Consider the following 72,089-nt stretch of genomic DNA (forward strand, 5'->3'; position numbering starts at 1 on the left):
CAAAGAAGGAAGCAAGCCAAAATTTTAAAGAAACAAAAATGTGAAGCTTCTTCATCAAATCCATCAACCACATCTTCACTAACATCCAAAAGTACCACCCTACCTACTCCTACCATGGCAGATAACCATGGAGGAAACCAAAATCCTCCAAACCCACCACCTGAACAAACCTTTATACAATGCGTCACTTAAGATGTCACTTAACAACCTTTGTGCATTAATTACCCTGCAACAATAAACTTTGAACTCAAGTCTGGACTCATCCATTTGTTACCTTCATTCTGTGGTCTTGAGAATGAAGACCCACATAAATTCCTTAAGGAATTTCATGTTGTCTGTGTGGGTATGAAGCCACATGAATTTACAGAAGATCAAATCAAGTTAAGGGCATTCCCCTTTGCTTTACAAGATTCAGCCAAGGAGTGGTTATATGACTTACCACCGGGGCCAGTCACAACATCGAATGAACTTGCAAGGATGTTTTTGGAAAAATATTTGACAGAAATGAGAGCTTCAGCTTTATGTAGAGAAATTATTGGTATCAAGCAACAAAAGAGAGAAGCCTTGCATACTTACTGGGAACGGTTCAAGAAATTGTGTTCAAGATGTCCAAAACATGGGATTTCAGAGTATCAATTGTTGCAATATTTTTGTGAGGGAATGTCATCTTGGGATAGGAGATTACTTAATGCATCAAGTGGTGGATCAATAGCTGATAAGACTCCAACAGAAATTAGAGCTCTTATCAAGAACATGGCAGAAGAGTCAAAGCATATAATTCAAGAAGAAGAATGGTACAGTGATACACCAAGAGTAGTGAAAGAAATTTCTACCGCAAAAATTGAAAGTCAACTTTCTGAGCTGACTAAAGTAGTGATGATGCTTGCAAAGGACAAGGGTGTGCCACCACCAGCTGTTAGACCTTGTGGTATTTGTACACAAGTTGGACATCCCACTGATATGTTCCTGATGTTGCAAGAAGATGTAGAGCCGGTTCAAGCTATGAGATTTTCTAGTAAACAACAAGGAAACGTTCAGCCAAGAAGCAATCCAAATTGGCACCAACCCAATGCCAATTTTCAAACAAGGCCACTGCCTTATCAACCAAGACCTCCATTTCAAAGTCAAATGCATCACCAACAAAATTATCAACCACATTTCCAACCAAATCAACCTCATCATTAATCTCAACTGCAACCTCAAAACATGCAACAAGGAAGCAGTTCAAGCGGATCGGGAATGTCTTTGGAAGACATTGTCAAGAGTTTAGCCACAGGTACTCAAACATTTCAAAATGAGACCAAGGTGAGTATCAAAACTTTGGAGCAACAAATGACTCAAGTCGCCACTTCTGTAAGTAAATTGGAGCCACAAGGCAAACTACCGACACAAACCGAAAAGAATCCAAAGCATAGTGCATGTGCCATCACTTTGAGAAATGGCAAAGAATATGAAGGTCCTAAGATGATAGAAGAAGAAGAAGAGATGGAGCTAGAGAAAGAAGAAGAGAAGTAAAAAAACACCTTCAAAGCAAGTTCCTATTGAAGCAAAAGTCACTCCTCCTCCATTTCCCACAAGGTTAAGCAAGTTAAAGCGTGAAAGGGAAGACAATGAAATCATGGAGATGTTCAGAAAGGTTGAGGTAAATATTCCTCTTATTGATGACATCAAACAAGTCCCTAGGTATGCTAAATTCCTTAAGTAATTATGCACATCTAAGAAAAGATTGAAAGGGAATGAAACTATTAAAGTGGGTGAAAATGTATCTGCAGTGTTACAGAAAAGATTACATAAAAAATGTAAGGATCCTGGTGTTTTCACGGTTCCTTGCAAGTTAGGTAATCTTCATGTTCCACGAGCTATGCTAGACCTTGGAGCTTCTATCAATGTTTTGCCATATTCTATTTTCAAAACCTCAAAATATTGGCACATTGAAGAAGACCAGGGTAATCATTCAATTGGCTGATAGATCTTTAGTACATCCAAAAGGCATGTTAGAAGATGTGTTAGTCTAAGTGAATGAGTTAGTATTTCCAGCAGATTTTTATGTCCTTGACATGGATGATGATGACTCGCCAAATTTGAGCTCAATTATTCTAGGAATACCCTTTTTGAAAACATCCAGGACAAAAATTGATGTTTATGATGGTACATTATCCATGGAATTTGATGGAGAGGTGATAAATTTCAACATCTATGATGCTATGAAATATCCAAGTGATATTTCATCTTTGAATTTTGTAGATGTCATAGAACCATTAACCGAAGAATGTTTTGATTTGTCTAATCTTGATGTGTTAGCTCTCATTTTAGACAGGAATCTTCAAAAGGAAAGAGTGGAAAAACTTGCCAAACAATTTAAAATTGATGAAGAGATTTTGGAAGTTGTATCTTGCATGGATGAAAAGAAGAAAATGAGGTTTGATGTTCCAAAGCTGAAATTACCGATGTCTAATGAGAAACTTGTTCCTTCTATTGTGCAGGCACCAGAATTGGAACTCAAAACTTTACCCGGGCATCTCAAGAACGCGTATCTTGGAGAGAAAGAAACTTAACCAATGATCATCTCCACAAAGTTATCACCAAAAGAAGAAGAAGAGCTTGTCACCACCTTGAAGGAGTATATGGAAGCTATTGGGTGGACTATAGCCGACATCAAAGGGCTATGTCCTTCGCTTTGCATGTACAAGATCCTTATGGAAGAAGATTACAAGCCTTCCCGAGAAGCTCAAAGGAGTTTGAATCCTCCAATGATGGAGGTTGTGAAAAAGGAGAATTTAAAGTTGTTTAATGTGGGGATAATCTATCCTATATCGGATAGCAAGTAGGTAAGTCTAGTCCAAGTTGTACCCAAGAAGACAGGTATTACTGTTACAAAAAATGACCAAGGTGAATTAGTCCCCACCCATGTGCAAAACGGGTGGAGAGTTTGCATTGATTATAAAAGACTCAATTCCTCAACTCGGAAAGATCATTTCCCACTTCCCTTCATTGATCAAATGCTGGAAAGGTTAGCGGGAAAAACACTATTGTTTCTTGGATGAGTATTTCGGTTTTCATCAAATACCCGTTGCACCTGAGGATCAAGAAAAAACCACTTTCACATGTCCCTTCGAAACATTTGCATATAGGCGGATTCCTTTTGGACTTTGCAATGCTCCCGCCACTTTTTAAAGGTGCATGGTAAGTATTTTTTCAGAGTATGTTTAGGAGATTATTGAAGTTTTTATGGACGATTTCATAGTTTATGGTAATTCTTTTCATGAGTGTTTGGGCAATTTGAATTTTTTTTTTTGCAAAGATGAATTGAGACCAACCTTGTTTTGAATTACAAAAAGTGTCATTTTATGGTTGATAAAGGTATCATATTTGGTCATGTTGTGTCTTCTAAGGGGTTAGAGGTAGACAAAGCAAAAATTAATGTCATTAAGTCTTTACCTTATCCCACTTGTATTCATGAGGTACGCTTGTTCTTGGTCATGCAGGTTTTTATAGAAGGTTCATCAAAGATTTTTCCAAGATATCTCGTCTCATGTGTGAGCTCCTACAAAAAGATGCAGAATTCGAATTTTCCAAGGAGTGCAAGCAAGATTTTGATCAGTTGAAGGAGTTGTTGATCTCAGCACCAATACTTCAATCACCGGATTGGAGTTTACCTTTCGAAATCATGTGTGATGCCAACAATCATGCAGTTGGTGCAGTGTTGGGGCAAAGAAAAGATCGAGTTCCTAATGTTATTTACTATGCCTCAAAAATACTTGATAATACACAAGCCAACTACTCAACAACTGAAAAAGAATTGCTTTCTATTGTCTTTGCTTTAGATAAATTTCGTCAATATCTGCTAGGTTCTAAAGTCATTGTTTAGTCTGATCATGCAGCAATTAGATATCTACTTGCAAAGAAGGATTCGAAGCCTAGACTTATTCGATGGGTATTACTCTTTTAAGAGTTTGATATTGAAATCAAGTACAAGAGCGGAAAGTCAAACCTTGTAGCTGATCATCTTAGCAGGATTGTTTCTCCCAATGACTCGACTCCCATTCATGATGTATTTCCCGATGAGAACCTATTTTCAGCGAAAGTTGCCCCATGGAATGCTAATATTGTGAACTACATCGTCACAAATCAATTTCCACCAGATTTGACTCGATGGCAAAAAGACAAGATCAAGAAAGAAGCCAAGAGGTATGTTTGGGATGAGCCATATTTGTGGAAATATTGTGTTGACCAAATGATTAGACGATGTGTGGATCAACATGAGGTATCTTCTATCTTTACATTTTGTCACTCTTATGCTTGTGGAGGACATTTTGGTCCTCAACGAACCGCAAGAAAAGTATTAGAGAGTGGATTTTACTGGCCAAGTATTTTCCATGACTCTTATGTCTTTTGTGCAAGCTGTGATAAATGTCAACGGATGGGCTCTTTAAACTCAAAGAATCAAATGCCCCTCAATCCCATTTTAGTTTGTGATATTTTCGATGTTTGGGGCATTGATTTCATGAGACCTTTTCCACCATCTTCGGGTTTTACTTATATACTTTTGGCTGTAGATTATGTTTCCAAATGGGTGGAAGCAAAAGCTACCCGTACTAACGATTCAAAAGTTGTGATAGATTTTTTGAAGGCTAACATCATTTCCAGATTTGGTGTTCCAAAAGCCTTAATCAGTGATCGTGGTACACATTTTTGCAATCGTATGCATGGAAGTGTTGAAGAAGTATGGTGTTACTCATAAAGTCTCCACATCATACCACCCACAAACAAATGGACAAGCCGAAGTGAGCAATCGACAAATCAAGGGTATTTTGGAGAAAACTGTGAATACAACAAGGAAAGATTGGAGTACACGCCTTGATGATGCTTTGTGGGCGTACCACACTATAACACCCGTAGATCCGGGCTAGTCAATAAGAGACGTTAAGCGTAAAAAATGACTTTTTGATGAAATATTATTTAGAATGAATAATCTTAACTAAGTTATAGTATATGTTACAAGGTTTCCGTGCATATAAAGAATGCCGAAATCCGAGTTATAACGAAGAAGTTATGACCTGTCGAAGTTTTGCGACAAAACCGGCACGACGCTGAATGACGTAAAAAGTGAATTTATGTTAGAGTGGTATTTAGCCTTAGCGATCTAAACGAAAGTCGTAGATTTCATTAAACCATGAGCGTGCATAAAAAGAACGCCCAAATCTGATTTCGTATGAGGAAGTTATGATTTTTCGAAGTTTCGACTTAGCGGTATGCAGCCCGAATACTCGATTTGAGACCGAGCGGTTTTTAGCCGAAACAATCTAAATGAGAGTCGAAGATCTCATTAATTGTAGTAAAACGATAAAAAGATATGCGAAAACGGACGTCGGATGAAGAAGTTATGATTTTATAACGGAGTTTTCCTGCCCGGCCTACTAAAAATAAATAATAAAAATAAATTCAAAATTAACCGACGGAGTCTAAACAAAAGTTGTAGATCGTAGTCTCACCTACACGTGGATATAAAGAACGTCGAAAACGGAGTTCGTATGAGAAAGATATGAAATTTTTGAAGTTTATTAAATATTTTCGATATTTTATTTAAATGAAAATTTCGATATTATCCGAAGGGGGGGGGGGGAGTCAGCGATCTTATCGTCATTACGCCCAACGTAATCTCAAGTTACGCCCAGCGTAATTCAACCTTCCATCCCCTATAAAAGGAGGTCGAAGGCAACCGAGTTCATTGCTCATTTCTTCCCTTTTTCTCGCGTTTTTGCATCGTTTTTCGTGCAAGAATTATCCCGAAGCCCCGGTATCATTCCCGAGCCCCGAAGATCCCTAGAAGTGAAATTCCCGAGCCGAAGCTCTGCACGCGAGGAGTCTGGTTTTTGTGAAGATCTTCCAGATCTGCCGAAGAATACTATTTCTACAAGTCGTAGTGCTGTCCGATCATCTTCTGATCAAGTGAGTGTGTAGTTATTTTCTTCTAACGCATAAATATTAAGTATTTGCTATGAAATACGAGCTATATGTATAATATAAAGTTGTTTATATGTGTGGGTGTATAGTCCCTTTCATAAACACGAGTATAATACAAGTATTGTTTGAATGTATTAAGTATATGTTTGGGTGAGTGTGTGGTTACTTTCTTCTAATACATAAATATGAAGTATTTGTTATAAAATACGTTATATGTGTTTATATATTGTTGTTTATTAAGATGAGTGTGGAATGGATGTTTTATATAGTTTTTAAATGAGTTAAATTGTATATGTATTTTATATCTACAAATATGTTGGGTAGAACATGGATAAATGAGATAGTTGGTATGCGATAAAATGATGAGGTATGAACTATGATTAAGAATGATATTGGCAGATGCACCAATTAGAGAATGTCATAATACTAGCAGATGTGCTTAAGAATAATATCGGTAGATGCACCAAGTAGTGAATGTCGTAATCCTGGCAGATGCGCTTATAGGATAATCCTGACAGATGCGCTTATAGGATAATGTCGGCAGATGCGCCTAAAAGAGAATGTCATAAACCTGGCAGTCGCGCCTCATAGTGTATGACGTAATCCTGGCAGAGGCGCTTAAAGGATAATGTTGGCAGATGCGCCTTATGTAGCAATGGAAGTTTGTGCTAATTCCTTAGGTCAATCCTTAGGAATGAATGAATGACGGGTAGATGAATTCTTAGGGTAAAATCCTAAGAAAGATAATAGGGATGGGTAATTGAGTTGATTGTTTGATGGTTGAATATAATAATTATATTATTGTGGGTTGAAAACCCTATATGCTCACCAGGCTCCCAAGCCTGACCCACTCAGTTTTCTTTGCATTACAGGTAATGGCACAAGAGTATAAGTTGGTGGACTTGACGAAAGATTTTGGATTATAGGCCAGTAGTTATGAATAATTGTTGTAAGGTCTATTTTGTTCTGTTTATGCTTTTGGTCTGTATTGAACATGACATCCCGAGATTTTGTTACATAATGAAAATACATTTCTTTAAAGAAATGCTTTGATAATTTTTATCATATTTTGTTTTGGGAACAAATTCCGCAACTGTTTTCTTTAAAAGATTACTCTGATTTTATAAAACAAAGCATAAACAAATCGGTTTTTTCTGGCCGTGAAAATGGGGATGTCACAACAACAATGTCCCAACAAGACTTCTATAGAGAGTAGGATCGAAGACATGCATGTCGTCAGGAGAGAGTTTGGATTTAGTGTACGAAGGGGTAATGCATAGGTTGCAAGTAGTCATGTCGGTACGAAAGAGAATTTCCTTGGAAAAGGAAGACTGAGACAAGAAGAGACCTTTAGACGGGCGAGAAGTAGCATTACCCAAAAAGAATGATAGGGGACCAAAGTCGGACATATGTCATTCAGAAGAAAGACGATCAATGGTGTGAGGATGAGAGAAGAAGAGGAGGAGGTGAGAATAATATCATTAACATAGAGAAGAAGAAATATATGATTAGATCTAAAGTGATATCTAAACATGGAACAATCAGAGCGGCTGCTAGTGAAGATAAGAGAGGTGATGAAAACAGAAAAATGTTGGTACCAGGCCCTAGGAGCCTGTTTGAGACCATAAAGTGCTTTTCGAAGATGACGTACGTGATTGGGAAGAGAAGGATGAACATAGCCCGGGGGTTGTTACATGTACACTTCCTCGGATAAATCACCATGAAGGAAAGCTTTTTTAACATCTAATTAATCAATAGGCCAATGTTTAGATATAGCAATATTGAGAATAGTACGAATAGTATCAGGTTTGACAACATGGCTAAAGGTGTCGTCAAAGTCAAGGTCGAGAAGCTGGGAGAATCCTTGGGCGACAAGGCAACCTTTATAGCGGTTAAGATTGCCTTTGCTGGTAAAATTGTGACAACAGAGCCAATGGAAACCAAAGATCTTGGCACAAGGGGGAGAAGGAACAATTTACCATGTGTTTTTGGACATGAGAGCAGACATCTCCAAGTCCATAGCAGATTTCCAATTCGGGTCACAAATGTGACATCCCCAATTTCACGGCCAGAAAAGACCAGTTTATTTTTGCTTTATTTTAAAATCAGCGTAAACGTTTAAAGAAAACGGTTGCGGAATTTGTTCCCAAAGCAAGATATGATAATAACTTATCAAAACATTTCTCAAAGAGAATGTATTTTCATTTAATAATAAAACCTCGGGATGTCATGTTCCGATACAGACACATAAGCATAATCAGAACATACATTCATTTACTCTAGTGATTTATATCTCCTTTAAATCTCTCTGTGAAATATGTCTTCGTATCAATACCTGTGATACAAAGAAAACTGAGTGGGTCAGGCTTGGGAGCCTGGTGAGCATATAGGGTTTTCATCCCATAATGCTATATCATATATATATATATATATATATATATATATATATATATATATATATATATATATATATATATATATATATATATATATATAGAACATCCAAAATTATATAATTTCACCATATAAAAGCAACTCTTATCCCACCCCATCGATCCTCACAACGCCACGATCTAAACACTCGTATCTAAACTTTTCCTCTTTATATGATCCCTACTCACGGATCTAAACTAATCTCTCCACCTGATCCATACTCTCGGACCTAAAACTAACCTCTTGGTCTAATCCATACTCCCGGATCTAAACTAATCTCTTGGTCTGATCCATACTCCCGGATCTAAAACTGTGCCCAATCCATACTCCCGGACTAAGGACAATTAACTATGTCTTAATCCATACTCCCAGATTAATAACAAGTTTACCTATTGGTCTGATCCATACTCCCGGATCTAAAACTGTGCCCAATCCATACTCCCGGACTAGGGACAATTTACTATACCTAAATCCTATTCTGATCCATACTCCCGGATCTAAACTATGCCCAATCCATACTCCCGGACTAGGGATAATTTACTATGTCTTAATCCATACTCCCGGATTAATAACAAATTTATCTCTTTTCCTATTCCATATTCTCGGATCTAAATCCAATCTCTTGATCTAATCCATACTCAAGGATCTAAAACTAACCTCTTGATCCGATCCATACTCACAGATCTCATCTACCATGTCCTACCCAACATATTCGTAGATACAAAATATATATACATTTTAACTCATTAAAACCAATATAGTTCATCCATTCCATACTCATCTCCAATAAACAATCAATATATAAACACATAGCACGCATTTCATAACAAATACTTAATATTTATGTGTTAGAAGAAAGTGACCGCACACTCACCTGATTAGAAGTGATCGGGCAGCACTACGGCTTGTTGAAGTAGTATCATTCGGTGAAACTGTGATCTCTTCACACACCGGACTTCTCGCGGGCAGAGCTTCGGGACTCGCTTCGGGTCTCGAGATGATACCGGGGCTTCGGGGGGTTAAAATTACACGTAAAACGATGTAATATGGGTGAGAGATGAGAGAATGAGAAACCACACTCGGCTGGCCCTTCAAATCTATTTATAGGGCAAAATCTGCCCTTGCCACATCGTGACACCTTTTTCCACGTTGTGGGCTTGGTCGTCACTACATGCGTCATCGCAAGTTGCATCTGGGGGACTCCCGGAGGTGTCATAAGACTTGCCGCGTCGTGGTATCTGATAGATTTGGGGTTTCACGCCCCGAAATTCAGAAATTCATAACTTTCGCATACGAACTCCGTTTTCGACGTTCTTTATATCGACGCGTAGGTGAGATTATGATCTACAACTCTCGTTTAGACTTCATTGGCTAATTTTGACTTTATTTTTAATATATTATCAATATATTACTTATATATTATCTTTAGTAGGCCGGGACAGGAAAACTCCGTTCGAAATTCATAACTCCTTCATATGAACTCCATTTTCATCTGTTTTTTTATCGTTAGACTACTATCGAAGACATCTTCGACTCTCATTTAGATCACTAAGGATAGATATCTATCTACCTTAAATTCACTATTTACGTCGCGCTGGGTTGTGTCGGTTCTGTCACGAAACTTCGACAGGTCATAACTTCTTCGTTATAACTCGGATTTTGGCGTTCTTTATATGCACAGAAACCTTGTGACATATACTAAAACTTGGTTAAGATTAATCCTTCTAAATACTCTTCCATCAAAAAGTCATTTTTGATGCTTATCGTCTCTAAATTGACTAGCTCGGATCTACGGGTGTTACAATTATCTCCCCCTTAGGGTCCCGAAATCATCAACGAAATAGGGCTTGCATAATGATTCCACACATTATCTCTTCATCCTAGGTAATAACCGTAACTTCTATGTTCCCTCGAAAGAGTATTTAACTCTATGGCTTTCTTGACTGCAGACAATGCCCAATCTTGCATTTGCTTATCGTACTATGTTGTACTTTCAATCATAACTTCGAGTTACAAAATAAATCCTTATTGAGGACTCCTTCTTCTTCTGAGGATAAGTACTTTCATTCATCTATTGCAATAGATCGATGGGTCATGTTCTAATGACCTCTCATCGTATGCTGCAACGCTTAGACTCAAGTCTCTTAGAGTCAAATTCCAGAATGGAATATACCTTCCTTCATATTCTAATGAGATATAATCACATTTTTAACATGTAGCATGCCTAGCTACAAAATCCGTTTTTTTTAACGAGCGCGATACTATCAATCGCATTGATTTCAATCTTCTGACTTGAGTCAGATGCTACCTCGAACTTGGTTCTATGAACCACGTAACAAACTCCTCGTAGTCGGACTCAATTTCATATGAGCGCTAGGGTTAGAATATCAATCATCTTCTTAGTCATTACCGAAACAATGGTAACGACATACTTGAATAAAAACGAACTCAATTACAAGCTTCTTGGTAACCTTGTGACTTTCCCTGATCCAAGCGTGAGTCATGTGCTTCCGATAGTATATGCATCTACTACCTTTCACACCTACTCATACTCGTCCCAAGTATTGTCTCGCAGTCCACCAAGTCACCATACAAGAAAATCACAAAACAATTTAACACATACGAATGTGTCCAAATAATCATAAACAATTTCCCTAGACTCTACTAGGACTTCTTCATTGCTCAATCTTCAATCATCAACTCTACTTCAACTCGATTGGTGATGGAAATACCAGATGATGAGACAACTTCAAGAATTTCATCAATCGTTCCATCATCCTGCCAATCGAAGGTGTACCTCAGACGTACCGTACTCCTCTAAACGTACTATTATAAGACATCATCTAAAGGCAAGATACCATCCTTACGATATCTTCCGATAGGTGTCATTCACTATCATAAGCCTTTTCATTTCCTCCATTTACTCAATTCTCTACGAGTCTTCACCATGACCTCTTGTACATCCAAGTAGACATTTGGTGTACCAAGCGAGAATTTTTAAGATAAGAAAGCTTTTAATTACGATAAATGTATAAATCTTCTTATCACCCCGAAACGTTTACATGCTAGTTCTAATTTCGTAGTCGTACGCTTAGAATCCTAAACACATAAGGTTTCCAGATCCGGTCGGCAACAGACCACAAATCTGAACAAATAATAGCATCAATTTAGCTATCACACAAAACAATTAGCACATAAAAGCATTTTAGGCATCATTCCTAAAATAAACTAGTGCTTGTGTCAATTTAGGTGTACTTCCTAACATATTTTAGACACACTCCTCACAATCGTTACTTAGCATTCTAAGTTTAAGTCTAGAAATTTCCTACAAATTCCTAGTTCGCTTAAACTAATGATCTGATACCAACTGTGACATCCCCAATTTCACGGCCAGAAAAGATCGGTTTGTTTATGCTTTATTTTAAAATCAGAGTAATCGTTTAAAGAAAACGGTTGCGGAATTTGTTCCTAAAACAAGATATGATAATAACTTATCAAAACATTTCTCAAAGAGAATGTATTTTCATTTAATAATAAACCCTGGGATGTCATGTTCCGATACAGACACATAAGCATAAACAGAACATACATTCATTTACTCTAGGGATTTATATCTCCTTTAAATCTCTCTGTGAAATATGTCTTCGTATCGATACCTGTGATACAAAGAAAACTGAGTGGGTCAGGCTTGGGAGCCTGGTGAGCATATAGGGTTTTCATCCCATAATGTTATATCAGAAGTGATCGGGCAGCACTACAACTTGTAGAAGTAGTATCCTTCGGTTAAACTGTGATCTCTTCACACACCGGACTTCTCGCGGGCAGAGATTCGGCTCGGAAACTCTTTTCTTCTCGGGATCTTTGGTGCTTCGGGTCTCGGGATGATACCGGGGCTTTGTGGGGTTAAAATTGCACGTAAAACGATGTAATATGGGTGAGAGATGAGAGAATGAGCAACCAAACTCGGCTGGCCCTTCAAATCTATTTATAGGGCAAAATCTGCCCTTGCCACGTCATGGCACCTTTTTCCACGTCGTGGGCTTGGTCGTCACTGCATGCGTCATCGAAAGTTGCATCTAGGGGACTCTTGGAGGTGTCAGAAGACTTGCCACATCGTGGCACTGCTTGCCACGTCGTGGTATCTGACAGTTTTGGGGTTTTGCGCCCCGAACTTCAGAAATTCATAACTTTTGCATACGAACTCCGTTTTCGACGTTCTTTATATCGACGCGTAGATAAGATTATGATCTAAAACTCTCGTTTAGACTCCATTGGCTAATTTTGACTTTATTTTTAATATATTATAAATATATTACTTATATATTATCTTTAGTAGGCCGGGACAGGAAAACTCCGTTCGAAATTCATAACTCCTTCATCTGAACTTCGTTTTCGTCTGTCCTTTTATCGTTGGACTACTATCGAAGACATATTCGACTCTAGTTTAGATCACTAAGGATAGATATCTATCTACCTTAAATTCACTATTTACGTCGCGTTGGGTCGTGTAGGTTCTGTCACGAAACTTCGACAGGTCATAACTTCTTCGTTATAACTCGGATTTTGGCGTTCTTTATATGCACGGAAACCTTGTGACATATAATAAAACTTGGTTAAGATTAATCCTTCTAAATACTCTTCAATAAAAAAGTCATTTTTGATGCTTATCGTCTCTAAATTGACTAGCCCGGATCTACGGGGTTACAACAAAGAGCTTTGAGTAGTAGAACGAGGAATGGGAGAGATGTCAGAAGTGACAGAGAGATTGAAAATATGTTTAGGTTTTAGAGATCCGGTTCGAGATCGAGTGACCGTAAGGTGAGTCAGGGGAGGGAGAGCAAGGGATAGGAGTAAAGCTAGGGGTGGGGGTAGGGGTAGTATGGGTAGGAGAGCCATTACTAGAAGGGATGGAATGAGAGGCAGGGCTAGGATGAGTCACTGATGTGGAATAAGGAACAACCGTGGAGAGATTGGGAATTAGGTAATCAGAGATAAAGGAATCATAGTCAGAATCTGAGGGCTTATCGTGGAAATCGATGAAAGGGAAGTGATCTTCATCAAAGGTGGCATGACGAGAGATGAATACACATTGAGTGATGAAATCAAGGCAATGATAGCCATGATGGTCAGGGGATGGACAAAGGTAGATGAAAACGAAAGAGAGAGGGGAGAGTTTGTTTTGAGTAGTGGAGGAAAGGTTTGGGTAACAAAGACACCCAAAAAACATGAAGACGGTCGTAAGAAGAGAAGGTTCCAAATACGATTTCAAAAGGAGTCTTAAAGGAAAGGGTGGTGGTAAGAAGAAGATTGAGAGTGTGATCAGTAGTGAAAAGAGCTTCAACCCAAAACTTGGGAGGGAGAGAGGCTTGAAACAAGAAGGTGCGAAGGATGTTGTTGATTGTTCAAATAGCACGTTCGGACTTACCATTTTGTAGGGAGGTGTAGGGCCAAGAGAACCAAATTTTGATTCCATTGGAGGAAAAAAGAAGTAAGCGTTGATTGTTAAACTCACAACCATTATCACATTGAAAGAGTTGAATGGTAGATTGAAATTGTGCTTTACATAATTATGAAATTTAGTAAAAACATCACACACATCAGATATTGCACAAAGTGGAAAGACCCACAAGAAATGCGTATAATCATCCAAAAAAGAATATAATATTTGAAACCACTCATACTAGTAATAGGAGAAGTCCATAAGTCAGAGTGAATTAATTTAAACATGTGAGACGTTTTAGGTGTGGAAGATGAAAAAGGTAAACGACAATGCTTCCCAAGTTGACAAGTGTGACAAGTGGGAAGCTTATTTGTACTACTAGAGATAAATTTACGAGAGTGCAAAAAATCCAAAATAGAAGAGCGGGGATTTCCAAGACGACGATGTCACATAGGAAAAGAGACCACAATACAGATTTTAGCAAAAAGCGGCTTAAAAAGCGAGGGAACAACGAGATAAAAGTAACAGAGACATAATTATTAGTGGTGAATTGACAAACATAAACAATACTTTTAATAATTTTGTTGGAAACAAGAACATTATCTAAAGCAAAGTGGTTGTGAGAGTGTGGAAATAAAGTGTGACCAATGTGAGAAACATGAAGTACAACACCATTAACAACCATAATGGACCGAGAAGTACACACTGTTAGAGAAAGCATGTTACCTGAGTTAAAGGACATGTGAGAGCTGACACTAGAATCCATGTAGTAGTTTTCGGGAGGCGGTTGAACATATATAACTTGAAAATATGAAGCTAGATCAATGTACTGTTGTGAAGTTGACTCTGCATGGCCAATGCAAGAAGGACCGTCAGACTGTGTTGGTTACAGATGAGCGCTAAACTACTAATGAGAGTGAAGCTACACAAGCAGTTGATACGACTGTTGACCAGGATCGAAGGCTGGAGCTGCTGGTGAGGATCTGAGGGGCTGCTGATAAGTTAGATATGAAAGACCATGAGCTTGCGGAGGCAAGGAGCTTAGTTGCAGTTCATGTTGATGCAAGAGCTGTTGTTGCTGCAGGTAGAAGCCGAAGGGCAGCACAAGCCACTGGTGTGTCGCTGCATGTCTAGCTGGTCCAAAAAATGAAGCAATTGCGGGTTAAAGGCTCGATCCGTTTCCGAGGACACCTACTAAATTAGTATACTCGCTATAATTTCCAGAGGAGTTTTGCTCTGCGTTAGTTCGAGTGTTATTATGGTTCTTTGTCCACCTATTTTTAGATCTTCCGGAGTTGTTTGTGGAAGCATAAAGAGCCGAACTTTGAGAAACTGAGGGATCAATATGAAGATCGGAGGTCGCTTCACGACTCTCATGCAATAGAAGCATGTTTGTATTGACATTGAAAATACTATGATATGTAGGTGGTAATTGCCTTAAAATCTGCAAAAACAAGTTCGATTTCAGTGATTGTGGAATCAACATCTTTGAGATCATCAACAAGATTCTTGACCGTGTAACAGAACTCGGTGATTGAACTTGAACCTTTTTAGTATTGTGAAATTGATCTTGTAACTAAAACATCGAGACATTTTATTGTTCATAAAGAACTCATACAACTTATCTCAAAGATCTTTTGCGGTAAAATCATCACTAGAGATTATCTGCAACAACCCAAGATCAAAGGTACGGTACAACCAAGATTTGATGTGAGCATTAACTGAAAACCATTCTTCATCATTTTCTCCTATTGGAACTGATTTTCTAGAAATATAACCATAAAATAATGTAACCTGACACATATTGGAAAATATTTTACGCCATAATTTATACTGAGACCCATTATCATTAAGCTTGAAACTAAACTGATTGTACACATTTGTGAGGGTGCACACAAGACTTAATTTGGAAGGAGATAAGGGGGAAGATGAACCCGAAGTGGAAATGGGGAAATTACGTTAGGAAACAAGAAAAAAACATAGCATCTGCAATGTGAGCAGAAGGCATTGGAGACAGGAAACCGGGAGGAGATAGACCATCGACAAAATAGGAACAACAAGCCAATATAAGGTTGATCGTTAGTAGTAGCAAGCCAAAAGAAAAAAACAACTCGTCTAATCAGTGAGAGAGACATGACATGTCGAAAAGATCAAGTCAGAGCAGTGAGAGCGTCGGAGAATGATCATAGTGAATAACTGAAGCAGCGGAGACAACGTGATTCCAGAAAAGAAACAAGATAATCCGGCGGGTAGGATGCTAGAGGCGTGGGAAACATGTGGTGGGCTCAAAACCCTAGCTTGTTACCATGCTATTTTGGTAAAAGCCTCCTTAACCTAGGCTTTGGTATTGCATATATATATATATATATATATATATATATATATATATATATATATATATATAGAGAGAGAGAGAGAGAGAGAGTTAGGTTCATATATAAACTATAACTATTGTGTGAGTGTATGACTGATTCTTGACCAATCATAAGATAAGGGTATAATGGTAACTTTAGTTGATATTAATTATAGTAAAATATTTAATTCCTAACCATTACCTATTATATCGTAATACTCATACTTATGTTCTTCAACCCCAATTATTTTCCACTTAGGTTTTTTCCTTGCATCCACTCTCCTCTCTGGCGATAGAATTCATCTAACCCTCCTCTCCAGCAATAAAAGTCCTCCGTCAGTGCCTCCCTTCCAGCAACAAGAATCCATTCCGTGGAGACATAAAACTGAAATGACACCTAGTCTGCTCCTACATCCCCGATGATTTCAACATTAGGCATCGGTTAGTCGTTCTTGATTTGTGACATCCCCAAAATCACGGCCAAAAAAGACCGGGTTGTTTATGCTTTGTAAAAATCAGAGTACTTCATTTTATAAAAGTGTTGCGAAATTTTTTCCCAGAAAAACATGGTAAATACGTTATTAAAACATTTTCGAAGAAACGTATTTATTTCATTTTAAAACGTTTGGGATGTCATTGTTAATACAGAAACATAAGCATAAATAGAACTTACAATTGTTTACACTAGTGATCTACATCTCTTTAAATCTCTCAGTGTAAAGTGACTTCATATCAACACCTGTGATATAAATAAACTGAGTGGGTCAGGTTGGGAAACCTGGTGAGTACATAGGGTTTTCAACCCACAATAATATAAATATTATGTTAAACAATCAAACAATCCACCCAATTACCCATCCCCATTATCTTCTTTACTCTTAAGGATTTAACCTAAGAGTCATCTATCCTACATTCGTTTATTCCGAAGTCCCTTACTTCCAGGGTTATAGGACCGGCACTAAATCCATAGCTGTCGATGTTCGTTCGTAAAGCACTAAATCCATAGCTGCTATATCCTACTCATCGGGTACTAAATCCATAGCTACCAGTGTTTAATAGGTACTAAGTCCATAGCTACCAATTCCTAACAGGTACTAAATCCATAGCTACCAGCGTCTAACAGGTACTAAGTCCATAGCTACCGGTGTTCGTCCCATAGGCACTAAGTCTATAGTTGCCAATGTATACTCACATCATCTTCTATCTCTCTTCATTCATCTACCCATCTCATACCCAAAATATTTGTATATATAAAATACGTATATAGTTTAAATCCTTGAAAACATGTATAAAACGTTCATCCAACATAGACAACAAGTATTCAGATAATATGCACACATAGCACGTAGTTTATATAAAATACTTCATATCTATGTGTAAGATAAAAGGGACTATGCACTCACCTGAGTAGGTGGTGACTCAGCACTCGAACAGCGCTTCGATACTCTCAAAACGATTTTCCTTCGATAAAACCTAGTACCAATACCACTAGGGTTTAGTCTAACGATAACCGCGATTAATTAATAGTCTAGCTATTATTATTATTATATAAGCGTTAAACGATACTTATATAACCCATAATAATAGCCCAAGTACTTATTATAAGGTCCTAATAACATTACTATATTAAAACGTAAGCTAAACTAAAGATAGGTTAGGCGTAGCTCACTTACAGCGGGTTTTCTCGAAAACCGGGCTTCGCTGGAGCAGCGTTCCCGAGTCGAAAGACTCTTTTTCTCAGGACTCCGGGAGCCTCGGGGCTTCCTTCGGGTGCTAGGGGGTTTTCCTAGACTTTAGGGGGCTTAAGGAGGCTTAGAGAGAGATTCTAGAGAGAGAAAGAGAAGTTGGAAGGTGTGAGAAATGAGGATACCCCGGCACCCTTTTTATAGGCTGGAAAAGCCAAAACTCATCGAGTTGGCCTCAAACTCGTCGAGTTCCAGGCCAGGTGTCACCATCTGGTGGCTAGCCTTGGGGAGGAAGCAACGGCCAGGATTGCGCCACCTCACCCGATTTCGCACAGCAGCCTCCCGACTTAGAAAAATCATAACTCTCGCATACGAGCTCCGTTTTTGATGTTCTTTTTTTCCACGCGTAGGTAAAAACAAGATCTACAACTTTCATTTAAACTCTGTCGGCTAATTCTTGACCGATCATAAATTTAACAGTGGGAGGAGATTAGACTGCTAAATGACCGCGAAGAATTCGTAACTCCTTCATACGGACTCCGTTTTCGTCCATCTTTTTACCGTTGAGTTCCTATTAATGAGATCTTCAACTCTCATTTAGGTCGCGTAAGTCAAAAACCGCTCGAACTAAAATTCGAGTTTCGGGTCGTGCACTGCTAAGCCGAATCTTAGAAAAATCATAATTTCCTCATACGAAGTCAGATTTGGGCGTTCTTTTTATCGACGCTATTATTTTAACATATTCTACAACTTTTGTTTAGATTGATAAGGCTAAATCTCGCTCTATCGTAAATTCACTATTTACGCTTTCCGGTACCGTGCCGGTTTTGCCGTAAAACTTCGACGGGCCATAACTTCTTCGTTATAACTCGGATTTCGGCGTTCTTTATATGTGCGGAAACCTTGAGACATATTCCATAACTTGGTTAAGATTATTTATTCTAAATAATCTTTTGTCGAAAAGTCATTTTCGACCCCTATTTCCTCTAAATTGACTAGCCCAGATTTGCGGGCGTTACATGATTACCAGTGGTCCAGTGCAATCGTCGGCTGCTTCGCCATCATCCATCCGTGATGCAATCACCGATGCTCTGTCATTCTCAATCATCGAAAGCTCCGAGCTCTCCACCATTATCGACCATAGACGCAATCAGGTGTCTCTAGTAAAAAAAATCAATTAGAGAGCAATACCAAAAGTTTTTATTTTTTCTAAATTATAACCATAGTTATAAAAGATTTTATTGGGCTAAGCTTGTTTTCTTGGGCATCTTTTTGGTGTTAGTAAGGATTTATTTGTTTTCATGTATGCTTATTTGCAAAGAGACAAAATTTTCAGTAACAAATGGAATCAATTTTAAGAGATGAAATATGACATTATTGTATTAGTCTTAAGATGAAATGGTTTGAGCCTTCAAAGAAATGACTTTATACCAGTGAGTCTTGTTTTAGTCCTTTAGATATATTTTCTTTTTTCATGTTTGTTATTTCAGCTCCCTTTTACTGTTATGTTTACTGATAACTGAGTAAAATTGGATAGAATTTTAGTATCCTCTTACAATGTTTGTGGTTGATAACTTTTTCTTAGTTTTATGTGCAGAATTCATGAAAGTGGGATTTGCTTAATGCGCTTAATGGTACATTCATACCTCTTTTTTATTTTTAAAAAATGGTATATTTATTCCAAAAATGGTTTTATTGTTGCTTCCAGAGACTAAAAGTCAAACCATATTTTCAGAAGTGTAATAGCATACCAATACTTTTATTAATCAATGCATTCACAAAGAATTATCTTTTTATTCTTAAAGAATGACTTATGATTCTTAAATAATTAACGATGACTAATTATGGCGGTTTGTGATGATGAAGTCTTGATGGTGACATTTTTATGCAGGTAAATGACATGAGAGAACGGTGATGCGTGTTGTAATCAACATTGATCGGAGAAATAGCCATCAACATACTCATCCTTAGACCAAAAAACAACCGCCAAGCCCCCTATAAGCCGCTTTCATCGGTTCTTCAGCCACCATACACAACCGATTACTAGCCACCGCCATAACACAACCTTGTTCATCACCATCTTCACAACCAACACCATTTCCAAAACATAACCAATGTTCATCACCATCTTTTGCATATAATCTTTCAAAATGGTTATTCTTCTATGGTTCATATTATTTAAGAACAGTAGGAATTTAGTACATAACGAAAGCAATTCAGATGTATTCTTTAAGAAGTACTATTCTTGCAATTGTAATTTGTAATAAGATTTTTAATATTTTGGTGCAGATTGCTATTCATAAAAATATGTATTTATATTCTTTAAGAATATTGATTCTAAAAAGGAAGTGGAAACTAAAAGAGTTTTAGATATTATATTCTTCAAGAATGCTTGAATTCTTCAAGAATGCTTAAATTCTTCAAGAATTCTTATGTTGAATGAAAAACTTGTTGTTACAGACTAGTAAATTATTTTTTATTTTTTAATTCTCCAAGAATTTTTCAGAGCTGAAGACATTGTTAATTGATATCAATTAGAGAAGGTGAAAATAGAAAGATTTTAGACATAACATTCTTCAAACATTCTTCAATAGTGCTTCAATTTTCCCTCAAATCTGTGGTGGTCAAAACATATAAATCCACACAATCAAACCAAAAGAACGGAGTTAATTTTTAAAGAAAAAGGATCTTATTTATTATAGTACATCAAATTCTTAAAGATTGCAAACAAAATACTCAACAAGATGATACCATAAGAATATAAACATTCTTAAGGAATTTCCAATATGTAGAATTTATTATATCATTTTCTTAAAAAATGGACGAACAATAATCAATTTTAAGAAAAACTACAGAGGTTTTACTAAGAGATAAGATAATTAATTTAAAATGTAAAATATATAATTTTATCTTTTGAAATCAACTTTAAATTGCACCATTTATTACTCTCACTTTCTATAAATTAGTGTTAACCAATTTTACTAATTCACCCTTATAGTTAATTAATTGTAGTTATATTGTACATGCTATCCCATGTTAAGAATGTATACTCTAAGATCATAAGCTTTCATTTTTTTTAATCTAATGGACCAAAATTGGTCATACATTCACACTATATATGTTGTTCACATTTAATCCTAACCCATATATATATATATATATATATATATATATATATATATAGGGTTAGGTTATTTTGTTTTCAATATCTATTGTGTGCATGTATGACTGATTTTGGACCAATCATTTTAGTTATTTTAAGAAAGTAATTAATGCATATTACATGTTGAAGATATAATGAATATTAATTACATCTTCAACATTTAATATGCATTAGTTACTTTCTTAAAATAACTAAAATGATTGGTCCAGAATCAGTCATACATGCACACAATAGATAGTGAAAACATTTGAACCTAACTATATATATATATATATATATATATATATATATATACACACACACACACACACACACATATATATATATATATATATATATATATATATATATATATATATATATAGTCGTTTACCCGCGCCAAGTGACGGGTGCGAATAAATTTTTCCGATATTAGTTTTGTAGAGACGATTAGTTCTTTTGGAAAAATAGTTAAGTCATGGTGACGATTAATTTAATTGCGGAACATGTTGGTATTGTCAACCACGAAGCCAAACAAAAAAATGGTTTGTCAATTTGGAAAACCAATGGTTTTCGACTTTTTTGTTTCAGTTTTTAGACTTCACAATATTGGTTTTTGTTTTTTTTTTATCATTGTATTTCATTTTATTCATGTTTTTTTTATTTCTAGTTGAATACCTATACCATATTTTAGTGACAAATAATTTCTTTTCAACAATTTATTATTTGGCGGGGTTTTGGTTCCTTTAGGCGAGTTCTTTTTGTTGAAAAACAATGTAAGTTATCTTTTTTCTTTTAAATATACACGTTCCTATTTTTGGTTAGATAAAAAATAAAATTTTCTGTAAATAGTTATCTTTTTAGGTGGATAATTTCACCTTTGAAACAAAACAACAATGAACTTCATTAACTAACAAAAAATTAAAAAAAAACCATCAAATTGATATAAAGTTAATTTTGCATATGGTTTTTCGAAAAAAAAATTAATTGATATTTTTATCTATTCATTTAACTTTTATTTTAACATGCCTTTGAAACAAATGTTCATTTTTATATAAATAGAACTAAACTAACAATTTTAAAATAGATTAATTTAAAACAATGAAAAATGAGGAATGATGGAAAATTTTTAGGTTTACTTAAATATAAAATAATGGTTTTTGATTATTGAGATTTTTTTTATGAATCAATTCTGCATCTTACATGACCCTAGAATAACTAATTTTTTATGGGCTATAATACTAATTTTTTACATGACCCTAAAATGAGCATTCTCTTTCGCTCGTTCTTTTTATCATCCTCATCCGTTCTCTCTTTTCTAAATCATTTGTTCTACTTTCTTAATCAACTTCTGGGTACAATACAAAACAAAAGATGAATTTTAACCGTATATTGAGGTCGATCAAAAGATCTTCTATGAAGATGGAAACACTAATAATACCGGAAAATTCTAAACAAAGAGATAAACATGACAAATGCAACATTTAAAAGCTCACTATTCTTTTCAGATTCAGTCTTTTTTTTTATTTCAGATTACAAAAGACCAATAATAGATCCCGAAAATTGGTTTTCAACTGAAAGTCTATTCATCCACACATAAACACTTTTTCATAAAAATTTATAAATGCTATCTTATAAAACTATGTACTTTCTTTCTGTCCCTGACTCTCAACCCCATCTTATCTTCATTTTTTCACCTTTAATATTCCACATATCCGAAAAAGGTAAATTTTAACATATCAGTTGCAGATTAATGTAACTATCCATCTCTTTCCCTCGTCAAATACTCAGAATTATGGATTTACATAAATTTTACTACACAAAAATAGCTACAACCAAAATGAAAGATTTTGAAAAAATAAACTTCAAATAACAGAATCTTACACAATATGTAGCGTACTTGTGCTTAATAAATGGGTTTCAAATGGATCTGCAACCAAAAAACTTGAAGATGAACATATGTGTAATAATTAATAAACCAAAAGCATATGAAAACGTCATACACAAACCACAATGGACATATACGCGGAGAAAAATAGATGGCTCGTGTTTGTGGTGATGTAGATAGTGACCGAATTGAAAGATATTGAACAAATAAACTCAAAACACCATAATCTTACCAAAATTGTACCTTATAAGCGTTGTATCATGGTTTTTGAATGGATTTATGACGATTTTTGGGTTCAACTTCATCCGCTCTTTCAGTATTTCCTGAAAATGACTTGTACATCAGAAATATAGAGAGCTCACAAGATTTCTTTAGAAGTCTATTTCCTAAAAAAAAGAATGTGGTTTAGGGCTTAAAGTAAAGTCAAGAGTGATCTTTATGGCTTAAAATCGTTGTTTACCTTGAATTTGCAATGACAGTTTCTACAATCATGACAGTTCATTCAAATTTGATGAGATTTCATATTGTTGTTAACTTATTATTTATGTTGTTCAGAGTTGTTGTCAGGGGGTAGATGTGGAAGTGGTATGGGTTAGGGTACACGTGGGGTAAGGTGGGGTGGCGATCATCAAAACATCAATATATACCTGGATTTGTAGAGCTTTTCTTCCACAATCATCATTTTGATAACCTGAAAATATATTTATACAAAATTAAAAGTTCAGCCTCTAATGTTTCCTTATGACAATCGTCAAACTGATGGGTTTTAGGCATAAGAACAATCCTATGTGCTCATACAAACCCTAATGCTTGGATCTAGGTTTCTCTATTGAACATGCTTTGAATCCAAGACTACCAAACTTAGATCTAACATATTATAAACTGAATTAGGGTTTAGATAATTACCTTTGATTATTATATAGCAATAACAATCAATTCCTTGCTTAAATTGGCTTCAAAAGCTTAGTGCCTCAAGTGCTGCACCTCTAATGGAGTCACAAACACCACTAAGCAACTTGGATGAAGAGGAGAAGAAAGGGGAGGCACCAAAAACGGCTGGAAACCCTAATGAAAGACTTGTCCACGTTTTTGGGGCATAGGGGCCCTTTATATACATGTAGGCTATTAGGGTTTACAACTAGGAAACCCTAATCTGACTGTTTAGGCCCTAAGCAGCCCATGGACTCCTTAAACATATCCCTTGGACGATTTCTAATGGGCTTCCCATAGAATTCGTCCAACCTATATATTATTAGGTGATCCATAGCCCAATTATAATTATCTTATAATTACAACTTCAGTCCCCTAAGTTTAATTAATCTCTTTTAGCCACAAAATTAATTATCAATTAATTCTTGACTAACATTAATTAAACAATATGATTTCTCCTTTAATATATTATTCTCATAATATATTAATAAATCATATTTAAACAATTCTCTCCTGAAATCATCCTACATATTGCTATGGTGAAGGCAACCCAAAAGGACCATGCTCATAATCGGGTCAAGTACATACCAAAATAGTTATGGACTTAGACACTAATCCAACAGTCTCCCACTTGGATAAGTCTAATAACTATTTTCCATATGACTTCAGAACCTGATCAGCAATTGTAGCTTTCAAAAGCCGCTGTCAACTCTGATCTTATCAGATAGCGTGTCCTCTAGATAAAGGATTATATATTCCTCCATTCTCAAGATATCGTCTAGACAAAAGACATGAATTTCAATCATTCTCTCTATACTGTTTCCCGACTTCCGATTTTAGACGACTGATAACAGACTACAATTGAACACATTAACTTAGTCCCGGCTTGGCCAAGCGCTTAGGTGTCATCACTAAATCATCGAGAGGCCCATAGATATCGCTTTTATCCTACTTTGGGTAAAAGGAATGGATAAACTTTGACTCAAATGCTCGCTTGAATTTACTGATTGAATCACACACAACAGTAAGTTTTATAACACCAAGTTACTGGTGCGTTTACTTATTATCAATGTGTAACCGACCAACAAATAACAACTCACACGTCTCGGTTTCAAGAATATACAATATTATCGTCTCACTAATCACTCGTGATAAAATCATGAAGTGATCCAAGTGAGTGTGGGTTTAATCCAATACTCTAATCTTATCAAAGCACTCATGAACTCTGCAGCAAACTTGTGCCATGTCTAAACACTTCAGACAATCTACAGACAGATTCATGGCAGTCTTTATTCACACCTACTCCCAACGTATGACCGACTGTGGATGTTTGAATAACCTAGTTATTCTGGAAGTCAAAACATGCAAACTGAAACATAACAATAATACTTAATCCTATATGGCCCTAAACTTGTGAGAGTAAATAAAACACTTCTATTTACCCACCATATTGATCACTCATTATTTATCATTTGGTGTTTCGGATAATCAACTCATTACTTGAACTACAACAACAATTGTCCCATGCTCTAAGCATGCACACTTTGTTTCCTATGGTCCATGCTTTGTGAAATAGAACAATTGTAAACTTTTCCAATGATTCTTATTTCACAACTCCTCAATCCCCATGGTTAGTGTAAGAACACAAGGTTCTTTGCTACTATTAGAATATGCTAGATTCTAACATTTTATGCAACGATCCTTTCGTAAAGTCATAGCACAAAAGTCACCAAGACTTGGCTAATGAAATTACAAAGTATTTACTTAGAAATTGTTACAAGACAATTCTATAGACGCGAAGTCTCACATTCAAAGTACATTCATTTGAACATCCTTCTTGCATAAAAGTTTCTAATCTAGACATAGATTCTTAATATCCAACTCCCAATATGGAAACATTTCCACATTTGCCATATGACAACTCATTCTTAATAGAATCTTATCTATTCATTATAATGTCGATATGGTCCATCCAATACCATACTTCCAACTACTCACAAGCGACCAATCCTCAGCGAACTTTGGATCGTCCTTTGATAGTTGTTTAATAATTTTAGTCAAAACCCATTCTAGTCCTTTTTCCCTCTTAACGCGCTAGACATTTAAAAAATTTTAGAATGGTAAATCATTATAGCATTTGCAATCAATCCTATACCCGAAGTGTATGGGACACGATGCATAATGTCTCACATAAAGATATGATACTTTACCAATCTTTTGCCATAATATTTTATGTGTCATGTTCTCATAATTCGAACTATGAAGAGGGATGCCGTAATCATAATCGAATTTTAAGAACTCACAATGTATCCTTTGACTGAAACTATTAAAATTTCTCAATCTAAGCTTTAGATTTTGAAATGAAGTATAATATTCTCTCCCTTAATTATAGCAAAACAACTTTTCAACCCATGCATCTCTGCAAATGGAACCTTTGTTTTTCAATAATTAATATTGCTAACTTGCAATACTTGCCGTAATAATCATACAATCATAACACTTATGCTCCCACTATCATGATGATTATTATCATATAAGCATAACACTTATGCTCCTACTAGCCTTGACATGTATTCAGAAAACAAATGAATTTCCAGAAAACAATGCCTATTGAATTTCTGAAATTCATATTTCTAATACCAGATGTTTCGATAAGCCTTTATTTAAGTTTCTTAAACTTATACACCTTTGCCTTAGATAGCTCATATGTGTGTTTAAACAATCTAGAACTTATGTTACTAAGTTCCAAATGTTCAAACTAATTGTCAGATCTCACAATTCGAACTATGGAAAGGGATGCCGTAACCATAATCAAATGTGAGAATACAATTTTCACAATCACTATCTTCTTAAAACCTCTCTTAGTGGAAGTATTTCCTCACAGTCATTTTCATGAAGGAGGAATCTTATGACACTTAGATTTTATGGTGTAGGAGTTCCTATCCATGTGAATTTGCCAAAACCAAAGTTTGTGACAAATCCAAGCTCATATGGACTGAACTTTTTTTTTAATCTTGATTTCTTGCCTTATGGTAACACGAGTGCCCACCATGTCTTCCAAGTAGTTTAGTAATTTGTCCTTACATATCAATGTACTTTCCATCGACTAAGGCTATAGTATGCATTCAAATGAGAACTCATAGAACTCACATACACAATTAACTCAATTGGAATGGCATAGAAACAAAATAATGTCAGCACGATAGGTTGTAAACCTCAAGTCGTGTGCTAGTGATGATCGATAAGGTTTATTCTTGATTTGTTCTTGAAACCTTTCAAGACCATTAAGACTCCCACTGACTCTTTGACATATAAGATTCTCTTGTCAAGAAACATTTCTTGACAAAGCAAATATTCAAGAGTTAGTGTAGTTCTTATCAAGACAAAACACTTCACATAATTGGTCCTAGTTGGTCTTTGTCTTATCCAAGACAACACAACTTACCAATTTCAAATGTGCAAGAATAAGAAAACTTTTTCCAAATTCCACATTTGATGAGTGTTATAAACCTACTTAAAACTTGTCACAATCTTGACTCTAAGACTTGATATTGGAATGAAGTATGATCGACTTCTTGATTTAACCATTTCTACAATTCTCGATCCCTCTTCTTAGACATGCAATTGCACTAAGACTCACTTAAAGGATCAATTGAGACATGGTTCTTAATCATTAAGACTTATCATAAAACGCAATAAAAGGTACTCTCCCTTCTTCTTAGAATAGAGAAACTTTTATCTTTCTGCCTACTTGATTCTTCTTTATTCGTTCTACTATTCATTGATACTTTTTCAATCAACTCAGAATTACACTTAATCTTATAAGTATAATCATATTTACTAAACTTTAGTAAATCATGACGAATATCTTTGTCATTCTTGTGGTGGACTTGATCAACGCACAACCTAGTGTACTTGATCTCCTAGTCCTTCAATTTGACACTTTGTCAAAGAATTAGTCTAAGTTTCCCAAATGTGAAAGTTTTTCATTCATCATACAATACACATTGCATGATTCCAAGTTTCTGTCCAATTGAAACTTGGGCGATGAGAAACTTTCCCTATTTGGTAAACTTTTGACATTTCCACAAATAACATAATTAAGAATCAAAACCATTATTGCTAATAATAGAAACATTTAAACATCAATTTTTCATACATGCCATCGCAAGGATAAATAAATAAGATAAAATCAAAATTCATTTTATTGCGGAAAAAATGTTGTCCTTACAATGCAACTTAATTGAAAAACTATGTTATTACATATTTCTTAACAATCTATTCTAACTCCAAGTAACAGCTCAAGAATCCAATCTTCAAGTAATGCGATCGAAATCCATTTCTTCACGATCAGATTCAGCTCACTTCTTCCCTTAAGCTTCCTCTCTTTTCTTCGATCCTACAAAACATCAAAATGTAATCTTATCACATCATGTATTAAGAATCTAGAATAGGAACTTAAAAGAGTTAGATAATGGATTTTACCTAAAGCAGAGCCAAACGTCTTGACTCTCCCATCTCTTAGATCTCTCAGGTAGTTAGGGCAGCTTCGTCTCCAATGCCCCTTCTCTTGGCAATAAAAGCAAATGGACTCCCTTGGCACAGCACATCGGACAATCACAGACTTAGTTCTTTCTGGACTTTCAATGTTGCCAGTGTCCATTGAAGTTTGGGAGTTTGATTCACCAGACAAATTTGCTTGACCAGCACGCCAAATCATTTCTGATTCAGCAGCTATAAGCAAATATGTGAGATCAATTAGGGTCACGTCATGGTCCATCATATAGTACTCTCTAACGAACTCACTATATGATTCAGGAAGTGACTGAAGAACCCAGTCAGCAGCCAACTCACTTGAAATCTCGACACCCAACATGTTTAACCTATCAATGTGTGACTTCATCTCTAAGACGTGCGTACACACAGGTTTTCCATCTTCGTGTTTACTTGCCAAAAGGGCTTGAGTGAGCTTGAACTTTTCAAGCCTTTGAACTTGTGGGTCAGGGAGAACAATTGGAGGAGGTGGAGGAAGTGAAGCATGACTCTCATTTCCTTGATCGTATCTCGGAATGTCATCTTCATTTGGAAAGCTTGTTCCAAAGGATTTGGGAAGACCATTGTAAGATTCAGACATCTACAAAATGGGAGAAAATTCAAGTTAAGTTGATTAGAATTCTTGATACAACACCCAAATGAAACATCAAGCTAGGATCCAACACAATACTCTACAACCTAGAAGAGGGATGTCGTAATCTAGTTGCAGAATATTTGAAGGTAGGTAAATGACGATTTACCAATTTCCACCATGAAAAACGAAAAAGAAGTTTAAGTTTTAAATGAATTGAAACTCCTAGATCTTTTGAGATTCATTGAACTTTTCAATGGCATGTTTAATCTCGATTATGCCCTACTATTTGTGACTGGGATGCCGAGGATCACAAACAAGGTGTGAATAACCATACGAATCACGTGGTGCACCCAATGCTACAATCACCTAATCAATGTGCCGGTTAGCCACACACGCTCCATTGATCTATGACAAGCATCGAGTCACCCTTCGCCACCAATGTCATCCCCAAATTAGTGTGCCGGTTAACCACACACGCTCCACTAACGTTTGACAAGGGTACGAAGTGTAATTCCATGGGTTAGCATACAATTTCACATTTTTCCTAAAGTAACTATGATTTGGGAATTTGAAAAAGCATTTAGTTACTTTGTACTTCATTATACTTATAATGGAAGGTTTCTGTCCTATCCTACCCGTTCGGCTAACGACCCTCCACTAGTCAAGAGTGCGGTGGGTAAGAGTGGATACCCATTCAATCGCCATTTTATAGGCAATTTCCTTAAACACCCCTTATAGACCAGCTTCGTGAATGAGGCCTACTAACGGTAAGACTGACTGTTTACTCATACATATATATAATATTGGACTTTTAATGTTATATATAGTATAGGGTGTATTTTACACTTTTAAAATACTAGGTGGTTTAATTTAGTAAAAGTATACTTTTAATTTAATTAAATGTAAACCAAAACTTTATGGGTTTATTAAATCACTTTTAATTATACACTTTAATTAATTAATAAAACCATAAGGGTGTGATTTGAACTTTTCAAAATACTAGGGTTTTAGAATTTGACATTTCAAAATTAAACTTTTAATCAAATTTTTAAATTCCAAAACTTGAGGGCAAGTTTTGAAACATTTCAAAACATTAGGGATCAAATAACAAATAATTCAAATTAAACAATTAATTTCATAATTATCTATATTTGACCTAATCTTGTTTTAGTCACTAGATAATTACCAAATAATTTGAAATAATCCATATTTATCATATAAACAACCAATATTTAAAAGATTTGAAATTATCTATTGTTTTTGGCAAGGATAATCACTATTTTAAGATAAAAAAACGGATTTTTAACTTCAAAACTGAATTAGGCATTAAAACCAAGTCAAAACAGCAGCTAAAACTCGAAATACCCTCTGCCTGACGAACTGACTCGCCGAGTCAGACCTGGACTCGCCGAGTAGGGGTCAACTCGCCGAGTCCAGCTACTGACTCGCCGAGTTGAGTCGGGCAGGGGCCAAAAACTCGATTTTCAGTAAATAAAACAGTTAAACATCACATACAACTGAAACCAATCAAGGCTCTGATACCACTGATGGGTTTTAGGCATAAGAACAATCCTATGTGCTCATACAAACCCTAATGCTTGGATCTAGGTTTCTCTATTGAACATGCTTTGAATCCAAGACTAACAAACTTAGATCTAACATATTATAAACTGAATTAGGGTTTAGATAATTACCTTTGATTGTTATATAGCAATAACAATCAATTCCTTGCTTGAATTGGCTTCAAAAGCTTAGTGCCTCAAGTGCTGCACCTCTAATGGAGTCACAAACACCACTAAGCAACTTGGATGAAGAGGAGAAGAAAGGGGAGGCACCAAAAACGGCTGGAAACCCTAATGAAAGACTTGTCCACGTTTTTGGGGCATAGGGGCCCTTTATATACATGTAGGCTATTAGGGTTTACAACTAGGAAACCCTAATCTGACTGCTTAGGCCCTAAGCAGCCCATGGACTCCTTAAACATATCCCTTGGACGATTTCTAATGGGCTTCCCATAGAATTCGTCCAACTTATATATTATTAGGTGATCCATAGCCCAATTATAATTATCTTATAATTACAACTTCAGTCCCCTAAGTTTAATTAATTTCTTTTAGCCACAAAATTAATTATCAATTAATTCTTGACTAACATTAATTAAACAATATGATTTCTCCTTTAATATATTATTCTCATAATATATTAATAAATCATATTTAAACAATTCTCTCCTGAAATCATCCTACATATTGCTATGGTGAAGGCAACCCAAAAGGACCATGCTCATAATCGGGTCAAGTACATACCAAAATAGTTATGGACTTAGACACTAATCCAACACAAACATCAATATTCCTATTCTATTTCTCTGTGCAAATAAACCCTTTAAAATCAAAATATTTGTGTAATAAAGAACATAATGAAGGATTACCGCTTAAAAATCTAAATAAAACCTAGAAATGAGGTCATACTCACCTGTAGGGATGAAAGTGGGTCCAAACCCGGACCCGGAAAACCCAGAACCGGTTAACGAGATTTTATAGAACCGGAAACCGGACCGGTATATAGGAACCGGTTTCGGTTCGGTTCCGGGTATGGTTCCGGGTAAAGTGGGTCTAGAACCGGAAAACCCGGAAACATCAAAGTGGGTAGTTTGGAACCGGATAAAGTGGGTTTAGAACCGGAAAACCTGGAAAAACCGGAATTTTTTGGTAATTACTTACTACTTAGTGGGTTGAACTTTGAAAATTTTCATATTGATATACCGACTTTGGGGGACTGTAACTTATTGAATACGAAACCAAAATTAACAAAATTATAGTCTAAAATCATGTATAAAATCTAAAATATACTCTGGAAAAACCCGCATGTCAATCCGACTTTAAACGAATGAGATATGCTTGTGTTAATATTTTCACATAATACAAAGTACAAAAACAAATAGCTGAAAAGTTGAAAATTTTCAGTTTTGATATCCCGACTTCGGAGGACTGTAAATCATTGAATATTAAACCAAAAATGACAAAATTATAGTCTAAACTCATATACAAACTGTAAACTAGAAGTTGGAAAACACCACATGTCAATCCGACTTCAAACGAATTAGATATGTATGTTTTTAAACTTTCACCGAATACAAAAAAACTGAAAAACTAAAAACTTCCAGCTTTGATATCTCGACTTTGGAGGATTGTAAGTCAATGAATATAAAACTAAAAATGAAAAATTTATAGTCTAGAATCATGTACAAACTCTAAACTACATGTTGGAAAAAATCGTATGTTAATTGGAGTTGAAACGAATAAGATATGCATCTTTTAAACGTTTCACAAAAACCGGTTTCGGCCCTAAAAGTGGTTCCGGTTCCGATTTTTAGACCCGGTTTACCCGGACCCGATGGACCCAAACCCGGATTACCCGGAACCCAGATAAAGCCAATTTTTAAACCCGGAACCGGACCCGGTTCTACATATTCCGGTTCTAACGGTTCCGGTTCCGGTCCGATTCCGGTTCCGGTCCGGTTTTCCGGTTCTAAATCTCATCCCTACTCACCTGTAACTGAAAATGAAGAAGAGTGAGTGAATTTTTAGGGCTTCAAACCATATTAGGATTAAAAAATCATACAAAAAATGGTTAAAAATAGCAAAATCAGCGAATGTTTACATAATAAATTTAAGTTGAACTGAAATGTTTTACGATACCTACTTGGAATCAAAAATCTCGGTTGCGTCTGCTCATTTTTCCAAAACTTGAACTTGGAACCAGATATCTACTGACATTTACCACCTGCTTTGCATACTACATAGATAGCTAACCCGATTTCGGACCCTCGGACTTGTAAATAGGGGACGAACTTGTATATAAAGAAATGAGAGATGGGATGAATAATTTGGAGTAAGTGAATAAATCATAGATGCTTCTTAATAAACCCAAGCACCAAAATTCTCCTGCTGCTTCTACGCCTCCTCCCATCAGCTTCGATCTCTCGTTCTCTCGATATTTCTTTACTTTCTCGTTTCATATTTAGCCCTAACACACATAGACCATATAGCAAGTAGGAAGACGAACGGGATGGTCGAGGTGATGGCCGCGTATGCTGTTGACAGAAAGGGATAGTCGAGGTGATGGTCGCGTATGCTGGTGACCGGCGGCTGCTAGTGGGTGTATTTAGGGCAAGTCATTTGCTAGGGAAGAGAGAAGGAAAAGAGTGGTGGTAGTGGCGACTATGTTAACTGATGAAGGAGATTGAAAGGGCGAGGAGACGTTTTTTTATTAGGCTAAAGGGAGTGGTAGCATGCTTAGCATATTGCCACATCAGATTTTTTGATGCCATGTCAAATTTTTTGAAGCCACATAGGATGAAAAAAGCTATAGCATCCAAATTGCAAAAGATAGGGAGTGGTGATGCATTAGTTTAATTGATATTATATTGGAAAACAAAATATTAAAAAAGAAAAAAGAAAAAGATTTTAGCCAATAAAAACCCAGCATTGAAGTTTCTCTCTCTTCTCTCTTCTCGTCATGTTTATGGCGAGACATTCTTAGCAAGTGCTTTAACATTTTAATGGAATGGAGCTGACACTCTTGGCGAGTATAGAGGCGAGAGGGGTGGCGAGGCCACTCCCTCAAGCCTTAACAAAGTGAAGCTGTGAAGTAATGAATTCTCCCACTAGTACCTAAATGATTTGTTGATGGGGTTAAAATAATTATTTGATGCAGTTATGGAACCGCACTAAAAATATTGTATCAAAAAATACCTCATTTAATAGTGCGGTTATAAAACCGCCTAAAAAAATAGTCAAAACCGCACTAAAAAATAGTAGAGGAAAAATACAAACCGCCCCAAAAAATGCAAACAACACCAAAAAAAAAACCATGCCACCGGAAACCACCCTTAAACCACCATCATCTCTACCGCGTGTTTGTTGCCGAGAACACAAGATTCACCAAGTCACACCATTTTTATCGTCATTAACCACCGGCGAGCATCTCTACATTGACCTCATTTATAACCGAGCATAAACCACCACCAGTTGACACCATCGCCATCTGCCCTACCTTTGCTGGAAACCACCATTACAGCCACGAAGAACACCCAACATCCCCGGTTACCATCGTTTTTTCCACCTTAAACAAACAAAACGTAAATCAATAAAAAAAGGAAGAATAACAAAAATTAGTTTATTTGCATACATTCCATCTCCACCACTAACCACCGTCAACACCGACCACAAATGTCATGCCTTTACTGAAAACTATCGAAGCACCACCATCTCCTACATATTTCCGATCAACCAACTTATTTCACCTTAAACAAACCAAACGTTAATCAGAAAAGGAAAATAAGGAAGAAGAAAAGAGATATGCTTCTTGTGTTGTCTGTAAAAAGGGGTAAAGCACACGCAGCACACACATACTTTTAGAGAGAAATAAAAATATAGAAGGAAAACGAAAATGTAGGAGGGAAATGAAAAATTCGAAGGATCAACCAACTTGTAGCTTGCTTAAACATGAAAATTTTGAACAACATTTGGAGGGATCTCGTGTAGAATGAAAATTTCGAATGAAATTTTTAGAGGAAAGATTAATGGTGCGGTTGAATGTTTTTTAGTGCGAATTATTTTTTTGGTGCGGTTCAATGTTTTTTAGTGCGAATTATTTTTTGAGGCGGTTTTCAAAATTATTTTTTAGTGCGGTTTTGGGAAACCGCCTCAAAAAAGCTTTAATGGTGCGATTTTGGGAAACCGCTCTAAAGCTATTTTATGGTGCGGTTATCTTCTTTTTTGATGTTGTAGATATTTCATAAGGCGGTTTTTAGAAAGGACCGCATCAAAAAATAAAAACCATTCGCACTATTAAATGACTTGTATAGTAGTGTACGTATTTAAGGTTCTTTTAAGTATAATGAGTCTTTGAACAGCCATTTAAAATTTGGGGATATCGAAAGATATAAGGAGTCTTTTTTTTCTTTGACTATTTCAATGGTTTACCAATGTGATTGATTTTTGTAATGCATAAAGTTGTTGTAAATACTGCTATAAAGGATGTACCTCTTAAAATTCAGCAAAACATGCTAAATGCTTATTAAGGTATATATATATATATATATATATATATATATATATATATATATATATATATATATATATATATATGACCATAGAGGGGATTTTGACCTTGATCCAATCCAAACCCATATGAATTATATGGGTGTGGAGCGTAGTTTTTGATTGTTTACCGGTTAACGACCTATACCTGCTAACCTTTTATTAAAAAGGTCAGATATGGATCATCACCGACCCATTCCATTTATAACCCGCCCTTTATAAATTTTAGAATTTTACATTTATATTTTATACTATTTAACATTTAATTTTAATTCCAATCGAACGTCCTAAGGAAAAACCGGTTTTACCTAGGACTCGAGAAGTCAACTTCTAGACTTTTAGATTTCTACGAAGAATCATAATGTCATTCAATTTATATTCATCAAGAAATCACCAATTTTATTTATAAATCAATAAAATCATTCATTAAGAGGAAGAAAGTTTGAAACTGCTATTGGATATCACTACAGCGACAGTCATAAATCAAACAAAAGTTATTGCAATGATGATTTTTAATTTCAGTCGAAACTCCTTAAATACATAATGTTCTTTTCTAAATCAACTTTTATTCTATTTAAAAAATGTTATTTTTAGTATTAAGATATAATATACATTTTTTATTTAAGAAATATTATTTTAATAATAAAGTCAAATGTGTTTGATTACTCAAAAAAACATATGAGTTATGGGACAGGTTTGAATATCTGTTGATTCAACAGATAAATGTACGAGTTTAATTATTCAAAACCCTATGAGTTACAGAGTGAGTTTGGGTTTGGATTTTGAAATTTATTAAAAAGGTTTAGATAAAAATCGATTCGCTCCAAACCTGCTCTATTAGTATAGTTCGGGGACCCTTTGTAACCTTGTTATATAAATATATAAAAAAAATATAACCGAGTAATAGAGTTTTGAATAATTAATTAAAAAAAGAACTATATTAATTTAACATATAATTTGCTTTACAAATGGTAATATCTTATTATTGTAAATTACACTTGATCATGATTCATTTTGTCAAAGCCTTTACAAGATTGCATGAATCATCGATCAACACTTCTTCACCGATATATATGACTATAGTCAAAGATTCACACTTTTTGAGGTTTTGAATCACCGATTATTGAGTTGTAAGAAACAAATGGATGGTTTTCTAGGAGACCTTCATACTGGCTTAAAACCATGTCTTAAAGCAGCTTCCCAGACCAAATCAATCCGGTCTACTTCAATTGCACCAACTTCATGGTGTGTCCAACCTTCAAGAAGATGAACGATCCCACCCGCATGACAAGCATGAACCACACCTCTTTCCATCGTATACTGCTCAAACAATGTGCAGAAAAGAAAATACAAATGTCAATCTTAAACTAAAAAATTAACATTATATTCAGCAATTAAGGGTAGCAGCAGATGTGGTATATATATATATATATATATATATATATATATATATATATATATATATATATATATATATATATATATATATATATATATATATATATATATATTAGGCTAGATTTGTCTAGCTTTTTACATTACCTCGCAGACGCCTAGGCCTTCAATATCAACAGGAAGCTTCATGGCTGCAAGCTTACTATACGTGCAATCTCTTCGGAATTCAAACACAGGTGGAACCACAAACTGATGGAAATGTGTTCCTGGTGGTGCCCAGTTTTGCTCATTTGGAGTGGTCCATTTTCCCAGAATCCAAGTCTAGTTTAATTCACGAAAATCATTACATTACATTAGTAAAATTACCTTTTTACCCATTACTCGACTATCAACAAATATATAGATATCACAATGTAACCTTGCACTGTTTAGCTGCTTGATACTTTGTCACTTGAATCAAAAGGTTTCGGTTATCCAGTGGAATTTCTTTCCGAATGCTTATGAATCTTTCAGTGGATTGAGTAAGCATCTGCGCAACAAATGAAATTAAAGTAATGAAAAAAAAATTAAAAGATTTGTTTTTACAAAAAAAAAAATGTACGTACCAAGACTCTAACTTTACGACGAGCTAAGTAAATGGCGATTGCCCTTCCAAGCTTAGAAGTAGCTCCTGTTAAGAACACCTCTTCAACATCTTGAGGAATCTCGTTCAGAATAACAGCTGCTGTCAAAGTGTTTCCATGGACTACTCGGACTTTAAGATCCGGATGTTTCATGACAAAAAGTTTCCCACCTCCATTCAAAGCTTCATTCTGTAACACCACAACAAATTCGCTCAAAACTCTTTTCTTTCTGTTAATTAATGGGTGTTGGATAAAGTGTTTTCTTCGTAAATAATGTTTAGGACTTGTGGAAAGCCTCGTTAATTTACTATATCAATATTTGTCCTTGTCCATTAAAATCAACACATATATAACACAAAAATATGTCATTTTCCTCTCAAAAACGTGTTTTGTTCTTATCATTTTATAGAAAACATGTAACATGCATGCTTCCTTCCAGTATCATTATATGATTAAAGACATTTCAACTAACCTTGTTCAAGGCAGCGAGGCTAAGGACCTTGACACCAATCCTATCGGCCTTTAATATAGCTGCTTCTATTTGCCTATTTATGCCATCTTTTGCGGAGGGTAAAAAATACTGCAATCATAAAACAACTATATATCAGCATATATAATCCAGTTTCAGTTCAATATTTTACTAGAACAATGAAAACGAAGACAATTCTGGCTTAGTTTATGCCAGTGATCATAAATTTGTACTCTATATATGGAAAGAAGTTGCATAGCTACCATGAACCCAAATCTTGGCACGACCCAACTCTGAAGTAATCTTCCTCTAAGATGGCAGAAACTGAGCAAGAAAGTTTTTGATTTAGCCCACATGATCAGCATCACCATGAAAGCTACTGGCCAATGCAGGAAGAAGATTATATTTGTCGCGTATGGCAATGAGCTGCATGATCTAAAAACAAATGGAACATGCATTGACGACATGACATCAACCACATGTACAAGAAACACAAATTCTGGTGCTTTTGCCTTCTTGCCTACAGAATGTACAAGAGAAACGTACATGTATTAAGGAATTGAATTCATGTGTAATCTCGATTGAGTACTCTCGACCTTCAAATGTATTTTTAGGGATCGTAGTTTGAGTATTGATTACGACGTTTAATGTGACTTAATTGTTTGGTGACCCGAATGGATCTTGACCCGACCCTACTTCTGGGAGCATGACCCAGTATAGATAATTAGACGGATAAGTGGTTGGGTAGCGCTAAGTTTGACTTTTGAGAAAAATTTGATAAATTTTCAATATCTTTAAGGAGTTGGTGACGTGGCTCCTTTATGACCAGGACTAACAAAAAATGGTTTTTAGGGATTAACGACAAGAATTACAAATACTAATAGGGAGGAATGATAATTATGACACAACACAACAAAAAAATAAACGATACAAAATAAAATAGGGAGGAAATTGAAATTTGAATTCTCGTTCGTGTCAAGTTTAAAAAACACGATACTGTGTCGTGTATTCTTCGTGTTTAAAATTCGACACAAAATTTATACGATTTAATATTTATTTGTCGTGTTTTCCTGTTTGTCGTGTTTTTGTGTTATGTATGATTAAATATTAATTAGATAAACTAATTGTTATTTTATGTTATTTTTGTCATAAAGTGTTGGGTTTGTCATTTTTTAATTTGTTCGTTTTCGTGTTAGTTACTAAAAACGACATCTTGTCGTGTCGTGTTCGTGTTAGACAAAAATATGACACGATAACCCGATTTGCCACCTCTACTAATAGGCAGTACAAAATACAAAATGATCGTATTTTTTTAGATATAACACATAATAACTATTAAAGCATGAAATGGATTTACGTTTAAGTCTTGGATTATTTCTTTTATAGGTCCCTTTATAAAAAAATAAAAAAATCTTAAAATTAAAACTTTTTTTTTTTTTTCAAAATGATGATATTTTAAAAAACAATAATGTTATTTCCCAAAAAAGAGTTCAATTGCTTTAATTTTTGTATTTTACGATGGTTATTTTGTGTTTTATATAAAAAATGGTAAATTTGTTATTAGACAAATATTTTGGTATTTTTGTGATTAACCTTTTTGTTTTAATTTGGATATGCATTATTTACAAAAAGTTTGATGAAATACCGCTTTTCATTTTTTTTCTACACTAACAAATTACGTGCATGCCCTCCCTTAACTATAGATCTGCCCATGTTGACTAAAGCTTTAAAAGAGTGCAATTTTGAGATATCATCAAGTTATGGCCCCTTTTTTTATGAAGCCATATATAGACTAACTGGATGTCAAATATAGCAGCCATAGACTTCTTAAATGATTAAAGGAACGATGTACCTTCGTTTGAACTTATTTCTCTATGAAGATCCCAAGAAATTTCATTCATGGTCTTTCCGAAAACATCAAAGAGAGGCATAAAGAGGCAAAAATTCGTCTTCATCTCTCTGTGATGTAGAAAATGGTACCTAAAAACAATCAAACATGCAAATGAACAATAATCATACTTAAGTTCTTAAGGCTCCGGTGGTTATGAATAGGGTTTTTGTTTGGAATAATCGTTCGATATGATCATATCAAAAGAATCCAAATTAAGTTCGGTTGATCGAAACATAGATCCAAATAATTAAAACTAAATTCAAATCCAATCCAAACAAACAAAATTATAATTCGGCTCAATCAATTTTTAGTATATGGTTTTCAATAATCAACATATTTTTAAAAAAATATATAACTAAAATATTAGCAAATTCTATAAAAGAATAAAAAAAAAATGCAATTTTGACTCAAAATTTATAAATAACTACTAAGAAAAACGATGTTACAATCAAATATTATACATATAATTTTTTCTAGAAGAATTGTATATTGAAGTATTTTTTATCGGATGAGACTTTCTATTTTATTTAAAAAACCATTTGGTAAATTAATAAACGATATAGATATATACAAAAATAAAATAATAGTTATTATTAATGGGTTTTTTGATCTCTTTGTTTTTATGTTATAAACCAAAACCAATTCAAAATTCAAAATTATAATTTGATTTTTCTAACATTAATACAAAAATGCTAATATCCGGACCATATATCTAATTGAAATTGTCCAATTCTCCAATCAAAATCGTGAAGACCCTAGCTAGTTACACAATTAAAAGGATATGACAGAACATAACAGAAAATAAGAAAACAAAACATAACGGTCTTATAGGGCATTTGGTATGCATTACTTAGGGTACGAAACTTACGTTGGTGTATAAATAAGATATTTGAGCATAGGCACGGTTTCGAAGATGTGATGAGGAACAACTTCAATGTTACTATGTCCCATACATCTAAGGAAATCAAACACCAAAACATAGCCATAAATCATGATGACTGAACCATGTCCTATCAAAGTACTCCCAAGAATTGGAACTCCCATTATTACACAAAGTAATAAATGCTCCAAAAAGGTCGCATGACCGGCTGCATCAAAAGTGGTTAAAAGTGAAAGATCTGATAGTTAGAGGGTGATGTTTTATAAATAAAAGAATTTTGTGGGGTCGGTTTAATTATGTTTCACCTGTAAATGGATGGTTCACTGTAGAACTGTGGTGTAGCCAGTGATAATGTTGGAAGAAATATGGTGAATGTAATATTCTATGAAGCCAATAATATAAAGGTTCTGAGAGGCCAATATGGAAAATTACACAAGAAATAATCCCACTGGTTTTCCAAATAGGAAGATTGGTCACTGATGGATTGATCAATGAGAGTATTGAAGCTACAGATGCTTCAAGTATGATGAAATTATCCCTGTTAATCATAGAGAAAAAGATGCACGAGTTTCATCAAAAACTTGTAAAGATTATAACAATATAAACCGGTGTTTGAACGTACGTTTGAGCATAATCATGTGACAAGATATAGACATATATATCATTTTTTATCACGTTAAGTAATTCATAAAATAAGGGTATAATCATCTTTATGGTGTTGAGTGGTTTGAAAAATATATTTTCTAGTTAATTAAAATCATAATAATTAAAAAAAAAATCGTGTCATTAAAAACTAAATATATAAATATGGATTTTATTGCAATTTTTCATGTCATTCATTATCTAAATTCTAAAGTAATAAAAACATCGCAAAAATTAATAAAATGGAAAACAATCGCATTTCTTCAAAAATTGTCATGGACATAACAATTAATTTTTTTTGTTATTTCAATGGAATGAACAACTTCAGTTATTACCTATAGGCTATAGCATAGTAAAAACCCTACCTTACCTAACAGAATAAATTAAAGAAGGATTTAATAATGATATACGAGTAACTTTATAAATAGATTATCCAAAACAAATTATCTTATCTATAGATCGATAGATAATTGGGTTTTCGAAACACCATAATCACTTTCAAAACACATTTCAAACACCCGAATATAATCAAATATATATGAAGGTAAATGAGATATATTACCAATGCCATTCTTTGTCAATTTGATCAAAACCAATGGCTTTTTCAGATAATCGATGATTTCGATTAAGAAAAAGCATGTTATTATGCGAACTCCACAGCTGGTGCACAAGTCCTCTTAGTGAAGACAATATTAGAATATGCAAACACCAACTGTACTCACTGTGCTTCTTTTCATAGATTCTTGAATAAATTAACTCAGCAAGAAGTGGCCCAAACAACAGATACTGTTTCAACCAAGATTTTAATTAATGTCATATCAGACACAAAAAATATGCAAAATCCAACATCAAATCACATAAATATTTTCAAGAATCAACTAAGGAAAAATCAAGAAATTATATATATACATACCTTGAAATTTGATATATTCTCCCATGGCCAACCAAACAATGGAGCTCTCTTTTTCCCTGAAGAACAAACCCTCTTCTCATCTGAACATGTTTCCATTTCTACAAGCATCATTTCCTTTTGGGTTTCCATTTTCTTGAAGAAAAGGAAGCAAAATACTAGCTGCAAAACCCTCTTTTTCTTTCTTCTTTTTGGGTTTTTTCCTCCTCTAGCTGTAAGACTTAGAAAGCTTGTTGTTCTTCTTGGAGGACAATTGAGGACTATATATATACACTTATAAATATACATATACATATACATATACATACATAATACACGTGTATAACATTCAGGTGATCTGCATAGGTACACGTGTCATGGTTTATGAAATGAAGGAAATATGAGGATAGAAGTTAAGGGTGTCAATCAGGTAATTAAGACTAATTGGAAGTATGATACAACAGAGGGAAATAATGAACGGGTGGATATGGAGGAAGAAATGGAAGGATCGATGGTGGTGGCGTGGTGGTGATTTTTAGTTGAGAACTTGAGATTGTGGGCCTTTTTGTATTTTTGGAAGTTTCCTCATTAAAACTTTGCAATTTGATAAGTCAAAAACTCAGCTTCGGTGAATGCGGTAACGGGTGTTATAGACTTATAGGTCGGTTAGGAAAACTTTTTATTTTAAAGTCAAAACGAATCAAATCCAAAAGTGACAAAATTGAACCGAAAACAAAATTTTAGGCTAGTTTAACTTGATCTTAAAATGAAAAAACGATTGTTATAATTTGTATCTATAAATCTATAATCTATAAATTATAATATTGGAATCCACATGATGAACCATAACACACGATATTTTCATATAATAAAAAGAGTAAATTACAGTTTTGGTCCCTATGATTTGGTCAAATTCGTATATCCAGTTAAATTTTTAAAAATTTGATAAGATGTATCTATGTGATTTAAAGAAATTGTACTGAAAATCCTTAATCCACTTAAAAACACTATTTTACGCTTACTTTTATATATTTCTTTTTTTCATATATATATATATATATATATATATATATATATATATATATATATATATATATATATATATATATATATATATATATATATATATATATATATATACACACACACATTTATTTAATTTTTTTTTAATACTTTGTCGCGTTTATATTTTTATGATGTTTTTTAGAATATTTTTTGTAGTTTATTGGTGTGTTGTTTGAACACATTTGAAATTTTTTTTTGACGTTTTGTTTGTTTATACTTTTTGTAAAAAATATAAAAAGAAAAAGTTCGTTAAATGTGAATATTATCAATTTAGAATAGGTGTAAAATTATATTTTTAATAAGATTAACAGATAGACTAATTGAAATTCGAAAATGGGTTTCAAGTTATATAAAGGCTAAGTGGAAAACTATATAACTCGAAAAATCAAATTATAATTTTGAATTTTGAATTGGTTTTGGTTTATTCTAATTAGCATTTTCTATTCTGATTAGCATTTTCTATTCGAAATGAAATGTAAGTGGGTCAAACTGTTTTACACTTAACTTGAAATAATAGTTCTACCATAATAATTTGATATGACTCTTTTATCAGTAGATTTCTTGCAACCATTTAATTATATCAGTTTTCATTGAAATAACATTTGATAGCAGTTTATATAATCAATTTTAATAATAACAAAAAACGGACATGTTTATAGTATCATTTTTTAAATACAGCAAAATATTAAATTGTGCACGTAATTTAATTCTATAATAAATTTTAACTAATAATAAATGATTACAATCTATGAAGATATTATAGTTTCAATATTCTGGAATCGCATATGTTGTTAGATTACAGTTGTATTACTACAATAATATTCACAGGCGTACGCGTACCCTTCTCTCTGTGTGTGTCTCTCAACTTGCAGATACATAAATCATAATAATGGAGGACATCGAAATATATGAAATATAAAAAGAAAAACGGAATGGTATTCGCGCAACTCAACTCGGAACCGCGTATATTATCCAATAGCAGTGAATCAACTAATTGAATTAAGCCGGCGTCCCAACGATGACTAATAAATCTATTGACTTTTTGATCTTCAAGTTCATTTGCTCCTGTGCTTTCACGTGAAAGTGAACCAGTTTTGCCGACCCTCCAATCGTCGACGAAATGCCGCCGATCAATTAAGCCATTAAGGGATACCAGGTTCGGATCTCTTTCATATGGATCTCGTGGGCATTTAAAATGCCATTGGTTAGGTCATGGGCTACACTTACGACACGGCCACATAAAAATATTGTTATGTTTTCACCATATCATTATCACGATCACACCATATTAAACATGATATACCAATATACAATCAAAGCATATCATTATTTCCGATAGATAAAAAATAAAGAGAAAAATTAAAATCCTAGATTTCAATTAGCACTAAAAGATTATATTAATTTAAAAGAAAGAAAAATTATATAAGAAAAGGTTACACTAATTTAAATAAAAGAAAAAAGAATACTTAGTACGTAATTTAATTTTCATGTTAACATTCACGTGTGCCCACGGAAACAGTATCAGAAAATTACGCAACTCATACCAAATATTTATGTAAGGAAAATATTTACGGTTAAGTTGAGATTCTTGGTATTGTTTAAGTGACGTATAAATGAAATCAGAGTCGTTAGAAATATTTATATGTGTGTTTTAGAGGCCATTGAATTCGATTATTTTTATCCTCATATTGCGTCAATTTGACCAAAGTCCGTCGAGATGTCGATAAACATATTTTTCCATTTCGTTGTGATGGTGGTTTCGAATAGATTGCCAAAAAAGGTTTCTTCTCTGTTCAAGGGTCTTTTGACACCAAATTTCAAACAAAAGCTAAAGTGGCTTCTTCCTTTTCCTCCCAAGGTTGTTGGGTTTGGAAATTTGATGGTTGTGAAAATTATTCTATGATAGGGAGTAAGAAATTGTATCCATTTGTTTGAAACGACACATCGTGTACCTTTCAAAGATAGATGATGGTGAATACCGGTGACTCATCAAGAACATTAATTTCGTTGTTTGCTCCCAAGGGACCAAAGAATGCATTTTATATCCAAAGATTGTAGGACACAATTACTTCTAGAATTATCATCAACCCTTTTACAATCACCTCGCATATATTGACCACACATGCATTAATCGGTGCTACTTAGCATTCCATGGAATTCATGCTTATTTCATTGGGTCGTGTACAGTTAGTGGACGTAATTGACCATAGATTTGTGCAAATATTGATCACCGTAAATCAATATTACATCCTTAGCAAACTTGTAAACACCTTGTGTGGTCCTCTTGGACATCCTCAAATACTCATCCCATGAGTCTCCCATGAGTCTGATCCCAACCCGTATGCTAATTAACGAATTTCAACTATGCATTTTTGTATTGGATAAAAACATTTCCTACCTCTTACATTCTATTTCATTTGAAAATATGGAAACCAACCTTGCAAGTCATCAACAATACGTTGAAATTGTTAGATTAGGTGTCTAAGGTCTTAACTAAATTGGTATAATCTTAAGAAATAAAAGCAAAGTACTTTTTGGATTGCCCTCAATAGCTAGAAATAACTAGAATCGTTTTAGGAGAGTAAGGAAATGATTTATTAAGTTTATTATATGATTAATAGATTAATAATGGTTAAATATTAATTAAGAATTAATCAGAATTAATTGGAAATTAATTTTGGATTAAGTAGAATTAATTAAGGATGCAAGGTTTGATGTAACATTTGGATTTCAGGCATTCCCATTTTGGTCATTGGCTTAATTAAAGTTTGCATATTTGGCCCTTTGTGGCAAAAATCTTACAATTCAGCCTGTACGTTGGACGTACGTGAGGTACACACAACGTACATGAGCGAGCCATGGAATGCGGGATGCATGCTAGTACGTGGGGCGTACATCTGGGATGCGAGGCATGCTAGTTCAACTCCTAAACCCTAAATTTAGGGGTTTGTTCCCTATTTAATTATGCCTCCCTTAGACATTCTTATCAGCCTTTACTCATTTTAAACCCTAATCTCGAGCCTAAGCCTTGTGTGTGAAGATTTTGAAGCTTGTTAGTGATTTTGGTGCTCTCTTGTTAAAGAAGAAGACTATTGAAGAAGGTGGTGTTGCTTATAAGCTTGTGGATCCAGAAACTACCTCACTTTGCACATCTTTTGAAGGTATAAATTTTATACCTTGATGTGTTTTTTTCTAGATCTCCATAGATGAGTTTTTATGAGCTTTTTGTCCCAAAGCTTGGACCTTTGTGAGTATGGGTTACTCCAGAGTATTTTGGTTGTCCTTTTAGATGTATTAGAGTGCTTAGATTCATAAAAATGGTTTCTTAATGGTCCCTTTCCATCCATGCAAGAGTTTGGTGGTGTTGAGTATGGATTAAGTTAGGGTTTTAGGGTTTAAGCTCTTTTCAGTCATGAAAAGGCTTATAGTTATGGACTTTATGGATTAAGACGTTCTAAGGTGGTCAGATCTATGTTTGGACTGCATGTCTTAATGATTAAGACATTTTGGAGTGATTTTAGGATCAGACGACATACGCCCAACGTACTTCTGGCTATGCCCCGCGTAGCCAGGCCTGACTCAGCCCACTTGATCCTTCGAGTACGTCGCGCGTAATGGGAGTGTACGCCCAACGTACGCATTGGGTAGTTGACTTTTGCTGACTTTTGACTTTTGGTCAAGATTTAGGGTTTTGGACCATGAAAGGGGCAAAATGGTCTTTTTCCCTTAAGGGGCATAGTTGTGGGATTTTGACTTGTGAATTGAGTTATGGACCTTAATTATTAATTATGGTTAATTATTGTGTTAATAGGCAGAGTCTTGTTTCGACAGTTTGGGTGTAAGATTTATCTATCATTCAGTATCAAGCGAGTCTCCTCACTTATTCTTACCTGTGTGGTAGATGTGACGTCCCCAATTTCATGAGCGGAAAAGACCAGTTTATGTTTATTATAAAATCAGAGTTTTAATTTATAAATGCAAAATTTGTCCCATAAAATATTCCCAAAGGGATGTTTTTCATTGATTTATTAAAACTCAAGATGTCATAACTGATACAAGAAACATAAGTATAAACGAAGACTTACAATATCTTAGCATAGTCTAAAGTTCCTCAAATCTATCAGGCATCATCATTATTGTTTCCTGTGATAAAAAGACGCTGAGTGGGTCAGGTTGGTAAACCTGGTGAGATACATAGGGTTTTCAACCCACAATATTATAATTTTTAATTATATAACCATCAGCATTCAATAAACCTAATTACCCCATTTCCCATCATGCTCACTTACTAATCCTATTATGATGACCTTAAGGGATCTTTCCTAAAGGATCTTTATCAGTGGGCAACTATAATTCATAAGTGATTAGGCACAACGGTATGATAATACTCGCGACAACACGACATTACATTAGTACTTTTTGTATATTCACGACAGGCACGGCAGTACAAAGTACTTGGGTTTAGCACGACAATACGAAAGTACTTGGATTTGGCATGACAATACAAGAGTACTTGGGTTTAGCACAACGGTACAAAGTACTTGAGATAGACATAGCAGACACGACTTATTATCTCACATGGCTCTCTCTCTAACCCATCGTAACCACTATTTCACACAAGCCTATCACAACCTCTTATTTATTATTTTGCACAACCCCTCACTACCCAATCATATTATTAAGTATGTTAAACATACCAATAAAACATGTAGTAATCATATTTCTACAACTACATTAAGCACAACAAAGATAGCGCACATAGCAGTTAAGCATTTAGAATTCTTATATCTATGAGTAAGCTTGAAAGTAACTATGCACTCACCTGTTAAAGTGATGACTCGAAATTCAAGTAGAGCTTCGCTTCTAGAAACTGTCCTTTCCTTTGACGTGGCCTTGTATCATTATCATTAAGTCTTACTCTAATATTCTACATGACTAGAGAGAATCTAGACCTATCAATCATTCTAATAAATATTGATAATTCTATCAAATAAGGATAAGCCAGGCATAACAATCGAGAGGCAGGACCATTTCGACATACAGACTTTCTGAAATTCAACAACCAAGCAGACGTAACCATTTTAGCCACATCTCCCGTTAGTAGATCAATCAGTATATGACTTGGAATCACTAATAAATCTTAATTATAGGTTCATAACAACGAATATGACTATAATTATAAATTACGTGATGGTAGAGTAAGTGTAGCTCACTTACAGATTATGGATGAGAACCAGGGTCCAAGTGGCCAGAACCTTGACTTAGGGTCTCCGAATCGAACACGTACTATGGGGTGTCGCACTGCTTCGCATCAGGCTAAACAACGAAAGAAAATTAGGTTTACATAAGGGATAATCGAGAAAGAGAGAGAGAGAGAGAGAGAGAGAGAGAGAGAGAGAGGCTATAAGAGTGTGTGGAATGAATGAGGGATTTTTGGCTATTTATAGGGCCAAAAACGCACATGCGCGCCACACCTAAGGGGTGCACGCCGCACACTTCAAACACGTCGATCCATTGGTTAGCTGACATATGTCACTCGTCGGCTGGATTAGTGTAGCTGACTTCGCGCGCAAGCTATGCGCGTCGCGCTGCACGTGCCTATTTTCAGAATTTAGAAATTGCGTATCTCGTTCATACGAGCTCCGTATTTTACGCTCTTTATATTCATGGAAAGCTCTCGGCGAGATTTACAACTTTCCTTTAGACTCCATCGACTAGTTTTAACATCATTTTATTTACATAGGCTTAGCCTATTAAAGCCCGTATAAAATGCATATCTCTCATATTCGGCGTCCGTTTTCAATGGTTTTTATATTTTTGGTATCCTATTAACAAGACCTTCAATTCTTGTTTAGATTGTTTTGGCTAAAAATCCACCTATCTAAAACTCGATTTCTATGCGCACAATGCTATGCGCACACTGCTACGCTAAAAATCCTCTATTGAAGTCAAATTTGGACGATCCCTCTATGCACAAATCTTTTTCCTAATACTACGACTTTCATTTGGATCACTAGGGCTAATAAGTAACCTATCTCTAACACACTATTTACGACATATACTATTACTCGGTTAAGATAGCTGTATTTGTGATGACCAGTTGGGTCTAACTGTTATTATTATGGTATGATGTTTATGTGTGACTGAGACTAGAGAAGTCTCCAGGGTTGCTGATAACCCACAGGGCGTGCTGTTTGCCAAATGGGACTGATGATAGTCCCAAGGGTTGCTAATAACCTATAGTTGTTTATTTATGTTGTGTTGTATGTGGTATCTTGGGGATCTCACTAAGCTTCGTGCTTACAATTGTTAATTATATGTGTTTCAGGTGCTTCTGAGGATCGCAGGAAGGCAAAGGTCTGATCGTACACACTTATTGGGAGATTTGTTATTGGGCATTTTGTGGCAGTGATACTTTGTGATGATGTTTTGTATTTGACATTTATGTTTTTACGATGACTTGGTTTATGAACAATATTTTGGGTAATTTAAAAATGAAAATTTTGGTTTGAAATTTGAGGTGTTATAGTTGAATTGCAATTGTTTAATTATTAAGCAAAAAAGGCATTCTAGAACCCTATTAGGCTTGGACGGTTTTTCTAGGGTTCCAACAGGGTTCTGGAAGCCTCCTGGTAACTGCCTTGAATAGATTAAATTTTATTTAATTATTGAAATCATGGTAAACCCTAGATATCCATCAGCTATATATAGGGACCCTTGGCATGAGAATTTCTAACCTTAGAAATATGCATGCAAGAAATTAAAATTTCATCCTCTCTCCTCTCTCCCAATCCATTCCTAAGCTTTTTAGGATATTGGGTGTGAACCATTAGAAGCAGCCATAATTTTGATGCTAGTTTTCCAAGGAAGATTATGAGATCAAGTGATTGTTATATTCGAATATAACAAATGTATGTTTCTAATATTGATGAATTTTGATTATTCATAGGTTAGTTTGATTGTTTCATAAGTATGTTGTTATGATGATAAAATATCATAGATGTCTTGGCTGCATGTGCCCATAAATTTGCTTTATCATTTTCACTGCGTATATATTATTTGTTAATGTAACCTAGAAAACCCATCAGTTGTATCAGTGCCTATGATTTTCTATTATATGTGCATATATGAAACTAAAAATAAAATAACTAAAGAAACCGGGAAACTTGCTGAATCGTAGGCGCGACACTCTTTGCCCTACAGCTAGGGCTTTAGGTTTCGCTTTCCATTTTCAAAATGTATGATAATTACTAGTTAATTTTGGTTATTTTGATTGCTTAAAATCTAAACAATTAATCTAAGTGATTAGTCTTATTTGAATTCTAAAATTAGGGTTTTGAATTAATTTTATTTATTTATTTGTTTAATTAAGATAGTTGTTTAATTGTTAAAAGATTTAATATATTTAATTACAAGTTTAATTAAAGGATAATTACTAAATCTTAAATGGTTTAAAAATTAATTATTTAATGGTTAATTAAGATAATTAAATTTAAACTTTGTATTCTTAAAAGGTTATAAAATACTCCTTTACATATATTTATAAAAGAGATGATATCACTATCGGGTAACAGACTTTTATGAATGGGTTTAAATGGTCACTTAGTTTTTTTTCTTGTGTTTTAAGGGAACAAAGTGCATTTCTTTGGGTTTAAAAGGTCACTTTTAGATATATGACCGGGTAACCCAGTAACTCAGATGACTTGTGGTTCCATTGGTAGTATAAGTCTATGTGGCAGTTTAGTCAACATAACATATCTACATGGAAGTTTGGTTTTTGTTTAAGTAAAAAAAACTAAGATTGAACAAAAATCAAAAGCCCCTCTCATTGACTACTAATGTAACACCCAAAAATTTCATGCCAAATTAAAACTTTTTCAAAACATTTAAAACCATTTATCATTACAAAGTTTGTTTTCAAACTATCTAATATCAGAGTTTTCGCAGAAACATAAACAAATCATGAGGAGCTGTACGATCATGCATTCGCCTTGTCGCGATTCCTTGATGTACCTGAAACTGTAAGCCCGAAAGCTTAGTGAATTCACCCAAAATACAAACTCCATACAAATATAACCACATCATATAACAAATACAGAACAACCAGCATAATGAGCCTTTAGCTTGACTGGACCGCCTTGCAGGGCCTACAACCTATCTGGACCGCTCCCGAGCCTTCGGCATGACTGGACCGCCTCGTAGGGCCTACATCCTATCCGGACCGCTCACCGGGTATGTTGGCCTACAACACAAAGCAGGACCGCCTCAACCCAACCCCCAATCAAACAAACAAGTGCACATAAATATCATACGCTAGCTCATATCATATAACAGTCAAACCGATCTAACAGGAGTAATTGGTAGATATTTTTCTTTGTGATAATTATCTTGGTATGCTTTTGAGATATGGTAATGTGATATGCTTTTGAGATATGCTTATGTGATATGCTATGTGTGTTAGTGGTAGTAGCAGGGAATAACTTTTCCCTGAATCGGTCGTTAGGACTAAAGGGTAGGTCAGTACCCCAGATATGCCTGACCGTATGATTATATTTTGTAATTATATGATAGAGGTAGGGGTCAAATAGTCCCCATTGCTGGTTGAGATGGACCAGGGGGTAGCCAGCACCCCAGAACGGCCTGACATGGGTAGGTCAGCACCCCAGAATGGCTTGACATGGGTAGGCCGAGCACCCCAGAATTGCCTGGTAGTACGTATGTTGTTTGGTATGTGGTATGATGGGGGAACTCACTAAGTTTTGTGATTAGGGTTTTAGTTTTGGTTTCAGGTACCTCGTTTTCAAAGGGAAGGAGCCAGCTTGATCGTAGCGCATCACACCATGTTTTCCGCACATGGGATCCTTAGGATTACTCTTTGATATGGTTTTTGTTGTATAAGGTGTCTAAGTCCATAACAATATTTGAGATGCACTTGACCCGATGTGACATCCCCATTTTCACGGCCAAAAAAGACCGATGTTGTTTATGCTTTATAAAAATCAGAGTACTTCATTTTATAAAAATGTTGCGGAATTTGTTCCCAGAAAAACATGGTAAATACGTTATTAAAACATTTTCGAAGAAACGTATTTATTTCATTTTAAAACGTTTGGGATGTCATCGTTAATACAGAAACATAAGCATAAACAGAACTTACAATTATTTACACTAGTGATCTACATCTCTTTAAATCTCTCAGTGTAATGTCACTTCATATCAACACCTGTGATATAAATAAACTGAGTGGGTCAGGTTGGGAAACCTGGTGAGTACATAGGGTTTTCAACCCACAATAATATAATTATTATGTTTAAACAATCAAACAATCAACCCAATTACCCATCCCCATTATCTTCTTTATTCTTAAGGATCTACCCTAAGAATCAGCTATTTCTCATTCATTCATTCCTAAGGATCATCCTAAGGAAACAACATGAAGTCCATTGTTGCCAATGACACATTGGTCAAGCGCAGCTGCTAATATTGTCACTTAGGCTCAGCTGCCAGAATTAGGACATTTTCTATGAGGCGCTTCTGCCGGTATTGACCTTTAAACACTACTGTCATGGTCATAAGGCTCCCTATTAGGCGCAGCTGCCGATACTATCCTTAGAGCGCAGCTGCTAGGACGTTTACCGTAGATCTAAATCATCTACGGGTTGTGGCGCAGCTGCCAGTGCTCATCTATAGCGTACTAGGTCCACTGCTGCCAATGTATACCTATAGGGCACTAGGTCCGTACTACTAATGTTCCTCTATTTCAGCTTTTATCCATCATCATTCATCTACCCATGTTTTACCCAACATATCTTGTAGATATAAAATACTTTATACAGTTTACATCATTTAAAACATGTATAAAAATCTTTCACCAGCATAGACAGCAAGTATTCAGACAATATGCACACATAGCACGTAAATTTATAATAAAATACTTCATATCTATGTGTAAGATGAAAGTAACCATGCACTCACCTGATTAGGTGGTGATTCCGAACTCAGACAGCACTTCGTTATCTCAAAACAATTTTCCTCGACAAAACCTAGTATCAATACCACTAGGGTTTAGTTTTTAACGTTAACCACGACTAATTAATAGTCTAGCTATTATTACTATTATATAAGCGTTAAATAACACTCAATATAACTCATAATAATAGCCCAAATAATTATTTTAAGGTCCTAATAATGTTACTATAATTAAATAAAATCTATATTAAATATAGTATAGGCGTAGCTCACTTACAGCGAGTTTTTATTAAAAACCGGGCTTCGCTGGAGCAGTGTTTCCAAGCCGAAAACTTTTCTTCTCGGAGCCGTCGGGCGCTCCGGGGCTTTCTTCTCGTGCTAGGGAGGTTCCGTAGACTTGGGAGGGGTTTAGGGAGGCTAGAGAGAAGTTAGAGAGAGAAAGAGAGGCTTATGGTGTGAAGAAAATATGAGGAGTTCACCCTTGTATTTATAGGAGTTTTATAGTAAAGTAGTCTCTAAGCTTCGTCCGTAACTTTTGCATACGAGCTCCGTTTTTGTCTGTCTTTTTACCGTTGAGTTCCTATTAATGAGATCTTCAACTTTCATTTAGACCTCGTTGGCTAATTCTCATTCTATCTCGGATTTACAAAACTGTATCGAATTCGCCGCGCTCGAAAAGTAGGGACTAAGCTTCGTCCATAACTTTCGCATACGAGTTACGTTTTTGTCTGTCTTTTTACCGTTGAGTTCCTATTAATGAGATCATCAACTCTCATTTAGACCTCGTTGGCTAATTCTCATTCTATCTCGTATTTACAAAACTGTATCGATTTCGCCGCGCTCGAAAAGTAGGGACTAAGCTTCGTCCATAACTTTTGCATACGAGCTCTATTATCGACGTTCTTTATATCCACGCGTTGGTATTTACGAGTACTACAACTTTCATTTAGATCCCGTCGGCTAAAAATCGACCGATCTAAAATTCAGATTTCGAGTTGTGCACTGCTATGCTAAATCTTAGAAAAATCATAACTTCCTCATACGAAGTCAGATTTGGGCGTTCTTTTTATCGATGTTCTTAGTTTAACATATTCTACGACTTTCGTTTAGATCGCTAAGGCTAAATCTCGCTCTATCGTAAACTCACTATTTACGTTTCCCGGTATCGTGCCGGTTCCGTCGCGAAACTTCAACGGGTCATAACTTCTTCGTTATAACTCGGTTTTCGGCGTTCTTTATATGTACGAAAACCTTGTAACATACTCTACAACTTGGTTAAGATTATTTATTCTAAATAATCTTTTGTCGAAAAGTCGTTTTCGACCCCTATTGCCTCTAATTTGACTAGCCCAGATTTGCGGACGTTACACCCGACCTAACATGGTCCATTTGGGTTGCACTTCACCCGAACGATTTGGATAACCTTTTGAGAATAATATGTTTATGATTTGTTAATATATTATAAGTTATAATATATTAATATGAAATCATATTATTTAATTAGTATTGATCATAAATTAATTTAGAATTAATTTTTTGATCAAAAAGGTGGCTAATTAAATATGGGCTCTTGTATTTTATATAGTGTGGGCTAATACTCATTTGGAATGGGCTAGGTTTGCATGGGAGTCCATGGATAGTCCATGGAGCTTTTAACCCATGGATCCTTGGAAAGGACGAGTTATGGGTATTAGGGTTTACATGGATGTGACCCTAATCCTCCACACTATATAAAGGAGTCCTTGGCACTTGATTTAGCACTAGTTGTGTGTGAATAAGAGTGGTGGCCAATTCAAGAGTGTGCATTATTCTCTCAAGAGTTTTTCCAAAGTTTGTGGTGATTTGTGATTTCCATTTGAGGCATCCACACTATTGGTGCTAGGCTCTCAAACTCCAAGCAATCAACCACTTCTAAAAGGTATGTCATTCTACTAGTAATTTTATGATTCAAGTTCCCCATGTCATGCTAGTTAGGATGTAAACCTTGGAAATTCTTATTTGTATGTATTTTAGAGAAAGCATAGATCCAAGGTTTATAGGGTTGCATGTACACCATAGGAGCGTTAGAATGCTCAAAACCCAACAGTTTTATGATTCTATATTTTGATTATTGACACTCTGGTTTTGATATGAGATATTATCATGGACATTTTTATACTGGTGGTTTTCTGTAATAATTTAATTGAAAACGAAATTTTTTGTCTATATTTTTGGGATGTTCCAAATTGGTATCAGAGCCTTGGTTTGAGGGATTCGGGCACACTCCCGGGTGTGTCTGAACTCAAACTAAGGACTTGGTATGAAAATTTTCAAAAGTAAAACCCTTTTATAAAAAGAAGTGAAAAGAATTTGAGAAGGGAACAGAACTTTGAAAAGAACAAAGTGTGTGATGCGTGCAATCAACCGAGCTCAAGTAAGTTTTCCCCAAGATACCAATACATGTTATGTTATGATCTGATATGATAATGATAACTGCATGCTAGATTAGGGCTGAGGATCTAGGAAGGATGCCTTATATGCCTTTTGTATGTGCTTGTAGGCTTGCATGCTAGTATTGATCAGTCAGTAATAGGATAGCCTGTTTAGGTTACGCCTGATTGTATGAGCCTTTGAATTGCATGTACAGATCCCTGAGTAGAGGATAGAAAGGTTTGATTGGAATATGATGGTTAGATTTTCCATTGTCTGAATGTTGCTTGCTTTGTGCTTTGTGGGACTCCGAGTAATGTGAGCTAGCTATATTCATGAGGTAGCTAGTTGACATTATTGGGAATCTTTCAGCAGCTGAGGACCGGGTGAGTTCGGGAACCTAGGAAAGCCTAGGATATGTTTCAGTGGGTTAGTAGTGAGGCTCAGTGAGACTTGGGTGTACCGGTTTGAGGAAGTGACTTGGAGGATTCGGGAGGATTGCAGAGGAAAGTATGGATAGGTGGGGAAGGTAGTATTGGGCCCATACTACTGAAAGCACATGATCCATACTCGAATCTGTGAGAGTCTTGGAGAATCTCAGAAGCATTGAGGATGAGTTTGTGACCCGGTTTGGGGACATAGGATGTTCCATTTATTGCAGCTTAGCCATTGACAAGTGAGCTAGGGAGTGTGACAGGGTGTCAGACCCTGAGGGATATGATTTCCAAGAAGTTGCAGATGCGAGATCGATTTGGAGCACTTTGAGAAGAGGGGTTCGTGCTAGGTGCGTATAGTAAAGGGTCCCGGGAAGAGACCCATGATTTATGATCATCAGGTGAAAGGCTAGCAGGGTCGGAGTGAGTGTAGCATGTACGGGAAAGTGCACAAGGGAGTTTGTTGCTCCAAGGGTTTAGGCTGCTACAGGTGTGGCAGGGTTGGTCATGTCGGCAAAAGGTGATAAGTATTCTTGGGTATATTCGGATCTTTGGAATGTCAGTTCGGTATGGTGTTAAGCACCCAAAAACGAAACTCAGATTTAGGTTCCGGCTCAAGAGCAGGGTCTGAACCAGTCGATGCGCAATCGCACAAGTTCATCTCATCGGAGATTTTTTGCAGAGTTATGGGAATGGACATTAGTGGTCTTTCGTTCAGCCAAGGAAAGGACTTTGGGAGCCCTCGGTAGTCGTCTCGGGGCCTTTTGGGCCCGATTTGTTGCGGAGGGAGTTAGGGGTTCATTTGGAACCCAATGACCGTGGACCCTTAGAATCCTCCGGGAAGGAAGATCCTATAGTTGGTCCCTGTCATCAAGATCAGGATTTCGTTAGATGTTAGCGGGTATGTCATCTAATCTGTACCGCCTTATAATTTTGAGTGAGATTGGACAAGTCAGATATTAGGTCGGTTTCTATTACAATATGGGTTATCAAGGATTGTCATATGTCACTCTGCATGCTAGTATTGTGGCTGCCCCAATGTCGTAGATCAATTCTGGTGGTGCTAGCGGATCGGGAAGTGGTACCCATCCCCATAATCTTGATAGATGTAAGGGATACCAGAAGAAGTGATCCTATAAAGACTTTATGAACGCAAAACCCAAATCCTTTGATGGCACTGTGAAAGACCCCAACTTTCGTATTTATGAAAGACCCAAACTTCCATACTATTCCAACATTATTCTTAAGTTACTTCCTCAAAACATGCTACATGCATATTTATAAAACAATATTTTATATTGATAAAGTGATTACAAAAGATTGGATACAAACCGACTAAGTTTTATTACATTTCATATCTACCCAGGAATCTATTATTCATATACATACTTGAACATTAGAATACAAAGAAATAGTATTAACTATTCTAAATCTTTCAGCAGTATAAAACTAAATTGGATACTCATCACCTGCAATTGTTAAACATTGAGAGGGATAAGCGATAACGCTTAGTGAATTCAATAAATAGATACAATATAATCTTATGCCTTATATATACCAATATGACAGAAGCAAAAGGGAACAAGAACAACAATAGCATATGCGTATCATATGTCACGCTTTCAATATCAACTCAAGATTTGATTCAAAGATTTACGATCAATGAGACATAACAATTTCACTACTTGATATACATCAATAAAGCTTTTGGCCCAAACGACACAGAAGATATACAACTTCGGATTAACATTTTGGTAGATTTCAGGCTTACAGCTCTGTCTAACCATTTGCCAATACCATAGAATAGAGTTCATTCTCTTACGGAGTCATGCTCTACATGGTCAGAGGCTACATACCAGTCCTATCTAACCTTCTGCCAATGCCATAGAATAGAAGTCATTCTCTTACGAGACATGTTCTACATGGCCAGAGGCTACATACCAGTACCACCGTGAATCTAAGTCCTTTTACTGATCACATGGTCAAAGGTATAACTTTGCTATTAAAAATAGCGAATAAAAATAACCCGGGAAAATAACCCGGAATAATAACACTGAAAAGCACATAGCACATATAACACATGACATACAATTGTTCCTATATATTGAACTCACCATGAAATAACCGGGGGCTAAAATATTAATTTGGGCAGTACTACGGCTCTAAATATGACTTTCGTCGTTGAAAACCGGGAGTTTTCTTGAAAACCGGGCTCTGCGAAGGTAGAGCTTCGAAACCGAAAAGATAAATTTTTCGGGCTTCTCGGGAGTCTCGGGGCGTGTTTCGGGCTTTGGAATCAGTACCGCGGCTTCGGGGGAAGTCGGAATAGTAAAAATATCAAAAAGGGGGGGTGAAAGTGGCAATTTTTCAAAATTACCCGAGAGGTCTCGCAGCCCCCTTGTATTTATAGGGAGTTCCGAAGTCGGCTAAGGAAGAGGAGTCAGCAGCGAGGACACGCGGCATCAGCTGGGCGAGGGTGCGCAGGTGGCTCGCACGTGGGTTGCGCATGCGAGGGTCTCGGTGTCGGCTTCTGATTGGACCAAGGCGAGGCTTCGGACGTGGCACCTCTGCGAGGCTCGCACACGTGATAAAGGGCACGCGTCGGATTCTTAGCGGACCGGACTTCGGATGCGAGGGCAGGCGACACGTCTCGCCAGCTGGCTTCGGTGACTCACCAATTTCGGATACGTGGCATGTTTCAAGCGAGGGTGACGTGGCCGAAGTCCACGTATGCGAGATTTCTCGGTTTTTGTGCAAAAACTTCTAAAATCCATAACTTTCACATACGAGCTCCGTTTTTGATGTTCTTTATATGCACGCATAGCTAAAATTATGCTCTACAACTTTCGTTTAGACATCGTCGGCTAATTTTGACTTTAATTTTAATATTATTATTTTTAACAGACCGGGACAGAAAAATCCGTTAAAAATCCATAACTTCTTCATCCGACATCCGTTTTCGTCAGACTTTTTACCGTTGTACTACAAATGACGAGACCTTCAATTCTCGTTTAGGTTGTGTCGGCTAAAAATCACTCGATCTAAAATTCGAGTTTTTAGCTGTCTACTGCTAATCCTGAAACTTAGAAAAATCATAACTCCCTCATACGAAGTCAGATTCAAACGGTCTTTATATGAAAGTTGATTATTTTTACAAGTTCTACAACTTTCATTTACATCACTAAGGCTAAAAATTAGTTTATCGAAAACTAAATTTTTACGCGACAAAGTATTTTCCGGATTTATCACTGATCTTCGTTTCGTCATAACTTCTTCGTTATAACTCGGATTTCGACGAGGTTTTCGCCTAAATGTTTCTAACGAGATTATCTACAACTTTCAATAATAAAATTTTACTTATTCCAAATTTTATATTTTCGCTATATTTTACTATTTGGCTATTAATTGGAATCTCATAAGACTTCCAATATTTTATGAGTGATTCTAAACATAGTTTTACTTCATTTCTAGTAAAAACTATCTGTTAGAACTCAACACTCAATTTTATTTATTTTTAATAATAACAATACACAATTTCAGAATGTGTATGTTACACACTGGAGGTGTCATTGCCATAAATTGTTGGTTCGAGAAGATATAATCAATTTTTGAGATCAGTGCGCGCCCCAAGGCAAGCAAAGTGAAGTTTGTCGCCTGCACCTTCACCGATAGAGCACTGACTTGGGGGAATAGTCGAGTCAAATCCTTAACTCTGTCGGTAGTCAATGTCATGGGTTGGGTGAGTTTGAAAGTGTTAAGGCTTACGGAGTATTTCCTAAGGGGCGAGATGCAAAAGCTAGAGCGCGAGCTCTAGAACCTGAATATGAAGGGTTCCGACATTGCTGTGTACACTGCTAGGTTCTACGACCTGGCTCTTCTACGTCCCGAGATGGTCACCCCAGAAAGTAATAAAATTGAGAGGTATATTCGGGGATTGACACCCCCAAATCAAGGGAACGTATTGGCTGCAAACCTATCACGTTTGACAGCGTCAAGTGTCTAGCGCAGACCCTGATAGATCATGGGGTTTATCATGGAACTGTGGCAGCCATTCCCGAACCACCAAAGGAGAGTGGTGAGAAGAAAAAGTTGTGACAACCCGAAATTTTCTATCATGTAAAGTTAAATACTTCATTGAAAGTCAAACTCATTCTCGTTATCATTTAGCACAAGTTCTGAGCCTTGTACAGTTAAGGGATAAGTGTCGGGGTTAATCTGCTGAAGATATAGCACAAAGAACAAGTCTGAAGCCCCTTTACAAGGAGTTCACGGCCACCACATGGGAGTTTACGGTCGTAAACTCCATGCGGGCCGTAAACTCCTCCTATATGATGAAGTCTTGGCCATTAGTTCACTTATTTCTTTCCCTTGGCTTAAATCCTCTCAAGTATCATCCCGATCTTCGTCCCTAATCTTCAAACCTCATAAGTTTCTTGCCCTAACTAGTTGATATCTTACATGAACTAGTGATCTTACATGATTTCATCCGTGAAATCATTCCATTTGTGTAGATCTTCAAGTTTCACCAAGAACACACACTAGTGTTCTTGGCCAAAACCGACCATTCAAGCTCCTAGATCGTAAGTACTCTTGTTCTAACTCGTTGTACACTAGGTTTATCATGTTTAGAGCTTAGAAATCACAAAGAAACTCAAGATCAAAGGAGTTTACGGCCAAGACATGTTCTTGGGCCGTAAACCCCTATAAGTGGGGAAAATTGCACCCTAGTCCTTTACCAAGCCTTGGAACTTAGTCTAGAACCATACCCCCATTGAACTAGGGATTTCAAGCAACGAAATAGTACTTCCTACCATGATTTTACGGCTATAAACTCATGGGGAAGTGATTCCCAGGCGGTAAACACAAGCTAAGGTCAATCTTGGACCTTAAACTCACCTAGCCTCTTGTTTAAGCCTTGGAACTTAACCACTTAAGACACCTTACCTTTAAGCCAAAAATGGTGACCCATTAGAGATTTTATGGCTAGGAGTAAACTCCTCTTGTCCGTAAACTCCATTAAGTATGGTCCATTGACCATAAACTCACTTACAATGCCTTGCAATCCTTTATTGCAACCCGATGGCCTCCTAACACTTTGACCAAAGTGTTTTCCACACATTAGGGTGTTTATACTTGTCTGATTAGTTCTATAATCACTAATTTTATATAAACATATGTCTTTATACGTTATTAGGATCATTGTGTGTGTTTAAGTCTTCACTTGACACCAAGCACTTGTCTGACACTTCCATACGATCCACTCACTGCAGGTGAGTTCATACCCCTTAATTAACCTTTTAAATGTTTTTAAATGTTTATAAATGTTTTATGGGGGGGGGGGGGGAATACAAGTTGAATCATACTAGTTATTATATCAATCACATGTGATTAATAACTAGCATACAAATGGATTTACTACACTTTTAGCTATTTTACCAAACATATTACTTCAAATGACCTTCTCAAACATTTTTACATGTTAAAACTCTTTATAAAACTGTCTTATCAAACAAACTACTTTCAAATTGTTTTATAAACTGACATCAAGTCATCATTTCTTAGTTATTAAACTTTTCAAAAGTTTTACAAAACTTCTTTTATACTTTTATATTGACAAATACATATATAGACATAAAAGTTCTATCAGTCAGTTCAGTACCTTTGGGTAGCAAAGATATACCTTTGATTATACATGTACATTACTAGTAACTATAATAGGTATAGTTAGGAGATACTACTTACTATTCCAAGTACAAAGAATCACACAAGAGTCAGTTCATTCATGAGTCTATACTAATACATTACATTCTATATGATGAGATACTATTACATACAATTACAAGAGATACAATTACAAGAATACTATTACATACTATTACAGAGTTACAATTACATAGATACTATTACATAGATAGTAGTAAAGAGATACGATTACATACTATATAATGAGATACTAATACATATTATATGAGTAGATACTATTATATAAGTATGGGACTAACCATTCTACACCCAGCTGTTAGCTACAGAGGGAAAATGCACTTCGACAGATGTCTACGGTTAATACTATTTGGCAAGTTACTCTCCCGTGGTTATCCTAGTACCAAAGGATAATACCTAAATGATTATATTATTTTCCTTATTACCTTTTACTTTGTGCCATATTCACATAATCGATGAGGTAGATTAGATATGAATAATAATAGTTGTACAAGGGAAAAACCTTCACTTATGTAGAGGTTCAAACCTTCAAAACAGTCGAGTCTTGGTAGAAGACTACTTTTTTTATACTAGTACGAAATATGGGATTTTCTAGGGTTTTCAAACGTTTACAATTACTTACAAACATTCTTATACTTATACAAAATTTTCTCCAAACAATTACAAGTCTTTTCGTTACAGTTTTACAAATCAAAGACACATAAATACTTATGAATTCACCAGCTTTATTGCTGATACTCGCTTTCAAAATAACTTGTATCCTCAGGTCACAAATAGACAGGTATGACAACCAGGTTTTGTGAAGACGAGCAGTCAAGACTCATCTTATATTTTGATTATTCATTATGTTGTTTTATACTATGAAAGAACACAATTGTATTTAAAAATTATAGTATTAATGCAATGGATGATGTTGTTGCTTGTTTATTACTTTACATTGTTGTGATACATTACATGACGTCCTCCGCCCCAGAACGTTTCCGCCGTTCTCGGTTTTGGGGTGTGACAAAAGTTCTGGAACAAGCGCAAGGGCAAGTCTTCGCATGAGCCCTCCAAGAAACAACAAATAGTGGCAGTTCATGCCGCTACCACTCCTACCGCTATTCCTACCACTCCAACACCTACCAGTAGATATGTTGGTACCCTTCCCATGTGCGATAAGTGTAACTTTCATCAACAAGGACCCTACCATGACATGCAATGCAACAGCTATGGCAAAAAGGGTCACATAGCTCGATTCTGCAACACACAAGTCCAACCAACCAATCAGGCTCCTGGAGCGGGTGTTGGTCAAGCCTGCTATGGCTGTGGGGAGACCGGGCACTTCAAGAGAAATTGCCCAAAAGAAAAAGTTGGCAACACAGGTAGAGTGCTAGCCATGGGCCATGAGGAAGCAGTTGTTGATCCCACCATAGTTACGGGTACGTTCCTCCTCGACAACTCTTATGCATGCATTCTTTTCAATAGTGGTGCGGAGAGGAGTTTTGTTAGTCATGCATTTAAACATCTACTCAAGCATAAATCCCAAACTTTAACCGAGACATTTACCGTCAAGATGGCTAACAGAATGAAATAGAGCACTAACAACGTATTCATAAGTTGTACCCTTACCTTAAACAACCATTCTTTTCCAATCGACCTCATGCCAGTTTCCATAAAAAGTTTCGATGCTATCATCGGCATGGATTGGGTGATCCCCAATCATGTTGATATCCTTTGTTATGAAAAATCCATTCGCCTCAATCTGCCATCTGGCGAAGCCCTCATTGTCTATGGTGATAAACTCAGTTCAAGCCTTCATATCATTTCATGCATCAAAGCCCAGAACTATTTGTGAAAGGAGTGTCATGCATTCCTAACCCATGTCGTTAACAAGAAATAGGAAGTCAAAGACCTCGATAGCATCCCCGAAGTCTACAACTTTCCTAATGTCTTCCCCGAAGATCTTCCGGAACCCCTCCCGAGTGCCAAGTCGAGTCCCGAATCGACCTAATCCTCGGTGCTACCCCCGTAGCTAAATCCCCATATCGTCTAGCGCCGGTAGAAATGCAAGAGTTATCCAGCCAGCTTAATGAACTACTCAACAAAGGATTCATCAGACTAAGTTCCTCACCCTAGGGAGCCTCGGTCTTATTTGTGAAGAAGAAAGATGGGTCCTTTCGGATGTGCATAGATTATCGCGAATTAAACAAGCTTACCATCAAAAATCGTTACCCTCTTCCTCGAATCGACGACCTCTTTGATCAACTGTAAGGATCTAGCTACTTCTCAAAGATAGACCTGAGATCAGGGTACCATCAATTACGATTCCATGAGAGTGATGTCCCGAAGATAGCATTTCGGACTCGATACGGTCACTATGAGTTTGTAGTTATGCCCTTTGGTCTAACCAATGCACCCACGGTATTAATGGATCTTATGAATCGGGTGTGTCGCCCTTTCCTAGACAAGTTTGTAATAGTATTCATTGATGATATACTTGCCTATTCTCGAAGTGAGGAAGATCACAGACTATACTTGAGGCTAGTGCTAGAAACTTTGAGGACAGGGAAACTTTATTCAAAATTCTCAAAGTGCGAATTTAGGATTAGAAAAGTAACTTTCCTAGGTCATGTGGTTAGCGAAGAAGGCATACACGTGGACCCTTCCAAAATTAATGCGATCGAGAATTGGTCAGCACCGAAGACACCAACGAAAATCCGTCAATTCTTGGGTCTTGTTGGCTACTATCGTAGGTTTATCCATAATTTCTCCAGGATTGCTAAGCCTCTAAGCACCTTGACTCAGAAAGGTGTAACATTTAGTTGGGGAGAAATCCAAGACACTGCGTTCCAAACATTGAAGCAGGCCTTATGCAGCGCACCTATCTTGTCTCTGCCAGAAGGGACGGAGGACTTCGTTGTCTATTGTGATGCATCCATTCAAGGCCTAGGCTGTGTACTCATGCAACGAGGAAAGGTTATTGCATATACCTCGAGAAAGCTGAAATCACATGAAGTCAATTACACAACTCAAGATCTAGAGTCAGGGTAGTGGTCTTCACATTAAAGATTTGGAGACATTATCTCTACGGAACCAAGTGCACTGTCTTCACGGACCATAAGAGCCTATAACATATTTTCGATCAGAAAAAGTTGAACATGCGCCAACGACGGTGGGTAGAACTACTTAGTGATTATGAGTGCGAAATTCGCTATCATCCCAGCAAGGCCAATGTGTTAGCAGATGCCCTCATCCGGAAAGAGTATTCAGGTCGTAGAGTGAAGGCAATTACAATCACTGTCCATTCCCATCGGTCCGCACAAATCAGAGAGGCTCAGCTGGAAGCCTTGAAATCGGAGAACATGATGAATGAAGCCTTGAGGGGAATGGAAAAGAACTTAGAGATCAAGGGAAACGAAGTTTATTATTTCATGAACCAGATCTGGACCCCAAAGTTCGGCGATTACAGGGAAGTTGTCGTGAATGAAGCTCACCGGACCAAATACTTCGTTCACCTAGGTTCAGATAAGATGTATCTAGATCTCAAAAAGCTATATTGGTGGCCAAACATGAAAGCAGAAATTGCTACCTTTGTGGGCATGTACCTGACTTGCGCTAAGGTGTAGGTGGAATATCAAAATCCCTCATATCTACTTCAGCAACCAGATATACCTGAGTGGAAGTGGGAACAAATCATAGTGGCTTCATTACCAAATTATCCAAGACTCCAAGTGGTTGTGACACTATCTGGGTAATCGTCGACAGATTGACTAAGTCTGCCCACTTCGTACCAATCAAAGAAACATACAAGATGGAGAGACTTGCCCGAATCTACATCCAAGAGATAGTTCGACTGCATGGTGTGCATGTGTCCATTATCTCTGATCGAGATAGCAGATTCACGTTGAGATTTTGGCAGTCATTGCAGAAGGCTCTTGGAACTAAGCTGGATATGAGCACAGTTTACCATCTACAGACCGACAGGCAGTGTGAGATAACCATTCAAACCCTAGATGACATGTTGAGAGTGTGCGTTATCGACTTTGGTAAATCGTGGGATACCCATTTTCCATTGGTTGAGTTCTCTTACAACAATAGCTATCACACTAGCATCAAGGTTGAGCCGTTTGAAGCCCTATATGGTCGTAAATGCAGATCCCCTCTGTGTAGGGTTGAGGTGGGTGACACGCAACTAGCTAGAGGTCAAGTCCCTGATAGCTCTCTCACTGGCCTATAAATCATCCGAGAAACCACAGAAAAGATCGTGCAAATCCTAGAACGGCTAAAGGCTTCAAGAGATAGACAAAAGAGCTACGCCGATAAGAGACGAAAACCTTTGGAGTTCCAGGTTGGTGATCGTGTTCTATTGAAGGTCTCATGTAACAATCTTGTTTCTAGCCTAGGCATTTATATTGATTTAATAGCCTAGGTTAACCTTTGTAACTCATTTTGAAGAAATGAAAAGGAATTATGTGAATATTATGTGAATTATGTGTTTTATGCTTAATTATTAGGGCTTAATTCATTAAGAATAAAAATAAGCGTCAAAATTAAAGTGTAAGATAAGCCCGATATCTTTACATAAAGTTGTAGTGGTCGAAACAAGGATTTCGGGGATATAAAGAATACCAAAATCCGAGTTATAACGAAGAAGTTATGACCTGTCGAAGTTTCACGACAAAACCGGCACGGTGCTAAATGTCGTAAAAAGTGAGTTTTCGATAAACTACTTTTTAGCCTTAGTAATCTAAACGAAAGTCGTAGTATTCGTTAAACCGAGAAGTTCGATAAAAAAACGCCCAAATCTGACTTCGTATGAGGAAGTTATGATTTTTCGAAGTTTCAGCGTAGCATTAGACAGCTAAAAACTCGAATTTTAGATCGAGCGATTTTTAGCCGACACAACCTAAACGAGAATTGAAGGTCTCATCATTAAGAGCATAACGGTAAAAAGTCTAACAAAAACGGACGTCGGATGAAGAAGTTATGAATTTTTAACGGATTTCCTGTCCCGGTCTGTTAAAAATAATAATATAAAATTTAAAGTCAAAATTAGCCGATGAAGTCTAAACGGAAGTTGTAGAGCGTAATTTTAGCTACGCGTGCATATAAAGAACGTCAAAAACGGAGCTCGTATGCGAAAGTTATGGATTTTAGAAGTTTTGGCGCGAAAATCGAGAAAATTCGCATAGTCACACTTTGCCACGTCACCCTCGCCTCGCATGCGCCACGTGTCCTGCTGAGTCACCAGGCTGCTGAGTCACCGAAGCTGCTGAGTCATCCGAGCACATGGCCTTATCCGAAGCGGTCCAATCAGCGAGTGCCACCGAGACCTTCGCACATGCTGACCACCTGCGCATTAGACACAAGCCTCGGTCCAATCACAGAATGCCAGCGAGCCCTCGCATGCGCAGACCGTATGCGAGCCATGTCCGAGGCACCCCCCTGCGAAGCCTCTCAGCCGTCGGATCAGAAGACTCTCAGCCCTTGGATCAGAACTTTGGACCCTATAAATAGAAGGGTACTTGCAAAGGCTCTCGGTTACTTTTGGAGTTTTGCCATTTTTAGCCCCTCTCTTCATATTTTCTTCATCTTAGAATCCCCCAAAGCCCCGGTATCAATTGTAAAACCCGGAATACGCCACGAAGTGCCCGAGAAGCCCGGAAAATTTATTTTTTCGGTTTCGAAGCCCGACTTTTACAAAGCCCGGTTTCTCAATAAAACTCTCGGTTTTATTAAAAACGATCGTTTTAGGAAACGAATTGTTGTCCGATTATCATCAAATCAAGTGAGTGTATAGTCACTTTCATTTTACACATAGATATGAAGTATTTACCTTATAATACGTGCTATGTGTAAATATATTAATTGTTTATTTGAGGTGATTGTTGTGTTGATGTTTTATACAAGTTTTAAACTATATAAGTATTTTTATCTACAAATATGTTGGGTAGAACATGGATAGATTGTGATGTGTGATAAAATAAATTTGATGAGAGGCCTCGATGTGTTTTGAGATCCAGACATCTAGCGGAGTTTGGATGACGACCACGGACTTTCTAGACAGTCCAGTGGGAAACATCAGCAGGTCCGCAACCTGTAGGTGTTAATGAACTAAGAGTGTTCATTCGCTGTACTTCATCCCCCTCATGGTTGCCTTTAGGACATGTATGGCTGAGGAAACCCCTTAGCGGTAGTGTCCATCCCGATGATATTCTTTAAGTTAGGTCCCTTGTGACAAGTGTTTAGGGACATAAAGTGAGGATAACGGGAACGGGTAATCAGGGTTATTGTTGATTGATGAACTTAGTAAGTTTATTATTATTATTATTGTGGGTTGAAAACCCTATATGCTCTCTAGGCTCCCAAGCCTGACCCACTCAGCTTTTTATGTTACAGGTAGTGGACCCCGAGCATAGTTGGAGGACGACGAGAGATTTTTGGATTATAGGCCAGTAGTTGTAAATAACTGTTGAAAGGCTTATAATGTCTTGTTTATGCTTTTGATCTGTATCGGAACATGACATCCCGAGGTTTTGATATATATATATATATATATATATATATATATATATATATATATATATATATATATATATGGAAAACATATACCTTCTTAATGAAGGGTTTTTGATAAACTTTTATCATATTTTGTTTGGGGACCAATTCCGCAACATCTTTTAAAAAGATTTCTCTGATTTTATTTTAAAAAGCATAAATTAAATCGGTCTTTTCTGGCCGAGAAATTAGGGGATGTCACATCTCACCATGGAAAGGCATGATACGCTTTGGAAAGCATGGAAAGCTGAATCTGAGATACATAGGACCATTCGAGATACTTGCTAGGATTGGTCCCGTAGCATACAAACTCTGTTTACCCCAAGAGCTTAGTAACATTCATCAACAAGAACCTTAATTTTGTTAAAGAACCATTCGAAATCATGGATAGGGAGGTCAAACGAACGGAACAAAGTCGCGTCCCCATAGTGAAGGTTCGTTGGAATGCCAAACGGGGACCTGAATTTACTTGGGAGCGCGAAGACCAGATGAAACAAAAGTATTCGCATCTCTTTCCCTACTCCATAATCATACTTATTTTTGAATTTCGGGATGAAATTCCCTCTATCGGGGGGATGATGTGACAACCCGAACCTTTTTCCGTTAACGTTAGCCGATTCCGTTAAATAAATTTTATTTTTTATTTTTTTCCATCAAATTTTTATAGCTTGGAAAATCATTAAATTTTATAAAAGAGTCGGAACCAAAATCGCGTAAAAACCCGAGTTTTTCTTCAAAAATAAACAAAATTCGTTCTGATTAGTGTTCACGGCCGTGAACCCGATCACAGCCGTAAACTGTTCACGGCTGGTGGACCCCACCACCAACCATAAACCCGCCTATATATATATATATATATATATATATATATATATATATATATATATATGTGTGTGTGTGTGTGTGTGTGTGTGTGTGTATGTGTGTGTGTGTGTTCTACCATCGTTTATACTTTTCTGGCCGAAAACACACTTTCTCTCTCTAAAATCATCACCCGAAAAACCCAAGTTTTCTTTTTATCTATCACTCAATCCACCTTAGAACTCGTTTTGGAGCATTAAACATCCATCCTTTCATCAAATCAAGCATTGTTGTTCTTGAGTTCATGGTTGTAAACCCTTCAAATCTTCACAGGCCGAAATCAGTTCACGACCGTGAATCCTTCAAACCTTCATATTTTCACCAAGAACACCAAGAACAGACTGTGAACCATTCAAAGACTGTAAACCCTTCAAAGGCAGTAAACTGTGCACGACCGAGAACAGTTCATGGCCGAGAACAGTTCACGGTTGTAATCCCTTCACGGCCGCAATCAGCCCTACGTCGTGAATCTTGGCTACAAACCCACTTTTCCACTTCGATCGAGTCTTGGTAACATTCCTCAACCAAAAACAAGTGTTTTATGACACTTTAACTAATGGATTTACTAATTTATATACAAATATGTGTTTAATTATTATTAGGACTCCGTTAGCTTCGCGTACAACAAACTCGAGGGTCATCATTTCCAATCTTGTTGTCCGACACTTACACGCAACCAACAATTAGTTCATACCCCTACGCTTTTATTATTTTCACGTTTTTAGGGGGAGAATAAAAGTCAAACACAAATGGTTTTTGTGAACTTATTGCATAGAATTTCAACAGGACTAAAACATATGTAATTGATACCACCAAAAGATCACCACATTTGATAAAATGTTTTGATATCTTATACCTTTTGTAACATACTAAGCATAAGGGAAATTTGCAAATCACAACTATAATTGCATAGTTTTCCGAACAACACATGAACCGAGTACTTAACACACATGCAAACTATAATAGGTATAGTTTGGGATTTCAATACACAGATTCACAATTTCAGAGCTTATACATTAACAAACATATAAATTATGACAGAGTTAGTTTATGATATGCATTACTATCTTTCCGATAACAAGAGTACATTACTAAATAATTATTTAAGTATAATTATTTTTACTCTACAAGGCATACATTCAGATTCAAGTACAAGAGAACATAACACTACACGTAAACTAGTTAATACAGGGTTGTGAGACATCACTTCAATTGTACCCTTCGGGGTGCAAGTTAAATCCTATCATAATATAACCAAAGTATCTTGGAGGGAGAGTGTGAGATTTGTGAATAGATCTATTTGGGATTGACTATCCCACACCTGAACTGCTAGCTACAGTTAGGCAGGCATGCCTGGGGTGACAAATGTCATAACTTCTGACGCCTGAAGAACGTCGTAGAGGTCACTAGGTCATATCAAACATGGTTATACGAACTCACAATAGTATAAACTAACCTTTTTTTACGGGATTTCATTCTTCATTAGTTTTATTTTCATTAATAGAACTACTACATATTACAACTGGAGGATTCCATGGATTTCAACTCATGGTTTTATTTTAAATAAATAAAACTATTATACATACTGGTGCTATCCAGTTTTTTCAAACAGAATATTTTTTACATCTAGTGGTAACCATGCATACGAACCAATACATTATGGAACACCGTAACGAACACACATGTTAGAAAATATTGGATTTTCTTGGAAACATACAAACATTTTCACTGATTCATTAACATGTTTTCAATACAAAAACATGCTCATGAAATCACAAGCTTATTACTGATACTCTTTTCAAAACCGCTTGTATTCTCAGGAAATCAGTAGATAGGTACTCCCGCAGCTTTTGAGAAAACGGAACGTATAGAGTCACGTCTTTATATTTTGCTATACTTTTGGTGTATATAAATATGCATCAAACAGATGTAAATATTTTACTTATTTATGTAATGGTTGTGTTTACTTTGATTACTATGATGCAATTGTTGTGATACTATACACACCCGAACATTTCCGTCATTTCGGTTTGGGGGTGTGACACCTGAAGTTGACATTTTAGGGATGCTACTTGTTCTGTTCATATTCATGAAGTCTTCTGCATCAGATCGCCCATCTTCTTCTTTTTCTACAAATTTTTTATCAGCTTCCCACTTATGGTCTTCACCTACTTCAAACCTTTGAATCTTTCAAATAAACGCCATAGCCAAATCCTTATGGGGTCCTCGATTCCTTTTAAAGACACATATTTCTTACCCATTATTCCCATCATACAAGCGTATGCGTGGTCTTGATCTATCAGTTTCGTTTCTAACCTCATGGTCGAATATAATTAGTCTTATACTTGTTGTTGTCCCAATTTACTTTATCTCTGTTTCGGTATGCTGAATAGGACAATTCACTACTCCATATTATTTACCTACCAAGCAGAAGTGATTATAAAGACTTTATCGGTTCGGTTACATCGATGTATTTGTATTGATTGATAACATCAGTTCAGCCATTTGATTTGGGATGATCAACTCGAGCACCCACGCTTCGAGCATCCAATTCGATATAATAAAGTCACCATGTCTAATCACCATGGTTTGGCATAACGAATCACCATCAGCTGATTGCCATGATTCGATATAATAAAGCCACCATGGCTAATCACCATAAGTTGGGATTTCCCCCAGTAATTTACTGAAGTTTATCCTAAATTGAGACTTTCCCCAGTTGGGATTTTCCCTAGTAATTTACTAAAGTTTATAACATCTACGTGTTGTCTTAAGTTGGGATTTTCCCCAGTAATTTACTAAAGTTTATAACATCTATGTGTTGTCTTAAGTTGGGATTTTCCCCAGTAATTTACTAAAGTGTATAACACCTACGTGTTTTCCAAAGTTGGGATTTCCCCTAGTAATTTACTGAAGTTTATCCTAAATTGAGAATTTCCCTAGTTACTTCTTAAACCTAATGTGTTATCTTAAATTGGAATTCTCCTCAAAAATTTGTTGAACGTAATTGTGTTGTCAAAAGATGGGATTTTCCAGGAAACATCGAAGGTTTTATAAACATGGATCCTCTATGCTGCATTTGAAGTTGGCATTATTCACAGTTAATCCCTGAAGAGCGATCCTCCATGTTTCACCAAGTAGAAGCTTAACAGGGATCTTTCAAGTAAGGATCCTTCCATGTCTAAACCAAGGGATGTGAACCCTAAAGAGCACCAGGTTTTATCTATTCTT

General features: G+C 36.1%; 1 protein-coding gene across 1 annotated transcript; it reads right to left on the minus strand.

Moving 5' to 3' along the window:
• Window positions 1-35,989: 35,989 nt before the first annotated feature.
• On the minus strand, window positions 35,990-42,127 carry LOC145083916 (very-long-chain aldehyde decarbonylase CER3-like). The gene is made up of 11 exons (XM_079023411.1): window positions 41,884-42,127; window positions 41,533-41,756; window positions 40,634-40,866; window positions 40,317-40,536; window positions 39,410-39,537; window positions 37,821-38,077; window positions 37,561-37,668; window positions 37,071-37,277; window positions 36,884-36,994; window positions 36,613-36,786; window positions 35,990-36,390 (listed from the first exon to the last, which is right to left on the minus strand). Exons 1-11 carry the CDS (start codon window positions 42,010-42,012, stop codon window positions 36,235-36,237), a joined length of 1,947 nt encoding a protein of 648 aa, XP_078879537.1. The 5' UTR covers window positions 42,013-42,127; the 3' UTR covers window positions 35,990-36,234.
• Between the last annotated feature and the right edge of the window lie 29,962 nt (window positions 42,128-72,089).

The sequence above is a fragment of the Lactuca serriola genome, chromosome 1 (assembly GCF_051521515.1).
Source record: "Lactuca serriola cultivar US96UC23 chromosome 1, Lser_US96UC23_V15, whole genome shotgun sequence".
Classification (NCBI taxonomy): Eukaryota; Viridiplantae; Streptophyta; class Magnoliopsida; order Asterales; family Asteraceae; genus Lactuca; species Lactuca serriola.

Coding starts and splice junctions, on each gene's coding strand:
- LOC145083916 (XM_079023411.1), bottom strand. CDS start 42,012: ATGGAAACCCAAAAGGAAATGATGCTTGTAGAAATGGAAACATGTTCA. Junction 41,757..41,883: donor AGAATATATCAAATTTCAAG/GTATGTATATAT, acceptor TGGTTGAAACAG/TATCTGTTGTTTGGGCCACT. Junction 38,078..39,409: donor AGAAATAAGTTCAAACGAAG/GTACATCGTTCC, acceptor TACATTCTGTAG/GCAAGAAGGCAAAAGCACCA.